The sequence below is a fragment of the Macadamia integrifolia genome, unplaced genomic scaffold, assembly GCF_013358625.1.
Source record: "Macadamia integrifolia cultivar HAES 741 unplaced genomic scaffold, SCU_Mint_v3 scaffold_197A, whole genome shotgun sequence".
Lineage (NCBI taxonomy): Eukaryota > Viridiplantae > Streptophyta > Magnoliopsida > Proteales > Proteaceae > Macadamia > Macadamia integrifolia.
Window position 1 is genome coordinate 213,790 of NW_024870638.1, and position 50,680 is coordinate 264,469.

At 37.5% G+C, this 50,680-nt stretch overlaps 1 protein-coding gene across 1 annotated transcript; it reads right to left on the reverse strand.

Annotated features, from left to right (window-relative positions):
- Positions 1 to 33,371: 33,371 nt before the first annotated feature.
- LOC122071208 (ATP-dependent Clp protease ATP-binding subunit ClpA homolog CD4B, chloroplastic) lies at positions 33,372 to 43,296 on the reverse strand. The gene is made up of 10 exons (XM_042635526.1): positions 43,084 to 43,296; positions 41,253 to 41,867; positions 40,683 to 40,798; positions 40,452 to 40,574; positions 40,162 to 40,347; positions 39,186 to 39,401; positions 37,487 to 37,704; positions 35,341 to 35,416; positions 35,162 to 35,251; positions 33,372 to 34,912 (listed from the first exon to the last, which is right to left on the reverse strand). Exons 2-10 carry the CDS (start codon positions 41,815 to 41,817, stop codon positions 33,743 to 33,745), a joined length of 2,760 nt encoding a protein of 919 aa, XP_042491460.1. The 5' UTR covers positions 41,818 to 41,867; positions 43,084 to 43,296; the 3' UTR covers positions 33,372 to 33,742.
- Between the last annotated feature and the right edge of the window lie 7,384 nt (positions 43,297 to 50,680).

Sequence of the window (50,680 nt, forward strand, 5' to 3'; positions counted from 1 at the left end):
AATTCTCTTTTCAATCATGAATTTAATATCCTTGGCTGAATTGGTCGATTTGGATTGGAATTGACTATGACTTTTCACAACTCCTACCGTTCTGGAACAATTTATTCTAGGGTTTTTGGGACTCGATTGCTAGTTTTCAGACTTAATGGCCAATTCTGGCCAACTCTAACGAGGAAGATTTCTAGGTTTATTTCTAGATAAATAACATAATATAGTTTTATTCTTACACAATGTATTTAAAAAAATGGTGAATATCGAGATCCAAAGAATCAACATAAACCTTGGAAACAAAATCCTAAACCTTTACCCAAACCTTGAACTTGTAAACGCTTCCCTAAATTAATGTCCCACAACGAAGGTCTCAGACCCTGGAAAATTGAAAATCCTACATTTAGAAACCTAATTTTGATAGGGAGATCCGATGTTATTGAAATCAAGTTCTATGAGATCAAAAGATTCAATTTCAAGGGTCCTACTTCTAGGACTAGATCGTTATTTTTTTCAAATTTGAGGGCTGATTCTAGGGTTTTGGGGACTGATTCTTATCTTATCAAAATTGGATCGGCAGGGATAATTTGATCTCCAATTTTGAGTTTAAAATCCTTGATCGAATTGGTCAATTTTGATTGGAATGAATCGAGCCCAATCTCAATTCAAATCATTCTGAAACAACCGATTCTGAGGTTTTTAAGGTTTTTAAAACGTATATCAGCCAATTTCAATCCGATCCTAAAATAATCTGTAGCAACTCCCAAAATCATATTTTTTTAACTGTGGAAATGAATAAAAATTCAATCGAGCACAAAAAGAGAAAAGATCCACAGAAAAATTTTTAGAGATGACATTGTCTTCTCTGGAAAGATGTTTGCAATGGTAAAAATCACCATTTTGGGGGAATCCACCTGTCAATTTTCCTATATTTTTGTGGAATCACTATCCTTGAGAAGAAACTCATGTAGAAACCGAGTTGAATCAAACGACCTAACATTTTATCGGATAGGATAGAAAAATTGGGAAGAGATTTTGGGTGGGAGAGAGCTGCAAAATTGGGGAAGAAGAATTTAATATGATTTAATCGGCTGTACTTTCCTGATTTTCTATGGAAGGTGACGATATCAATTTCATGGGAAAGAGTAATCTCATATGTACCCTTCATTAAAATGCTATCTGACACAAAAAGTCGAGCTATCAGCTTTTACATTGATAAATGAACAATTACTTTATCAACGTTAAGACAACCAGTAGGGAGATTCTAAATGAGGGTAATAGTGGAAAATAAAAATCAGTGTCAACCCTTTTGTAACCAACATGGGTTACATTCAGATAAACCCTTTTTTGTTTTTAACAAAAACTAAATAGCAACTTGTGTCGCATAAGACATGCTCATTTATTTAAGGAAAATGATATCACGACGCCATAGTTTCATGATGCATGAAGTAAAGTAAACTTTTAATGTACTAAGGTTCCAACCTTGTATCTTAAAAAAAATTCAAGCCAAATCCCCTGAAAATCATAGTCAGAAAACTAGGTTTTTCGACTCACGTTGCTCTTTTCATAATCTGATGAGTCAGGTGAGTCAAACATAGTTAAGGCGAGGTCCACCTCAATAATGCCTATATTTTTATCCCCTAGATGGAGGTCTTAAGCCAAATAGAAGTTTCTCATGAAACAGAAAAATGTTCATTTGTAGTTGAAAAGACCATACAAGGCCAAACAGTTACCATAAAATATGTGATCAATCAAATAGACACTCATCTTCGACTAACTACACCTTCGATCCACATGGCTCAAAATAGATGCTCATTGAGCTAGGCTTGGGCATACATAAACTTTTAAGTGTAAGTAGTAGTGTCACAATTGTTTGTGATATTTCTAGAAATCATAAGACGGATTTGAGCCATCTATTTTCATGATTTTTCTTATCTAAACTGTTTGATCTTGCTCGCAAAGTGCATAAAAATGAATTTAATTTCGGTTCTCATACATTCAAACTTGTCACTAAGATAGTCCTCGATCTACAATGGTGGGAAAGGCCACAAATGGCTTGGTTGTGATGAATTTCACATTATAAGTAGAATGGTTTTCAATTTTGTACTCTATGGTTGTCTTGACAATGGAAGAATTGGAATTGGAATTGAAATTGGAATTGGAATTTATCTCCACTACTTCAAAACGAACTTAATATAACTGAAACCCTAACTCAAGAAATCCTCCATCCATGATCACCTTGATCTCTTTATTGCGATTGCCATTATCAATTCTCGTAACTTTCTCTAGAAAGCCAGAAATTCCTGAAATGATCAAAATAAAACAATGGATCTTAGTGGTTGCTTTTTTCTTTTCTTTTTTTTCTTTCTTAATACAATACATTTATCTATTAAAAAAATCTGAATGAGATGGAAAAAGAAAGGTTAAAGGGCGGGTGGGGGAGATTATAGATTTGTAGGTACCAATCAGAAGATGGAAATGTTAGTTTCGACACAGTGCCTCTGATAACTTCTACCTTTAAGATGTTAGGTAGTAACTTAATAGAGAAGGTCCCCAATTTGAGGGTACCATAGATATCCCACACCTTGCTAGCAGGAGCCCTCACCACCGATTCCTGAAACACTTGCCCGTGCATCTTATTGTTGGGAATTTCCAACATGTAATCGAAGAAAAAGAACATTTTAAGCTCTATTTACAAAGTGAAGACACAGCGAGAGGCTGTGTCTCTCAATTCTCCTACGGATCCGCTCCATCTCATGACTTGATGATGCATGGGTGTTTTGAGTTGAGTTGGGTTTGCTAACCGTATCTGTTTTTGTTACCTACCAGTTTCATTGGATGATGCATCTTTCTACTTTTCAAAATTATCCTCAAGACCTCGACATAAGAGAGAGAGGAGAGAGAGAGAGAGAGAGAGAGAGAGAGAGAGGTCTTGAGGAGGACCTCAATGTTAGGGGTGTCAATCGGTCAGGTCGTGCCTATACCCTTGGACCATGATTTACCTATTTAAGGAATGAGTCGGTCTCAGTCGATCTGTTGTTGGGTTTGATCGGGTTTTGGGCTTAAACCAGTCTTCTTCTAATCGGGCTATTCGGACTATAATTGGGTCTTAAATGGGGTAATGTACCAATAAAACCTTAAACGGGGTTTAAATGATCTCTAATTGTCGTAGATTGAAGATACTTTAATGTATTTTATTAAATCATAAAAAAATTAGAAAAAATATTACACTTAATTACATTCCTAATTGATAAAAATACCAATATATACTTTATTCTATCCCAAAAAAAATAAAATATACATATAAACGGTCGGGCTAAATGTATCGGGCCGAGTCGAGCTTACAAAGGGGCTAGGATGATTGGGCGCCCGTCGGGCTCACCCCTTGCACCATGTACTAAATGTTTATAAACGGGTCGGGCCTAAGCCCGACACATTTAATAATCGGTGCATGTTGGGTAGGTCTTTAAATGGTCGGGCTCGATCTGTCTAACCAGTGCAAGTTTGGGATTGACACCCCTACTCGATGTATGCATCGTAATTCCAATGTGAATTTCAAAATGAAATCTTAAACCAGTTAAAATATATGCAATAGCAGGAGTGGGGGAGGGGTTGGTAATGTTGTGTGAAGACATAAGTATCGCACAAAATGACATTTGTGTTGGGGGTACAATGTCTTGTATTCTATTGCTTGCATAAGGGGAATGATTCCAAAGGGCTGTTAAGAGGTTGATCAGTGTCCGAGGCTTGGAGTCAACCTACCTTGCATGTGTATCTTCATTATTAGGGGCCATGACAAACTACTAAATCTCTACCAAAAAAAAAAAACTAGCAAATCCATCGCGGGAGACCCTAAGATTTTTTCTTTTAGGGCTATGTAGGTATTCTAGTAAATTTCCTATATAGGGTTTTGCTATATAATTGTAGCGAGGTTTCTTTCTTATAATTAGTCTGAGAGAAATGTGAGGATGAGCTGTTGTAATGCTAGTCTTAGTGAAGAAGATCTCATCTCACTCTCTTGTTGAACCACATAAATCTTGTCTTTTTTCCTACATCACTTTTAGGTTCTTGTTTCCTACATTTGCTACCACTTCTTTTTTTTTTTTTTTTTTTTGGGGGGGGGTGGTGTGTGGGGATGAGGGTGAAACTGGGGAGTGGGTGTTGCTAAGGTCAAATGATTGGCCATAAGGCAGTCCTTGGTCACATAGATATTGTCTCAACACACGAGCTAATGGAAAGCAAGTAGAAACGTCGACCACATGGCATTAAGGACCATTTTTCCTAGAAGAAAGCAATTAAAGGCAGGCTTAAAATTAAACCGATAGATTGATGGCTGAGAGAGTTTTTCCTGAGACTAGGAGGAATGGTGAAGAAGCGGATGATGATGGTGGGGCTAATGAGGATCTGGATAGAGGTCCTGCGCCCCAGGCAGCCATGGCTACGGGTGAGAAATCTCAGATGCACTAAGGCCCAAACGTTTCTATGCTAAGGCGGTAGGGAATGCGTCATGGCCTGCGATGGATTCTCTTCCAGAACAGATTCAAGCAGGGGAGATTAGAAGGATCATAATCCCTCAACAGGACTATGAATCGAAGAGGCAAACCGTCCGCTTTGCCCCTATTGGAAGGGTCGATTTCAGAGCTATTTCGTTGGATCCCTACGGTAGGAGGCTGCAGACAAATGGAACCTAAGCCAGAGAGTTACTATGCATCCCCTTGGAAAGGGGTACATCATCCTACAATTTAAATATGAAGGGGATAAGGCGGCCGTATGGAGAAGAAGCCCTATGGGTTGCAACTTATTCATTTCCAACATTGGAAACCGGACTTCAATATCCACATAATGGCAGACCTGGCCTAAGCTAATCTGGATACGTTTCCCTAACCTCCCCTTGGAATATTGGCACGAGAATGTGCTCTTATCCATTGCAAAAGCTGTGGGGAGATCTGTTGCTCTGGACTGCCACTCCAAGCAGGGCTTGATGGGTCACTATGCCAGAGTACTAGTTGAAGTGGACATTACTAAAAATGGATCTCGCATAGAGGAGGTTCAAGTTGAACGTCTCGAACCCGATACAACGAGAGTGTTTGGATTCAGGCAACGAGTCCAGTATGAAGATGACATTAGTCGATGTGGCTCCTGCAAGAGGTTGGGGCATAAGGTGGGAGAATGCAGATCCAAGAAGCTTGAGGATGAAAAACAGGCTGCTATGGACAAGTCGGCCTCTGTGCCTGGTGCAGTCTACATTGAAGATAGAGTGGACTCAGTCCGATAGCCTCTCACTCGGGTAGAGCGCCCAATGTGGCAATCTCCCCTCATGATTCTCTTTCCAAAAGAGCTACTTCACCAGCCAATCATGATGCTGGGAAGGAGGGACACAATTTGAATTCAAATACTGAAAGGGCGTCAATTGAGGAACCGCACAACTCTCCTTCTAACTGTCTTGGACCGTTAGCCAATCAGAATGCTGAGAAGGAGGGAGATATTCTAATTGTCTTGGATTCTTTGGCAAACAATCTTGTAGTTTTAGGAAACTCCATCTCAACGAGTTGTGAAGATATCTCAGTCAACCACTCAAATGCAAATTTGAATTATCATGTGGCTAGATCCGGGTCGGATTCTGAGGATGTGAATAGTGAAGACCCATTGAGTAATGAGAGTTTGTCTGATTCCACAGAGAATTCGGTGGAAAATAAGATAGAGGAGGATGCTCCTGTTGTTAGGGAATTGCCACCCAGGCCAACAAGAAAGGGCATGCCCACCACAAGTCGTGGAGCTTTGTCTTCGATGAGGGAAGGTAGAACCGCTTCTTCCACTCGAGCCTCACCAGAGAATGGGGGTTCCTAGCTCGCTAGCTTCCTCGTCTCATCCAGAAGGGATGGTAGAGCTGCTTCACATTATCAGGATATGGAGAAGATAGACAATGCTCTCTATGTCCGTGAAAATGGAATTGCTGTTTCTTCTAAAGGAGGCAACCAAAAAAAGAAGAAAGCAGGCTAGACTAGTAAGTCTGGCAACACCAATTAATTCATTATTTCCAATGAAAGCCCTCTTTTGGAATATCAGAGGTGCGAAGAAGGCTGTTGGTTTGAGAGCCTTATCATCTTTTCTTCGAGAACATTCTCCTGATGTTGTTTGCATGGCAGATCCAATGATCAGTGAAAGTAAATTCCCTTTTTGTTCAATAACAAATTGGGGTTCAAGGCTAATTTCATTCACAACCTCCGTATGGACAAGATCCCTAATATATCGGTTATATAGAAGCAAGGAATGACTCGACCCTCGGTCATCTCGGTGTCTGACTAACAATTATCAATCACAGTGGATTGGTTAGGGAATAGTGTAGGCTTGACCTTTGTGCATGCGAATTGTATTAAGGTCAAACGTAGAGAGCTTTGGACGGAGACGGAGCTGGGTTTGGTGGTGAATCCAAATCTTCCTTGGTCGATGATAGGCGATTTCAATGGTACTCTTCTTTCCAACAAGAAAAGGGACCTAGGGAGATTTCATGCAAGCACCGCTGCTGAGTTCCAATCTATGGTGGATACTTGTATGCTGGTGCAAGTGCCCTCGCATGGTAAGAAGTTTACCTAGACTAACAACTGCCGGCGAGATAATGTAGCTGCGGTCCTCGATCGATGCTTCTGCAATAGTAAATGGCTGGATATGTTTAAAAATATTCTCCATAGCATTCTTCTAAGATCTTCCTCTGATCAAGCACCCATTCTGGTTGTGTCAAATGCGATCCCCAGATCAGGTAACATCCCTTTTAGATTTAACAATTTTTGGATGGAGCATGATCACTTTGATAATGTAATTCAGGATGTGTGGAACAAGGAAATACCTAGAAATCCTATTCATATTCTTTCTCAGAAACTTAAGCAGGTCAAGTTGTCTATCAAGCCTTGGGCGAGAAAAAATTTCCCTTATATTGATGAAGAAGTAAAGAAAGCTTCCGATCACCTAAATTCTGTTCATCAAGAAATTGAGGCTGCAGGGGTGTCTGATGATCTTTTTGGTCACGAGGCTGATGCCAAAATGACTCCATTGAAAGCCACCCAGTTGCAGGACAACCTATGGGCTCAAAAAGCAAAGCAAAGGTGGATGAAAGATGGGGACAAAAATTCAAAGTTCTTTCACCTATCAGTGAAAATGCGACAAGCTCGCAATCAAATCCGCACTTTGCAGAATATTGATGGGAGTGGATGAACAACCAATAGCAATTGTCTTCATATATTGCCAATTATTATGAGGAATTTCATAGCTTATCACATAGCTCACCTCACCCTAAGTTGCTGGATTGCATTCCCTGTGTGATTTCGGACGATGATGCTCTTTATTTGGAAGCTGAACCATCTTCAAAGGAAATAAAAAAAGCAGTTTGGGATTTGGACCCAGATAGCTCCCCTAGACTTGACGGCTTCTCAGGGAAATTCTTTAGGGGAGTATGGCGCATTGTTGATGGTGACTTTTGCAGGGCCATAGTGCATTTCTTCAGATGGGGAATCCTACCAAAGGGTGTGAATAATTGTTTTCTCACTCTTATCCCTAAGGTGGTGTGGGCTACTACTCTTGACAAGTATAGGTCTATTTTCATGGGAAATTATTCTGCAAGGTGTTATCGAAAATCATGGCAAGTAGAGTTGCAGTTCTCCTTCCCAAGCTGATTTCGGAGGAATAAGGGGCGTTCCAAAGGGGGAAGATAATATCATAAAATATTAGCCTTGCATCAGAATTGGCTAATCTGATGCATACCTCTGTCAGGGGAGGCAGGATAGGTCTCAAGGTCGATGTACAGAAAGCCTACGATCCCCTATCCTATGAATTTCTCTCTGCAGTACTTGGGAAGTTCGTTTTCCCTCGGAAATGGATTACTTGGATCCAAGAAATTCTCTCATCTTCAAGGATTTCGGTTTTAATAAATGGAGGTCCAGAGGGGTTTTTTGGTGTGGGCCATGGTCTTCGTCAAGGTGATCCATTATCTCCCATTTTGTTTATTTTAGCTGAGGAAGTGCTCTACGGAGGATTAAATAAAATGGCCTCGAAAGGATCCATACAGTTGCTACCAGGTCCAAGAGGTGCCTATACCCCAACTCATCTATTATTTGCAGACGATATTTTAATTTTCATGAATGCATCAGTTAAGTATGTTAAAAATCTGCATTTATTTTTATCAAAGTATCAAGAGTGCTCTGGCCAACATTTTAATCTCGACAAGAGAAAAGCCTTCTTTGGAAAGGTCGACCCCCATAGGAAACACTTCATCAGTAATTTTTTGGGAATTCAGGCCTCAAAATTTCCTACAAGGTATTTGGGTGTGGAGATCTTCAAGGGAAGAGTGAAGAAAAATCACCTCTTACCTTTGATGGATAAGATTAAATGCAAATTGGCTGCCTGGAAAGGAAAGCTCCTCTCGACAGCTGGTCGTATGGAGTTGGTTCGATCAGTAATTTCAAGCATCCCTATCCATAATTTTGCAATTTATTGGTGGTCTCAATCCATTATTAAAACTTTAGAGCAGTGGATGAGAAGCTTTATCTGGTTCGGTCAAATGGAGGTATAGAAAAAAATTGTGATAAAATGGGAGGACAGTTGTAAGCCCAAGGATGAGGGAGGCTTGGGTATCAGAAAATTGAGAGACGTGAATAAAGCTTCTTTAAGCAAGCTCACCTGGAAGATTAAACATGAAGACAATATTATGAGCAAATTTTTTAGAGAAAGATTTGTTCAGAAACATGGTTCTCTTAGGAAGGGATACAAATCCTCCTCCATTTTGCCGGGACTAAAGAGGGTGTGACAATTTATGTCGGACATGGAAACATGGACAGTGGGAAATAGGGAAAAAATCATGTTCTGGACAGATAAATGGTTAGAAAGCTCTTCTCTGGTGGATTTTTCTAATTTGGAGTAGGAAATGTTCAAAGGAAGGAATCTGAGCCTAGCAGATTTTATTCGACATTGTGAGTGGTGCTTCTCAAATGCCTCTTCGAAATTCCTTGCCAATACCTTTGCAAATGCTAAAAGAATTTCTTTGTCGCATATGGAGGATATGTGTCATTAGAAGTTATCAAATTCTGGAGTTTTTTCTTTGAGCTCAGCGTGGGAGGAGATAAGGGAGACAAATCTGAAATTTCATTGGTTTTCTATTATATAGAAATCCAAGATTCAGCCTCGATAAGCTGTGTTTGGTTGGAGGCTTGCTCACAGTCGGTTACCGACGGATGAGGAGGTGCGCAGAAGGGGTGTGATGATGCCTTCTATGAGCGGTTTGTGTGGTTGAGCAGAAGAATCTATACCTCACCAATTTATTCATTTTGAGTACACCCAGGCCCTATGGAATTCTTTCTATGATTTATTCGGTATCAGGTGGTAGGCTCTTGATAGGATGGCAGACATTTTAGCATTGTGGAAACGGAAAGCTAAGTCCATAACTTTTTCAAAAGTGTGGCTCTATGGTTTTATTCTTATTCCATATGCTGTCTGGATGGAGAGAAACGCTAGATATCACGATGGTGTAGCTCTTCATTATCGGCATATTTTTGCGAGGGTGAAAGGAGAAATCGGTATGATTTCCAGTGTACATCTTGGGAAGCCCCCTTCCATCTCAGACCTGTTATGTGCTAGAATAATGGGAATTCCTCGGGTAACATGCACACGTAGAGAGATTGATGAAGTGCACTGGTGTCTCCCATTTCCAGGATGATTCAAGTTAAACACTGATGGATGCTCCTTGGGCAATTCAGGGAAGGCCGGTGCAGGCGGCATTTTTAGAAATGAGAAGGGGGAGAGCCTCTTGACCTATAGAGAATATGTCGGTATCAGAACAAATTTTGAATCGGAATTCTTGGCAGTGATTGCTGGTCTTGAACAGGCAAAGATACATGGTTTTCAGAACCTTTGGGTTGAATGCAACTCTACTGCAGTGGTGATCCATATTTCTAAAGGTTTGGTTCCATGGTTTGCTCAGCAACGATGGAGGGGACTTTTACCTTTCATGAATTCAATAAATTGGAAGGTGACGCATTGTTACCGGGAGGCAAATGTGATTGCCAATTTCTTGGCTAAATCATCAGCTAGATTTGAAGTGTCGTACCCAATGGAAGCATGGCCTCGGTTGGTTTCAATGGAATTGGACTTGGATGCTGTCCATCATCCAAGATTTCTATTCTTGAACATTTTGGATTTGCTTTAGACTAAGTTTTTAGGGGGCCTTCTCCTGCTGATGGCAATGCCGAAGGTGGGGTTGGTCTATTTTTTTCTTAGTCTATTTTTGTATGTTGGTGGTGCTAGTTTTTTTTTTTTGTACATTCTTTCTTTCTTCTTAATCCAAAGAATTTTTAGCGAAAAAAAAAAGGACCATTTCTTTCCCTTTTTTTTTATGTAAAGAGTCAATCTTCAAATTGAAAACTGATCTGTATAACAAAATTCATATCTTCTTCTAGCTTTTTTTTTCCCCCTTTTGGTGGAAGGGGATGGGGAAGGTGAAGGCGAAGGTGAAGGCGACCGGTGTTAAGAATTCAGTGACTTGAAAGGATTGTTGCGAACTATGTGGGTATGATGGCAGAAGTATTAGAGTGTCACCCCTACAATATCTCTTAGGCTATTTTTGGATTCCAACAGAAAAATTAAAAAAATATAAAAAATTTTAAATTTAAGAAGAATGATAGACACATAAATCATTATTATGTCATCATGATTTTTTATCTTATGATTATTATTATTATTTTATACATGCTTTTGAATTAAAAAATAACACACGCCGTACTAATAAACCGATGGGCAATGTCCATGGATGGATGGGTGGAAATTAGAAAACACCACTTCTATAGGGTTGATTTAATTTTTCTGATTTTATCATGGCCGGTAAAAATTCCCCGAGAAAACACTTCTTGGTTTAAACAAGCTTCTAGCTAGTTCTATTGCCACTGAAAACAAGTATTTGGTCTGAGACGAGCAGCCCTTGAGGTGAATAAAAACAAGTCATAAGACGACTAAGATAGTCTCACATTAGTTAGTCAAGGGAAGACCTTGGTCCATATAAGGTTTGGAATGCCACTCTCTATAAAAACCTTTTAAAACCATGAGGGTGACATTAAGCTAACATCCCAAGCATGTTCTCTGGTCTATCCAGCATGAAGCTTCAATGGGATGTGCTGGGCTTGGGAGATACAGCCAAGGTCCCAATTTTTCCAATCAAACAAACAGAACTCAAAAATAAGGGTGCCCAAAAATAATTACAAACCAATTTTCTGGTTCACACTTTTACCCGACCACTTCGGGTGAAGTCTTTTGGATACTTCTTTCTGTGGTTCGATCCCCCATATACGGATCCAGCATGAAATCTGTACCCATATATTCTCTGGCACGCCCGGTGGGACAAGCTTCTCCTCCCATCTCTAAGACTCATAAGAAATTTGAATCCATTCGAACTACATTTTCGTTATTGAGGAAGGTGTTTGTTTTGCTTGCAGGAATTTTTTTTTGGAGGGAGGGGGGGGTCGGGGGTAGAATTATGGTTCATATTAACCAACATAATTATGTGATCTTAAACATCTTAAGAATTATTATCTTAAAGCTCACAGCTATATATCCAGTGATAATCCATGACCATAAGGGCCTGTTTGTTCCACACATTATCTCTTAATTGCTTCAAACTGACAATGGTACATATGAAGGAGAATTCCTCCTTTGTCGTGACGTACCTATCTTGGATAAGTCAGGGAATTAAAACAATAAATCAAGAGATAAGTTGGACGAATTGAGGCGCCCTCCTCGGAACAACAAGGTTGTTATCGGGTATGACTTCCATTAAATAACAATTAACAATTATTCAAGAACAGTTTAAGTAATGTACAGCGCTTGCGATATCTACACGCACTACCTAATATCACGTTACCCACATAACCCATGTAACCCATACCTCCGTAACCACATGTAACTTGCATAACCACATGCAACCACAAATAACTCACACCACACACGCCATCCACTATAACTCAACCACTCCTTACCCTTATCATGTTACATAACTTCCTTCCCACTTAAAATGGACTTGTCCTCAAGTCCTGAAATCAGGAAATTGGAGCTGAATATCCTCAAATATTTCCCACGTGGCATCTTCGGAAGAGAGTCCACTACAATGAACCAAAACCTCCTCCTTTTTGTTGTGTATGCGCTCATCAAGAATGGCCTGAGGATGTGGGACAAAATTACATCATCTCGCATGATTGGTAGAGTACCATGATCATTCTCAAGTCTTTGCTTCAAGAGAGAAATATGAAAGACCGGATGTATGCGAGTCCTTCGTGTTGAAACGTAACCTTAAAATGATGCAGAAGGTAGTGGAAAACAAAATAAACAATGCACACGGATTTTATGAGGTTCGGCAAGGTTGCCTACGTCCCCAGTGAGATGAGATCCTGCTTCACTATCAATGGAGAATAGGGTTACAACGCTCTTCCTCACACATCTCCGTATTGTTTGCATTACAGATAAAGAAACCCTCGCTACAAATATATAGCGAAAAAAAAATCCTAATCCGTATTAAACTACAATTGCCACCCTAATCCGGATTAAACTACAATTGCCACTCTAATTTGGATTAGACTACAACTGAATACAAGACATCATACACCAACAATCTCCACCTTGGTTTGAATTTTATCGAGCCTCCTATAAAGATAACTTGTAGACGTCTTCATCATTGTACCTCATTAGAGGCACAAACCCGCACCTATTTGGTGCGTCCCTCATCTTCAACAATGAGTAATATTAATCAAGTCCAAACAGGACTCGAACTTCTCTGTAGTAACTGGCTTTGTAAGCATATCTGCAGGATTGAGATCTGTATGAATTTTTCTCAAGTGAATACTGTTTTCTGACACAAGCTCCCTGATCTGAAATCTCACATCAATATGCTTTGTCCTTGCATGAAACACCTGATTCTTTGCAAGATGTGTGGCACTCTGACTGTCACAGTGTAACACTGTACCTCCTCGCTCCAACCCCAACTCACGAACCAGTCCAGCCAACCAGACTCCTTCCTTGGCAGCCTCAACTGCTGCCATGTACTCTGACTCTGTAGTGGACAATGCAATTGTAGACTGAAGCATCGCCCTCCATGATATAGGTCCACCAGCCAATGTAAACACATACCCTGTAGTAGACCTCCTCTTATCTAAATTACCAGCATAGTCAGAATCAACATAACCTGCCAATTCTGTAGAACTTCCCTTGCCACTGAACATAACACCTATATCTTTAGTCTTGCTCAAATATCTGAAGATCCACTTAATTGCATTCCAATGCTCCTTTCCTGGATTACTCATGTATCTGCTAACAACACTGACTGCATGAGACAAATCCGGCCAGCTACAAACCATAGCATACATGAGACTCCCAACTGCGCTAGCATAAGGGACTTGAGACATCTGCTCCACCTCCTCATGTGTTGTAGGGCTGCCCTTTCAGATAACTTGAAGTGGCCAACTAACGGAGTGCTAACTGGCTTGGTCTTTTCCATATTGAAACGCTCTAGCACCTTTTCAATATACCTCTTCTGAGTTACCCAAAGTTTACCTGCATTTCTATCTCTAAGGATTTTCATGCCAAGGATTTTCTTAACGGCACCAAGATCTTTCATCTCAAATTCAACACTTAATAAAGACTTCAAAGAGACTATATCATGTTTGTTCTTTGCAGCAATGAGCATGTCATCAACATAAAGCATCAACAAAATAATGGAATTATCACTTGACACTTTATAATAAACACAACTATCATACTCACTTCTTGTGTAGCCAATCTTCATCATGTGGGACTCAAAGTGCTTGTACCACTGCCTAGGAGATTGCTTAAGGCCTTAAAGCGACCTCTTAAGCAGACAAACATGGCCTTCCTTTCCTTGTACCTTGAAACCTTCAGGCTGCTCCATGTAAATCTGTTCCTCCAAGTCACCATGAAGAAATGCAGTTTTCACATCAAGTTGTTCAAGCTCTAAATCATACATGGCCACCAAAGCAAGTAGTACCCTGATCGAAGTGTGTTTCACAACTGGAGAGAATATTTCATTGTAGTCTATCCCCTCCTTCTGTGCATAGCCTTTGGCTACAAGTCTGGCCTTATACCTTTCACGCTCCTTCTTAGATGCTGCCTCTTTCTTACGAAAGACCCATTTATACCCAATGATTTTTCTTCCCTTGGGTTTTTCCACAATCTATCAAGTCTTGTTCTTCTATAGAGATTCCATTTCCTCCATCATATCTGTCATCCATTTATCATGCTGTGCATCACTCAAAGCATCATGGTAGGAAGATGGATCACCTGTACCTACAGTGAGAGCATAGGCAACCATATCCTCAAACCCGTATCTCATAGGTGCTTTGTGAGTACGCTCCCCTTTACCCTTTGCCACTGTATAGGGAACTTCTACTGCTTCATGTTGTCCTGGTAAGTCACTTGATGACTCATTCTCTCCTGTTATTTCTAACCACCTAACTCCACCTGCACAGTAGAACCTTCTTTATTTTCACCAATTGCTTGTGAATTGTAATTTGACTTTACTACATGAGACTCATCAAACACAACGTCTCTGCTAACCACAACCTTCTGTGAACTTGGATCCCACAACTTGAATCCCTTTACACCTTTCTTAAAACCAAGAAAGATACACTGCTTAGACTTTGAGTCTAACTTGGAACGCTGCTCACTCTCAACATGTGCATAGGCTGGACAACCAAATAGTTTTAGAATAGAATAATCTACTGGTTTTCCTGTCCATACCTCTTCAGGAATTTTACAATCAATCGCCTTTGATGGAGACCTATTTATGAGGAAACATGCCATGTTCACTGCTTCTGCCCAAAATCTCTTGCTCAACCCTGCATTCAGCCTCATACTCCGAGCTCTTTCTAGAAGTGTTCTGTTCATCCTTTCAGCTACACCATTTTGTTGTGGTGTCTTTGGAACCGTGAAGTGACGAGTAATCCCTTCAGCTTTGCACAATTCTAGAAACGGCTTATATGTGTACTCTCCTCCATTATCTGTTCTCAAGTATTTAATTTTCTTTCCTGTCTTCCTTTCTACCTCAGCCTTCCATTCCTTAAATTTAGTGAACACCTCACTTTTATGCTTCATGAAGTAGATCCAAACTTTCCTTGAGTAATCATCAACAATGGTCACGAAGTATTCTGCCCCACCTTTAGATTTTGTTGTTGAAGGACCCCATACATCGCTGTGTACATAATCAAGCACTCCTTTACTCTTATGTTTTGCAGTTTTGAAACTAACATTGCACTGTTTTCCGAACACACAATACTTGCAAAAGTTCAATTTACAAGTTTTTACTCCCTTCAACATTTTTCTTTTATGAAGCTCTATCAATCCTCTTTCTCCCATATGCCCTAACCGCATATGCCACAGATAGGTATCATCTGTATCAAATACTGCATCTGTAGTCACATATGCTCCACCTATAATTGTGCTCCCTATGAGTCTGTATAGGTTTCTTGTTAGCTGTCCCTTCATGACAACCATTACACCCTTAATAACTTTGAGAACTCCACCTTCTGCTATATACTTGCAGTCATTTGAGTCAAGTGCCCCCAAAGATATTAAGTTTTTCCTTAATTCTGGTACATGTCTTACATCTGCTAAGGTTCTTACTATCCCATCAAACATCTTGATTTTGATAGTGTCTATCCCAATGGTCTTACATACAACATCATTCCCCATTAGGACAGACCCACCATTATATGGTTGATATGTATTAAACCAATCCTTATGTGGACACATGTGATATGAATATCCAGAATCTAAAATCCAAGAATCAGAAAGTTGATTCTTACCTGATGATATAGAGAGTACATCTCCATCATCTACATCTGAACTGTCAGCCACGCTAGCTTCATCAGATGCCTTATCTACACCTTTCTTCTTTAAGTCTACCTTCCTCTTCAAGCACTCTCTCTTCAGATGACCTTCCTTCTTGCAATAGTAACAAGAGACCTTGGTCTTTGCCCCTTTTGATTTCGATCGACTCTTCCCAAATCCCTTCTGATTTGATCTCCCTCTTTCTATCTCCTTATCACCTCCGAAAAGACCTTCTCCTTGAGATTTCGTACTACTGGCCTTCTTCCTTGTATTATTGGACATGAGGGCAGCTGCAACTTCATCCATCTCAAGGGTCTCCTTCCCGTACAAGAGAATCGTTACTAGGTGATCATATGATTTTGGGAGTGACGACAGCAACAGTAACGCCTTGTCTTCATCCTCGATCTTAACCTCCAGGTTTGCAAGTTTACTTACGATCTGATTGAACATGTTAAGATGCTCTAATAGATCCGTACCTTCCTCCATCTATAGAGAATACAATTGCTTCTTCACGAACAACTTGTTCATTAAGGACTTCGTCATGTAGATGCTTTCAAGTTTCGCCCATAACTGCGGTACAGATTCGATACCCATAACATATTGGAGGGCATCATCAGAAAGATTTAATCGAATAACACTTACCGCCTTTTCCTCCATCTCTTCCCAATCTTCGTTAGTAATTTTTGTAGGTTTCTTCGACTTCCCCAACAATGTTTTCGCCAAACCTTGCTGTATCAGAAGATCCTTCATCCTTTGACGCCAGAGGTGAAATTGTTCTTCCCATTAAACCTCTCGATGTCATACTTGACATTCGATCCCTTCCCTACCATCGTGATAGTAAACCCTAGAAACCGAAAACCTAGAGCTCTGATACCAATTTGTTGAAACGCAACCCTAAAATGATGCAGAAGATAATGGAAAACAAAACAAACAATGCACACGGATTTTACGAGGTTCGGCAAGGTTGCCTACGTCCCCGGTGAGATGAGATCCTGCTTCACTATCAATGGAGAATAGGGTTACAACGCTCTTTCTCACACCTCTCCGTATTGCTTGCATTACAGAGAAAGAAACCCTCGCTACAAATATATAGCGAAAAAAAAACCTTAATCCGTATTAAACTACAATTGCCACCCTAATCCGGATTAAACTACAATTGCCACTCTAATTCGGATTAGACTACAACTGAATACAAGACATCATACACCAACACTTCGATGAGTCCAATTTATATGCTACTGCACCAATTCTTTTAAGAATTTGGTAAGGGCCATAAAAGCGTGGAGAGAGTTTGAGATTTCCAGGATGAGAGTGTGAGTTGGCGATAAGGTGGAGTTTCAGATAGACCCAATCGCCTTCTTTGAACTCCTTCTCACGATGGTGTCTATCATAGATCTTCTTCATTCGTTCTTGTGCCAACTTAAGGGTCCCATGTAACTCCTTGATTCTCTCATCGCGAGTCAGCAGTTGTTGTTCCACGGATTGCACCAAGGTAGTGCCGGGAACATAGGAAAGAAGACTTGGTGGGGGTCTGCCGTAGACTGCCTCAAATGGGGAAGTTTTAATGGATGAGTGCCAACTTGTATTATAACAATATTCAACCCAAGAAATCCAATTTCCCCACTCTTCTGGCCGCGAACTACAAAAACATCTCAAATACATCTCCAATGTTCGATTTACAACTTCACTTTGCCCATCTGTTTGAGGATGATAGGCTGAGCTATTGTTGAAATCAATACCATTGAGACGGAATAATTCTCCCCAAAAACGACTGGTGAATATTGGATCTTGATCACACACAATAGTTCTTGGCATGCCATGTAATTTGAAAATGTGATCAAAGAAACATTGTGCAACAGAGACAACAGTATAAGGGTGGGAAAGAGGAATAAAATGAGCATACTTAGATAATCGATCCACCACCACAAATACCACCGACTTACCCTTAGATGTAGGTAAGCCCTCCACAAAATCCATTGAGATATCTTCCCAAATCTGTTCGGATATTGGTAGAGGTTGAAGCAATCTAGCCGGAGAAACATGTTCCGACTTATGGCGTTGACAAGTGTCACAAGTGGCAATAAACTGCTTGATTGTGTCACGCATACCTGGCCAGTAGAAGTTGGATGTGATTCGTTGAAAGGACTTATGGTAGCCTTAATGGGTGCTACTATGGAGCTGATCCATAATATCATGAATGAAAGAGGAATCCTTGGCAAGGTAGATCCGACCCTTAAAGTAGATAAGTCCATCCTTGTAATGCCATGGCCCCACCAATTCTCCTTCTTTAATTCGGTTAGCTAACTCCTTGAGAACCGAATTTGTTGCCACCTCTTCTTTTAACTACTTCCACCCAATTAGCTAGAGGATGTGAGATTGCTTGTAATTGTTCTTCCGTAACAACCTCTCCTTCTCTATCCTCATCGCGTCTGGATAAGGCATCTGCCACCAAATTGTCTCAACCCCTTTTGTATTCTATAACAAAATCATAAGCCCTGAGTTTATACAGCAACCTTTGTTGAGCTAGTGATGCTATTTTTTGATCCCATAAATATTGAAGACTTCTATGGTCTGTTCGCACATGGAATTGTCCTCCCAGAAGATAAGGATGCCATCTTTATACAGTGAGAACTGTTGGAATTCTTTTCTATAGAATCATATAAATTACCCTATGGGTGTTAGAATACAAAAGTCATAAATCAATCATAAAAGATTAATCATGGGTGTAGTCCCTAAACCAAGAACATACAAACAAGTGGATTTACCCCATATATGATAATCAATAGGAGTAGAATAATACCTGTGTATAAGTTTAGAAGTCCCATAAGTATTAATCATGAATCTCTCTCCCATGTGCTTGAGGATCAATCCCATGAATATTGTAACAAGGAACTACACAATGGAGTCTCATCCGCTGAGATCTTCTGCAGCTTTTCACCCACCACTCTTATGAGGGGAGTTCATCCTTCCAAAATCATGAAGGTGTGTTAAAGTGGCGGTTGCAGGGACCTTTAGCTTCTATTTATAATAGAATCCTTAAAACCCTAATTGATTCCCACAATGGTTTGGGTTAGGAGTTTCCTAATTAGAGTGAGTCTATTATTGCTTGGGCCCAATGGATCAATCGGTATCAGTTAAGCCCATATAAAAATCTTAACAATCTCCCACTTGGACTACACTGATACTAATGTCTTTCCATTGACAACTACCAAATAATCCCAAAATTGAACATCACTCAAATAAACTTTAATTCAATCAATAGTCTCTGTTGTTGAACAATGGTAGAAAATACACCTCAATATACGGCATATAACTATCTAATATTACAAACAATAGAAAACTATCAATTCAAATCGCATGGAAACATACATATATATATATATAAGAAATTGATATCATACCTGTGATCACATGAAATATACATTTCCTTATAAATCATTTCCTGATCTAAATTTCAGCCTACCTTGAAAACCTCATAGGTAGTAAACTTTGATATTAATCAACACTTAAACAAACTGCTCTTTTCTTGAATTAATATCTTACTTTGGCAAACTGCCTATGGTTAATCACCACTGCTATGGATTTATGTTAAATACCACCATAAATCATAAACTTTAGCTAAATACTACCATACATTACGAATCCTAACGAAATATCGTCAATTACCTTGACTTATCGTTAATTACTTTGGCTAAGCACTGCCAATAAACCTTAGCAAGCACAACCTTTAAACTTTGTCTTTTGCCACCATGGTATCTTTGAGTAAATGAGATCATAAAACTCCCACTAACCAAGTATACCAAAAACCTCAATAACACCAATGTTAGAATACATGACTCTTAAGCACTTTGTCGATAAACTTAGGTGACATCACCTTTGGGCAAATGTCACATTTACTTTAGAAAACACACAATTGAACTGAATACACCACTTTGATGGGTTTCACTCATTCCTATCATGTTTTTCATATTTGAGATGAATATATGTATAGAAGTGTATGTTTTAATGTGTTTCTTACACAACTAAGGATAACACAAACAAATGAAGCATAAATGTATATAAATAATTTAGAGAACATGATTTAAAACAAAATCATTCTAAAATTACTCCAAAATCATTATAAACGTAATAGGGTAACAAAATTGTTTCTATTTTCCTTCATTTGTGCTTTGATCAGTAACACCTGTTTGGGTTTCCTGAGAGCTAAAACCAGATCAAGTAACCCAAAAATCTTAAGTATAAAACATGCACACCAAATTACCGGGATAGAAAATGTAATATGTCCAACTAGCAAATAAACTATACAAGAGTCATAGCCATAACTACATTCTTATCCTTTGGGCTAAGAATGCATTGGTCCTCTTGTAAATCCAAATTTATTGTGAAAATACAATTACTTTTGTCACCTATGGACTTAAAAACCTCTAAGTTACAGTCCTTTTCATACATGTATTTTCTTTAACTTAAGTGACATCACCTTTAGGCAAATGTCACCAACTTTGCTACGCTTGAAAAAACTATGAAAGAATAGGATGTGCCACTTTGGTGGATTCTACCCAATCTTTTCATAGCTTCCTAGAAATATACTATGCAGCATAAAATATGTGGAAGCTCACAACCAATTTAATTTTTACATATTTATCCATCAGAGGGTGTTTCAAACAAAACATACCAGTATGAAATGACATGAATATGAATTTACTATATATTTCAGCTATAAATAATTTTTCAATATCATAATAATAAATCAATACAAAACTTAAAATAATTTTTGTGTATGAAAAACAATATAGTACACTGAATTTGTCCTCCCACTAGCAACCTCGTATGCCGAATTTATCCTTCCACTGGTCGGGCCACATAAAATAGCTTAAGGTCTATAATTCTATCCTCCCACTTAGTTTGACCAGACATAAATTAATCCATTTATTAGAGAACACAATTCACTAAATGTGACATACATATAAACTTGTTCACATAAGCCCAAAAATAGAAGAAAATCAAACATTTTTATCAGTTAATGTTCATAAATAGGTTTTCAAAGAACAATGGTAGTGTTTAAAAACTTGGTATTGAATTGATCAAAACCGATACTAATCCAACCCAACCAATCCGAATTGATCCAATTGGAATGCAAAAATAATACATTAAATAAACCTATAACCTATAGTCATAGTCATGAAACACTCATCCACCCTATTGCCATTGATCAAATGTCCAATACCTTTTAGGGCAAAAAAACTTTGTTTAAAAGCATAATACCAAACTATTGATCTGATTTTTCTAATATAGAAAACTAGGTCTTTGAGGCATATGTAGACTTCTATATTCTCAAGCCACTTTTAAAGACATTCAGTTAAATGGTTCAACTCAAGGAAGAATAATCTATTCAATAGATAATTAATGCATGCAACATCAATACAATAAAAACCAATATTACACCACTAACCATTAAACATAACTAGAGTGTCAACCGAATTACATTCTCAATCTTTGGGTCTTGAATGCATTGGTCCACTCAACAACTGCAGTAACTGTGGGAGCTCTTCAACTTCAAAAATTACAACCACCTTTGAATGAATAATAACTTCTAGGTTAAGGTCTGCTTATAGTACACTTGCATTTATGCTTATCTTTGATAATGTCGTCTTTTGGCAAGTATTACCTAATTCCTGCCAATAATTTTCTGTCTTTGAAAATAGGACAAAACTTTTGAGTTGCAAACCTATTGCAGTAATCTTAGATTTTACCACTTTGGTGGGTTCCATCCACTCCACTGCAATAGCTTGCAATTGCACCTGACAACTTAAATTTGTGGGTTATTTAAACATGAACAAAATATCATTTTACATGTAAAAGAACAAGCATGCAACCATTAGCAAAATAAACATTACAATGCTCAATTATCAATTACTTCAAGAGTGTCAACTGGAACTACATTCCTGACCTTTGGGTCTGAAAGATATTGGTCCACTCAAGTTTCTGTTATTACTGCGAGATTTTTTTTAACTTTCAAAAAATACTACCATCTTTGGATGGACATCATCCTCTAGGTTAAGAAATCCCTATTTTGTTTTCACTTGCTTTAACTTTGACTTCTCTTTGACAATATCACCTTTAGGTGAACATTAGCAACCTTGTTGCTACCAACTATCCTTCTATGTCTTTTCAAACAAAGAAGATCATTGATTTATATTCTATTGCAATAAGACTGAATTTTACTATTTTGGTGGATTCCATCCAACCTCACTGCAATAATCTATGAATTCATTCTAGCAGTTAAAAGTGGAACTGTTTGAACAAAATATATGTAAACAAAGGCATGGTCTATCATTAACCAATAAACAAGTTCATATGTTAATATGTAAGTAATGTATGGGCTGATTTTCTTTCATTTTTTCCAATTAAGAGGAAAAATTATGAAGAATCATAAAACTCCCATATTTATAATTTATATAAAACAGACCATAAAAGTGGATCAAAACTAGGCTCATAATATATTAAAACGAAGAACATGAAAAACTGGACTCAACGCAAAAAAAATCAGGGTGAAAAATTCCTCACCGTTTTCCGATACGAGCCATTTGAAGTTACAAAAAATGGGTCAAAATCAATCTGGTTTGCCCATACCAACCGGTCTGATCTGATTGAACCAACCGATTAGACCCAAGTGGTCCAACCCAATTCATGTATATCAATACTGGTTCTTTTGGGCCAAAATTCAGGTAACCGAGTCACAAATTCAGGTCTTCGGATCGGGTGATCAATGACCCGGTCAACCTTTGACTTAGTCAACTAGGGTTGGATCATGGGTTGACCCACTGCATCACTGGGTTAACTCGAAAACGCTACCTATTTGACCTGGCGAAGACTCATCGTCTTTTTTTTTTCTCCCTCCTCCGGTAGCTGGTTTTCGACGGCACGTGCCGATGCATCCTGTGATTTTCTATGACGTACGGCATACCACCGTGATCGTCTTTTCGTCCTCTACAACTTCCATGAAGAAAGTTTTTCGATCCGGGATCATTAAATTATGGCAAAATTATGATTTTTATGATTGGAATCCACATCTTATACAAAAACAGCTTTTTTATTTTTATTTTTCTTGATTCTAAGACTATAAAGGTTTGCTTTAATACCAATTGTTGTAATTCTTTTCCATAGAATCATATGAATAACCTTATTGGTGTTAGAATACAAAAGTCATAAACCAATCATAAAAGATTAACTATGTGTGTAGTCCCTAAACCAAGAACACACAAACATGTGGATTTACCCCATATATGATAATCAATGGGAGTAGAAGAATACTTGTGTGTAAGTTTAGAAGTCTCATAAATATTGATCATGAATCTCTCTCTCATGTGCTTGAGGATCAATCCCATGAATATTATAACAAAGAACTACACAATGGAGTCCCATCCGCTGAGATCTTCTGCAGCCTTTCATCCACTACTCTTGTGAGGGGAGTTCATGCTTCCAAAATCATGAAGGTGTTAAAGTGACGGTTGTAGGAACCTTTAGCTTCTATTTATAATAGAATACCTGAAACTCTAATTCATTCCCACAATGGATTGAGCTAGGAATTTCCTAATCAGAGTGAGTCTATTATTGCTTGGGCCTAATGAATCAATCGGTATCAATTAAGCCCACATAAAAATCCTAACAAGAATGAGTGCCAACATCTCTTTTTCGTATGTAGATAATAAAAGATTTTTCCCATGCAATGCTCTACTAAAGAATGAAATTAGTTTTTCTTGCAATAAAACAGCCCCTATGCTAGTACCACTAGCATCACATTCAACAATGAATTGTTTTGAAAAATTGGGCAAGGCTAGGACCGGAGCCTTAGTCATCGCCTCCTTCAACTTCTGAAAAGCATCCACTGCAGATGGGTCCACTGGAAAGAATCTTTTTTTAACATGTTGGTGAGTGGAGCGGCTATCTTGCCATAGCCTTGAATGAATTTTCTATAATAACCAATTAACCCATGGAATCCTCTTAACGCCTTGAGAGTTTTGGGTTGAGGCCACTCAAGCATTGAAGAGACCTTGTCCGGTTGTACTTCCACTCCATCATGAGAATAATATGGCCAAGATAATGTACCTTATTTTAATCAAATTAGCTCTTGCCCTTTTTGACAAATAGTTGGTGGGACCCTAGAAGGGATAAAGAAATTTGTAAATGCTGAAGATGCTAATCCCAAGATGAACTGTATACTAATATATCATCAAAAAATACTAAGATGAATTTTCTCAAATAATTTTGGAATACCTTGTTCATCAAGAACTGGAAGGTCGATGGAGTGTTGGTGAGTCCAAATGGCAAAACAAGGAATTCGTAGTGGGCATGATGTATTCGAAAATCTGTCTTTTCTAGGTCCTCTGGTGATACTTGAATTTGATGGTAATCAAAACACAGATCCAACTTCGAGAATACACAGGCACCATGTAACTCATCCAATAATTCATCAATTATTGGAATGGGAAACCTATCCTTGATAGTAATTTTGTTGAGACCACGATAGTCAACATACATATGTCATGACCCATCATGCTTATTAACCAAAATTACAGGTGAGGAATAAAGACTGAAATTGGGCCGGATCACCCGGGTCTTGAGCAAATCATCTACTATTTTTTCAATTTCTGCTTTTGAAAATAGGTATGCCGATAAGCTTTGGAGTAGACTGGACGGCTTCCAAACTCTAAGGGAATCCTATGATCATGAGAACGTGGTGGAGCTAGTCCTCTCAGTTCTTCAAAAATGTCTTGAAATTCTGCCAATATGCCTTGTAGTTGTAGAGGTAAATCTTGATCTGAATTTGTTGGAATAGGCGTTCCCAATGCATACATTTGTAACAGAATCCCTTGTTGACTTTTCCTAGCTTCTTGTTGAACTTGCTTGGACACCAACCAACTTGTTAGTAGAATTTGTAATCCCTTTAAGGATCACCTCTTTTCCATCAATTGTGAACATCATAGTCAACTTGGAGAAGTCCCATAAAATAGGACCTAGAGTTCTTAGCTATTGAGCACCAAGAACTACCTCATAACCATGAAGTGGAAGTAGGAAGAAGTCTACTTGAATTGGGACTCCTTGAAGATTGATCTCCACGTTAGGACACTTCCCTCCACTTGGCACCCTCTCTCCCGAAGCCACTGTAACCTCGAAACGACTTCCTAGTTTTGAGAATAGCCCCACCTTTTTCGCCAGCTGCTCACCCATGAAATTATGAGTGCTATCAGTGTCTATCAATATTGTAACCGTCACGTGACCAATATTTCCCTTAACACGCGTGGTTTCTGGTGATTGGAAACCACATATAGGATGCAAAGAAATTTCAGCCACCTCTTCTTCTGCAGTAGGAACAGCTTCCTCCTGCATGTCATCACCTTCTCCCTCATCAGCATCCTAATGTCCTTTAATAAGGAACAACTTTTTGCAGTGGTGTCCTGGCACGAATCTTTCATTACAATTGTAACATAACCCCTTTGAACGCCTATCTTGTATTTCTGATGAAGAGAGACGACAAACAGGAAGGGTTGAAGAAAGAGTAACTTGCTCCTTCATTAGAAGGCGAAATTTTTTGTTATCAAGTGACGTGCTCGATCTCCTAACAGAGAGGTAACGGGCTTCAGAAAGCCGTGCTAATCCAATTGTAGCCGATAAGGTAGATAGGCGGGCAGCAACTGTTGGGGATTCTTTACCATATTAAACATATGAATAACCATATAGTGTTTAGAATACAAGAATCATCAACCTTTCATAAAAGATTAATCATAGGTGTAGTCCCTAAACCAAGAACAATAAAGTATCCCATCTTAAAATACATAACCATATAGATTACCATATCTATAATAATCAATGGGACAACCATGACATGAACCATAAATGGGAATAAAGAAGTACCTGTGTCCCATGAACATAGATCATGAACCTCTGTCTCATGTGGTTAAACATTACTCCCATGAAGATGACAATGAACTACGCAAGTGGAGCCCTTCTACTGAGATCTTCTGCAGCCTCTTACTCTAGGGTTTCCTTTCTTTCTGTGCACTTGCTCTTGTGAGAAAGCCGTGCTCCCAAAACCAATAAGGCATTAAGTAAAAGTAATGGCTGCAGGGACCGTCAGTATTCTATTTATAATAGAATCCCTAAAACCCTATTCCACTCTCACAATGGAAAGAGCTAGGAGTTTCCTAATCAGAGTGGGTCTATAATTGCTTGGGTCCAATGGATCAATCGGTATCAGTTAAGCCCACATAAAAATCCTAACAATCTCCCACTTGGGCTACACTGATACTGATGTCTTTCCATTGACTCCTGGCCAAATAATCCCAAGACTGAACACCACTCAAACAAACTTTGATCCAATCAATAATCTCTACTGTTGAACAATAGTAGAAAATACACCTCAATATACGGCATATAACTATCTAATGTTACAGACAATAGAAAATTATCAATCCAAATCGCCTGGAAACGTATATATAAGGAGTTGATATCATACCTGTGATCACATGAACTATAGATCTCCTTATAGGTCATTTCTTGATCTAAAGATCAGCTTACCTTGAAAACCTCACAGGTAGAAAACTTTGATATTAATCAACACTTGGCAAACTGCCATTTTCTTGAATTAATATCTTACTTTGGCATACCGCCTATGGCTAACTGCCACTTCCATGGATTTAGGTTAAATACCACCATAAATCACAAACTTTGGCAAACCGCCTGTGGTGAACCACCACTTCTTTGGACATAGGCTAAATACCACCATACATCACAAATTCTGACAAAATATCGTCAATTACCTTGGCCAAGCACTGCTAATAAATCTTAACAAGCACAGCCTTTAAACTTTGGCTTTTATCACCATGATATTTTTGGTTAAATGAGATCATAAAACTCCCACTAACCAAGCATGTCAAAAACCTCAATAACACCAATGTTAGAAAATATGGCTCTTGAGTACTTTGTCGATAAACTTGGATGACATCACCTTTGGGCAAATGTCACCTTTACCTTGGGAAACACACAATTGAACTGAATGTACCACTTTGGTGGGTTTCACTCATTCCTATCATGTTTTCCACATTAGAGAAGAATATATGTACAGAAGTGTATGCTTTAATGTGTTTCTTACACAATCAGAGACAACACAAACAAATGAAGCATAAATGTACACAAATAATTCAGAGAACAGAATTTAAGATAAAATCAATTCAAAATTACTCCGAAGTCATTATAAACTTAATAGGGCAATAAAATTGTTCCTATTTCCCTTCAGTTGTGCTTTGTTCAGCAACAACACCTGTTTGGGTTCCCTGAGAGCTAAAACCAGATCAAGTAACCCTAAGAATCTCAGGTATGAATCATACACACCAAATAACCGGGCTAGAAAATTTAATATGTACACCTAGTAGATAAACTACACAATAAATGTACATCTAGCAGATAAAACACACAAGAGTCACAACCGTAACTACATTCCTATCCTTTGGGCTAAGAATAACTGGTCCTCTTGTAAATCCAAATTTACTGTGAAAATACAATTACTTTTATCACATGTGGGTTTAGAAACCTCTAAGTTATAGTCCTTTCCATACATGTATTTTCTTTAACTTGGGTGACATCACCTTTGGGCAAATGTCACCAACTTTGCTGCGCTTGGAAAAACTATGAAATAATAGGATGTGCCACTTTGGTGGATTCCATCAAATCCTTTCATAGCTTCCTAGAAATATACTGTGCAGCATAAAATGTGCGGAATCTCACACCCAGTTTAATTCTAATATATTTATCCATCATAGGGTGTTTCAAACAAAACATTCAAGTACAAAATGACATGAATATGAATTTACTTATATATTTGAACCCATAAATCATTATTCATTATCATGATAATAATAAATCAATGCAAAACTCCAAATAATTCTTTTGCATGAAAAATAATATAGAACACTGAATTTATTCTCCCATTAGCAACCTAGTATACTGAGTTTATTCTCCCACTGGTCGAGCCACATAAAATAGCTTAAGATCCATACTTTTATTCTCCCACTTGGTTCGACCAGTCATAAATTAATCCATTTATTGGAGAACACAATTCGTTAAACGTGACATACATATAAACTTGTTCACATATGTCCAAAAACAAAAGAAACCAAACATTTATCAATTAATGTTCATAAATAGGTTTTCAGAGAACAATGGCAGTGTTTAAGAACTTGGTATTGGATTGATCAAAATCGACACTAATCCAACCCAATCAATCCGAATTGATCCAATCGGAATACAAAAAATAACACATTAAATAAACCTATAACTTATGGTTATAGTGATGAAACCCTCATCCACCCTATTGCCATTGATCAACTGTCCAATACCTTTTAGGGTAAAAAAAAACTTTGCTTTAAAAGCATAATACCAAACTATTGATTTGGTTCTCCTAGTATAGAAAACTAGGTCTTTGAGACATATGTAGGCCTCTATATTCTCAAGCCACTTTTAAAGACATTAGCTTAATGGTTCAACTCAAGGAAGAATAATCCATTCGATATTTTATTAATGCATGTAACATCAATAAAAACCAACATTACATCACTAACCATTAAACATAATCAAAGTGTCAATTGAACTACAATCTCAACCTTTAGGTCTGGAATGCACTAGTCCACTCAAAAACTACAATGACCGTGGGAGCTCTTCAACTTCAAAAATTACTATCACTTTTGGATGCATAACAACTTCTAGGTTAAGGTCTGCCTAGAGTACACTTGCATTTATGCATGTCTTTGATAATGTCTCCTTTGGGCAAACATTACAATGTCGCCTTTGGGCAAACATTACAATGTCGTCTTTGGGCAAACATTACCTAATTCCTGCTAATAATTTTCTATGTCTTTGAATATAAGACAAAATTTTTGAATTGTAAACCTATTACAGTAATCTTAAATTTTACCACTTTGGTGGGTTTCATCAATTCCACTGCAATAGCTTACAACTACACCTGACAGTTTAAATTTGTGGATTATTTAAACATGAACTAAATATCAATTCACATGTAAAAGAACAAACATGTAACTGTTAACAAAATAAACATTACAATGCTCAATTATCAATTACTTCAAGAGTGTCAACCGGAACTTCATACTAATCCACTCAAGTTTCTGCAATTACTGCGAGACTTCTTCTAACTTTCGAAAAGTACCGCCATCTTTGGATGGACAATATCTTCTAGGTTGAGAAATCCCTATTCTGTTTTTCACTTGCTTTAACTTTAACATTTCTTTAATAATGTCTCATTTGGGTGAACATTAACAATTTTGTTACCAATCATTATTCTCTGTCTTTTCAAACAAAGAAGACTTTGATTTGTATTCTATTACAATAAGGTTGAACTTTACCACTTTGGTAGATTCCACCCAATCTTATTGTAATAGTCTACAAATTCATTCTGGTAGCTAAAAGTGAGATTGTTTAAGCATGAATAAAAATATTTATAAACAAAAGCATGAACTACATTACCAAGAATAACCAAGTTCGTATTCTGATATGCAAGTAATGTATGAGTTGATTTTCTTTTATTTCTTCCAATTAATAGGAAAATCATAAAGAATCATTAACCACCCATACTTATAACTTATACAAAAAAAATCATAAAAGTTGATCAAAATTAGGCTCATAATATATCAAAACGAAGAGCACAAAAAACTGGACTCAACGCAAAAAATCAGGGTGAAAAATTCTTCACCGTTTGCCCGTACGAGCCATTTGAAGTTGCACAACTAAAAATAGATCAAAATCAATTTAGTTTCCCAAACCAACCGGTTTGGCCAACTGGTCTAATCCGGTTCAGGCATATTGATTCTGGGTCAATTGGTCAACGATCCGGTCAACCTTTGACCGAGTCAAACAGAGTTAGTCATGAGTTGACCCACTGCACCCGGGTGTTTTCGGTGACTTGCGGCATACCGCTGCGACCGTCTTTTCGTGCTCTACAACTTTCGTGAAGAGAGTTTTTCCATATGAGATATTTAAGTAATGGTAAAATTATGATTTTCATGATTTGGGACACAAACCCTATACAAAATCAATTTTTCTTGATTCTAACACTGTAAAGGTTGGCTCTGATACCAATTATTGGGGATTCTTTACCATATTAAACATATGAATAACCCTATAGTGTTTAGAATACAAGAATCATCAACCAATCATAAAAGATTAATCATAGGTGTAGTCCCTAAACCAATAACCCATATAGATTTTCCATATCTATAATAATCAATGGGACAACAATGACATGAACCATAAATGGGAATAAAGAAGTACCTGTGTCCCATGAACATAGATCATGAACCTCTGTCCCATGTGGTTAAACATTACTCCCATGAAGATGACAATGACGAACTACGCAAGTGGAGTCCTTCTACTGAGATCTTTTGCAGCCTCTTACTCTATGGTTTCATTTCTTTTTGTGCACTTGCTCTTGTGAGAAAGCCGTGTTCTCAAAACCAATAAGGCATTAAGTAAAGTAATGACTGCAGGGACCGTCAGTATTCTATTTATAATAGAATCCCTAAAACCCTATTCCACTCTCATAATGGAAAGAGCTAAGAGTTTCCTAATCAGAGTGGGTCTATAATTACTTGGGCCCAATGGATCAATCGGTATCAGTTAAACCCACATAAAAATCCTAACAATACCACCTTACGTCTAACCTTTTCTAAACATGGTTTTAAAAATTGGATCGAATTGATATCAACCAAGATTACTCTCAAGTCTTAATCAATCCACTGATACTATCTAAGAAAAAAATGTTATAATTTTTTATTGAATTTTTTTTTTTTTTGTACCATCTCTTACTTTTTAAATTATATTTGATATCACCTTTGTTTTCTAAAAATATCAACTGAACTCTGAAGCATAACACATTAGTCATGAACTGAAAAAGACGCTTTTGCCTCCATTATGTCTTTCAATATAAACACACATTTCCTCTCATTTTACCCCATTTTACTGTCAAAATATAGGGACAAAAGTCCCAAAATTGGTAACTAATTGTCATTTGGCAACAATAGCCGATTGGTGTCATGGATGGGGTTGAGTTACTGTCGAAGGAAGGTCTAGGGTACTCTTTTAACACTTCAAATGATCAGCGACAACTGATCGGTGGAGGGAGTGTAAGGACTCTTGAACAGAAATAGAAACTTTAGCGAGAAATTAAGATCTTACAGTCACTAGACTATTCAGCCAAGGAATGGGGCTGAAACCGGCATCAAGTGAAGGGAATTGGATGGATAATATAATACCGGAATATGGCCTGAAGTTGATGGCCAGGTTATGAGATAACATGGTCTGTGCCTGCAAGGGAGACTAAACTTCTCCTAAACAATGTGTTTTGACCACATCACTTGATGAACCAGTTGGGCTCCAAAAAGCTCTAGAAGTAATTTTGTTTTCATCTCTTTCTAGCACATTCACATCTACCCGTATCTGTCTTTACTTCTTTGTAATTTATCAGCCGTGAATTTTTTTCTCCACCTATAGAGAAGGAAGAATCCCTTCGCTACCTGTAATTTGATTGTAATTTGAAGTATTGTGTCATTATAAACTCCCATCCCCTGTTGTAGTGACTGCTTCAAATCGCTGCCCATTTCAAATCCTTAAGAATGAAAATTTAATGTGGGTATGTTGATTACTTGATTTGTTGGGATAAGGCTTTTTTGTTGTATGTTGATTATTTAATTTGAACGAGAACTTGCATTCCTGAGTCCCCGGCCATGGTTTGACAAGATCAGATTGAATCAATATCAGTTTTGACCAATCCTAATTTTTGACCGATATTATATTGGTAGATCAGTAAAGATAAAAAAATAAAAGTTCAAAATGAAAACTAGGTATATATGTTCAATAGGGTAATTTTGACCGATCTAGATCAGAATTAGATCAGTATCGGCCTTGACCGATCCCAAATCCTGACCTGATTCTATGTTCTTAAACCATGTTCTTGAATCCTGACTGATGGAACCCAGCAATTGCCTCCTGGCTATAAATAAGAATCTTTACGGGGAGCGGGTAGGGATGATGCCCTTGAGGAGCATAGGTGACCATCCTCTCTAGATGGTACTATCTTGGTACCAAAGTCTTAGGTACAGACAACAGATACCAATATCTAAGGGTGCCAATCGGTTGGTTCAGTTCGGTTTGGTTTTGGTCTAAGAATGAGGGAGAGGAACTTTAGTTTTCAGTTGATTTCGATTTTGGTCCGGTTTGGTTTCGATTTATTTCGATTTTTCAATATCGAGTTAATACCGATTTAGATCGGTTTATTAATTGGCTTGAACCATAATGAAATCTTACATTCATAACTTATAGTGACAAGATTTGACAGGAAAAAAAAAATTTTTAATTTATGATTTAATCATGGTTTATCATTATAAGAGAAAGATAATTAATATTGAAACCAATGAATAACAAATTACTAAGAAGATAACTAATATTGAAATTACAAAATGAATCCTATTATCCAATCATTCATTTAACTATCCTACTAGTTTTGTATAGTATAATTAATATTGAAATTATAAAATGAACTCTATTATCCAATCATTCATTTAACTATTCAACTAGTTTTGTATAGTGAACAAGGAAATCAATGGATGCATTATTACAATTTATAAATCATTTTCTCTATTCATAACCTAATATTCAATGATTTTTAACAATTCCCCTTACAATAAAAAAATTTCTTAATAATATTGTAAAAAATGGATAGTCAATTCACGAATTTATAATCTCATAATTATTTTTTTTCTATCGGTTTGGTTTCAGTTTGGTTATTGATCGGTTCAGTTTGAACCAATTTTCAGCCGGTCCCAATATATCTCAGTCCAAAACCAATCCAGTAAGGATCGGCTTAGGGTTTTATCGATTGATTTCAATCAATTTTATCAATTCGGGCTAAGTTTTGACACCGCTACCGATACCAATACGGATTGGCTAAATCAAACCACTTTGCCTCTCAAAATGCTAATAACTTATTTTTTGGACCATTATACCCTCCCCTAAATCTGTAACACCTATTCGATATCGATATTGGGGATCAACAATACCTATACCATGAACCAGGACAATGTAACAAGCCCCATAGGTCCAAATAAAAAAGGTGTATCCGATACACGACTCTCACATTTGCAAGATCAGGGACAAATTACATTGCCTTACCCCAAGAATGTCGAGATAATATTTCAACCGACCACCAACTCATCAAGTCACAACTTTCGTACCTTACCATTGAACCAAACGCAACCCTTAATAATAAGTCAATTCTACCAAAATAATAATAATGTCAAATATTCCCTTACAGATGAATGAACCTACAATATGGAGGTACGGAAACACTACACAGCATGTAGAATCCAAGCCACTTCCAACAGAGGATCTGAGTTGCATAAACTCACACACACCACGATGGCACCCCATTCCACAAATAAAAGAAGCCTGAGTTTGTTGTAACCCCCGTTAAAGCCGAAAGAGACTTAAATTTAAGAGAAAAATCTATATCAACCCTGCTTACAGCAAATCCAAGGGCATACTCGACACAAATCCTCAATTCATCTCTGATTTATGTGTACTTCTACGGAGCCCCCACTAAGAAACAGTTTAAATTACATCTTACTAATGCCATGAAAAGGAATTGGGGGGGGGTGTGGGGAAGGGAGGAGTAAGAAAATAAAGGGCACTGCCTGGTTTGATAAGTACAACCTTACAATTTGGGCATCAACATTCTACTTTCAAAGACCACCAGTGGAAGACATCTTTCGACCAAGAGTATAAATAAAGATGTAAGCAGTGTTTGGAGATCGGTATTGGCAGATCACAGAGGGAGTGCAGGTTCAGGAGCACCACTGCTTCCATTGAGCACAGTTACATTTCCATCAGAATCAACATCGACGATAACCGAGTCTCCCTCCTTGATCTCTCCTGAAAGCATCTTCTCAGCCATGCTATCCTCCAGTAGTCTCATTATGGCTCTTCTCAATGGCCTAGCGCCATAACTTGGGCTGTAACCTTCGTCTACCACTCTGTCCCTAAACCTCTCTGTCACCTGAAGCTCTATGTCCTTGGCCTTGAGCCGGTCAAAGACTTCCTTTAACATAATGTCTGCAATGTCCTTCACCTCCAATTTTGTCAGTTGTCGGAAGACAATCATCTCATCCAACCTGTTCAGGAACTCTGGTCTAAAATATTGCTTGAGCTCCTCGGTCACTAGGCTCTTTATCCGATTGTAGCTGCTGTCCTTCTCATCATAGTCAAGATCAAACCCAATTCGCCGACCTCCCTTCTCAATCACACTACTTCCGACATTGGAAGTCATTATTAGGAGTGTGTTCTTAAAATCAACGGTCCGGCCCTTGCTGTCTGTCAGCCTTCCATCTTCCAGAATCTGAAGCATCATGTTGAAAACATCAGGGTGAGCCTTCTCTATCTCATCAAAAAGGACCACAGTGTAGGGACGGCGACGAACAGCTTCAGTCAGCTGCCCACCCTCAGTGTACCCAACGTAGCCAGGGGGTGATCCAATAAGCTTGGAAACCGTGTGTCTCTCCATGAATTCGCTCATATCCAACCGAATCATGGCCTCCTCAGAGCCAAAATAGTAGGCAGCCAAAGCCTTAGCCAGTTCAGACTTCCCCACACCAGTTGGGCCAGAGAATATGAAGCTAGCAATAGGCCGGTTGGGGTTTTTAAGCCCAACACGAGCTCGGCGGATGGCACGACTGATAGCTTTGACTGCTTCATCCTGACCAATGACCCGCTTGTGAAGTGTCTCTTCCATCTTTAGAAGGCGGTCAGACTCATCGGTTGAGACCTTTTCAACAGGGATCCCAGTCCAAGACGAGACAATATGCTGAATATCCACCTCTGTCACAAGAGGGCCAACATCACCAGCCTCACTCTCTGCCTTGCTTTTCTCCTTGCCTTTGTCTATGATATTTGCTATCTGGGTTTTGAGGTCCATTTCTCGATCCCGCAACTCTCCTGCCTGTCAAATTCAGTATGGTCAGCCTAGCGGTCTAGCCTACTAATAAATTTTAAGGCAAGCCCAAAGAATTGAAGTTCGGAAATCATCCAATGAATTCTGAGCATAAAATAGTGTAAACCATGCCAATTTTGTTCAAATAGAAGAATTTTCTACTCTATTTTTCTGTCTCTTCAAAAGACAGTTTACATGAAACTTTTTCCTATTAAGAACCTAATAGAACTGAAAATAGAAAACAAGATCTCATAGTACCTTTTCAAAGTCCTGACTGCGAACGGCTTCATTTTTCTCCTTTGTAATCTGCCTTAATTCTTTTTCAAGCTCTCTAGCTTCCTCAGGCACCTGCAGAAGAGAAAGTATCAACACTACTCTCTGACCTAAAAGAAGTTAACCAACAAAGGTTTTAGTACTATCACTCCAGTAACACATACTTGTGCATGACGAAGTCGAACCCGAGAACCAGCCTCATCAATTAAATCAATTGCTTTATCAGGCAGGAAGCGATCACTTAAGAGCAAGAGAAAAATCATATCAGAACATGAAACAGGTCATCAATAATCAGTTTCACTCTAATACAATACAAATTCGCAAAACGAGGAAATTATATGGAATGGCAGCAATAATAATGGGGCTCCTTAGTAATGCACTGGAGGCATGAAAAAAAAAATTCAAGGCATCGTAGTTGATTTCTCAACATAAACAGGGGACAAGTGTAATCACAAGGTGTCCCAATTTAGAGGACTCATAAACATGAAAGTAACAAGGAATACTACCATGGATCTATAGGCCCAATTATGAATCCCTTTTGTAATGTGGGTAGAGAGAAAATTAAATATTTATCAAAAGAAGGAAATAATATTGGACCACAGTCACTTCCTATCATTGGCTACAGAAATCAGGACAAACTTCACCACTTGTGCTCAAAATGTTGGAATTCCTAACTGGTGGGGGCATCCTCGCCATAATAAGGAGATGAAGCTTTACGTTGAATGGAAAAGGAGAGTTTCTTCGAATCATAATAGAACAGAACATAGATATCTCTTCTCACACATTCTTTCATAATAATCACCCACAGGACTAAAACATGCCAAAAACATCCCTGCTTACAAGTTCTTTCATTGTAATCACCAACAGGATAACCGAATAAAAGAAGAAGTCACTACACCGAAAATATGATCTTCAGTATCAATAGACAATTAATAAAAGGGCGTTTCTTATTGACACCCCTGTAGGGTGTTAACATAATTTGTGACCTTACTTTTTGCCCTTTTACTATAGAACACTTTTGTTTCCTTCCAATGAGGGTAGATAGTCACTTCATGTGTACTTGAAAAATGCCCAAGACAATGACAAATTCTGATAACGACCCAATGATAAGGAAGTTTTAAAATATTCTTAAGAACCCTTTTTTATCCCTGAATAAAAGAAATTTGGGAGTTGTTTACCAAAATAAAATAAAATTTGGGAGTAAAATGAGGCAATCAAAAGAAGGTTACAAGTTCTAAATACACCTATAGGGGTGTCATTAGACAGTCCCATAATTAAATTTGCATTTCTCTGGGAAAAAGTGTCAATCTTATATATCTTTTCTTACTGTATGAAGATTCAAGAACAGAATCCTCTAAATATGGATACCACTAAGCTAAACGATCTTTTCACCATATTCATCGCACTCCCTAATGTTCAAAGTATGTATTGAAGCATGCATCAATAATCAGACATATCCCACTACATAGTTAACATAAATATCCCCCGGGAAGGGCAGGGTGGGGGGGGGTGGGTTGAGGGGATTCAACTTGTGAAATTCATATATACCATAATACTCAGCCTAAGCCTTAGCCCAACTAAATGTCGTCAGATACACAGACCCTGTTTTGACATGCAACTTCATTCAGAGCCATACTAGTTGTTAACCTTCAGCCCTGCATATCTCTTCTCACCACTATTTTAGGATTGCCCCTTGCTCTTGTATATCCTCTAATTTGAATTGTATCACTCTTGACCAGTGCACTCAGAGCAACATGCCACCTCAAATAACTCTTTCAACTTATCATGCATCACAGCTACAACAATAACAACAACAACAACAACAACAACAACAACAAAGCCTTATTCCAACAGCTATAAATTACCTCTAATGTGCACTTCCATTATTTATCTTGTTTAAGAAGTTAAGAGGGTTCCATCAAGCTATGTCAATATTGAGTGGAATACATGCATAGGTCACCAGACTTGGATAATAAGCAGGTTGGAGATAGTGAACCTGTTCACCAGGAGAGTGCAAGGTGTGTTTCCTAGTTTCATATGTAATTGCCATCTCATCATCAAGTAGATGTACATCGATCGTTATGCACTACTTACTTTCACAAATAAGTAGCAGACTAGCAGCTCATAGATTCCATCAGTTAAAAGGACTGTTAACAACAAAACAAATTTCAAAGTATTTTTTTTTCTTTTTTCAAAATTCTATATTTAAGTTGTATACAGCTATAAAGATATTCAGCAATCAATGCCCAGAACAGGGTAAGCCATTTGAGATTGGATGAAATGAACATATACAAATAACAAATTACAAACCTGATGTACTGATATGACAGTTGTGCAGCAGAAACTAGGGCTTCGTCTGTGTAACGTAGCTTGTGATGAATTTCATAACGCTCTCGAAGTCCTTTTAAAATCAGTATGGTTTCATCAACGGAAGGCTCTGGCACTTTCACTGGCTGGAATCGTCTTTCCAAAGCTGGGTCTTTCTCAATATGCTTCCTATATTCATCTAACGTTGTCGCACCAATACACTGTGAATTGGAATACATTATAAGCCTCCTGACTATTCTGATTTGTTTGATAAAGTAGTTGATAACAAAAAAATCGACCATGCTGATCCAGAATCAGAGAAAACTAGTCGCCAAAAAAAAAAAAAAAAAACCTGAAAGGTGTCGGAAAAAATTTCTGTGGAAAACATATTGACAACTGATAAGAAGTTATAAAGACAGGACCAAAGAGAATCAGCATATATGATCAATTATTTACCAATACAAAGTATACAGTGTCTTGACCACGTCTAGAGCATCAGAAAGAATCAATTCATTAGCGTTCACAAGTTCCATGAGTTGTTAAAATAACATACAAGACTAATCGTATACATTGAAACATATACAAGGAGCTCAATTATTTGTCAATAAAGTATATAGTGGATCTCAACCACATCTAGAGCACTGGAAAGAATCAATTCATTAGCATTCATGAGTTCCATGAGTATAGAACAAAATGGAAAATGAATTTCAGAGAAAAGAAAGAATAACAATTTCCTGAACATCCATTTATTTGTCTGTTTCTCCAAAAAACATACCTGCTCGAGTAATTTTATACTATGGACACAATAAATCAAATAGGAAGTTGCATTAACAAACAATTGTTTCAACAATAAGTTGTCTTCAGCAGGTGTGATGGAAAAGAGGAAATGGAATAGTACTTAACGAAGCGGAAAGCATACATAAGAAACAAATATACCAATCGTCAGTAAATTCATAGAATTCTTAATAGGGGTGTAACGCTGAGTAAAGAACCAGGTCACTGTAAGAATGAGATTTCATAATTCTGCCACAACACAGAATTGTACTCCACAGTACAAAACCTAGAAGAGAAAAGCTATTTTCTTTGGATTTATCCTCTTATACTAGCCATGATATCCTAAAAAATATAACGAACCAGACACAGTAAATGTGGTTCACGAAAAATGAACACCTATCCCCAATCACTTGCACTAGTATTACTGTAACCCACTTATAGTTATAACTTATAATACCCTAAGAAAGAAAGATGTCCACCCATAACAGAGTGAAATGTATCAGCATACTTGTAAGCACACCAACAAGTACCCAACGAATTAGCTTCCATTTCACCTCCCTTCAGATCATGCCTATAGCACAAAGATTTAACCTCAAAGTGGAACTCGTATGACATTTGCAATCTTAAATGTAACCAAATGAGCCATTGGCAACCAAACGTATCACAGGCACTCAGAGAAAATATGGTTCACCAGGTAAACTCTACAACTAAGAGCCCAGAAAAATATCCTGGCATAGTACCAGAGAATTTAAAGGGGGGAAGAAAAAAGGTAAGACCACATTTGATGTCTGTTTCCCGACCAAGCAGCTCATTATGTCAGAGAACAGGGCTTACATGGAACCACTTAAAAATTGACCTACAAGGACAGGGAAGCAAATAAGTCATTTAAGGATGATATTACTTCATGCATAAATCATGACAAAGTTACCTGCAGTTCACCTCTTGCAAGGGCTGGTTTCAAGATGTTTGCAGCATCAATTGCACCCTCTGCAGCTCCTGCCCCGATTAAAGTGTGAACCTCATCAATAAAGAGTATAATCTCATCACTTTGTTTAATTTCTTCCATCAGCTTCTTTAATCTTTCCTCGAACTCTCCACGATATTTCGTACCAGCAACAAGAAGGCCCATGTCCAAGGTAATCACCTGAATGGCACAAACAAAACTTTGAGATAATAATCTTATGAATGTAGATGAAACAGGTGCAGCTTATTGGAAGTCAATTAACCATCTACATATGGTCATCTAATATACTAACCATTTCATATTTTTATGACCTCAGTAAAGGAGGCAAGGCATCAAAACAGAAAGATATATGTATGTAATTGCTAGACTTGTGTGATGCAAAAAGAGTTATAAATCTTTCTCAAGAGACCCTTTGTCGGTCGGCCTGTTGGGGCAGTTGTAAAGCATCCTGTGCATACAGGCTTCTTATCTGCCCCTTGCTACTACCATTTACCTAACCACTAACACCCCCCCACCCCGCAAAAAAAAAAAAAAAAATAGAAGAGATGAAATTAAGAAATATAAGTTGCCGCAACAAATTAATGGTTTGGAATCAGTAACTTACATTCACATTGCATACCTTACATATAAAGGTTTTACATTTTCAAGAAAGAGAGATGCCAAATATATATATATATATATATATCTTAAATCAGCATCAAAACCCTAAAATACCATCTTTCCTCCCTAAAATACCATCTTTCCTCAAACTTCACTTCCAAACTGTTTCACAAGATTACATGCTTATAATTGCATATTCCCACTTACATAGCTTAGAATTATATTAAAATATTCTTATACTCAAAACTTGCCGCATCCGGCAAGTAGTATCCACGCAGTGCCAAAAATGCAATTCCCTCAAGATAATTTTTTATACCTAAATCAGTTTACAAACTCTCACCTTCTTCCCCTCAATTGTCTCTGGAACATCACCATTAGCAATCCGTTGAGCAAGCCCTTCCGCAATTGCTGTTTTCCCAACACCGGGTTCACCAATAAGACACGGGTTGTTTTTTGTACGTCTACCCAAAATTTGGGTTACACGTTCTATTTGTGGTTGCCTTCCAACAACAGGATCAAGTTTACCCTACAAAATTAAAGAAAATTAATAGGAAATTTAGCATCTAGCTTAAAGGAAGCCATTATGAAACACATCAAATAGATGTCATGAATGATAACAACAATATGCACCTCCTCTGCCATCTTTGTCAAGTTAGTTCCATACTCTTCAAGAGTTGGCATCTTATTGCCACTACTTCCACCACCAACCCCAGCACCAACAGCTTCTGTGCTCTCACCAACCATACGGATAACCTACATACACCAAATTCCAATACTGATGAAATAAGAATATGATGAAGATGGATGCCCTGAACTCTATTCAGATGCATACAGAACAGGGTAAAAGGCTATGTCACTTGCCTGCGTACGAATGTTACTTGGGTCTGCACCTAGGTTCTCGAGTACGCGAGCTGCAACACCTTCACCCTCTCGAAGCAATCCCAAAAGCAAGTGCTCAGATCCAATATAGTTATGACCTGTGACATTTAACACCAAGATAATGCCATTAAATTTCTAACTTACTAATAAAGGAAATTAACAATAACAAAGGAAGAAGCTAAAAGTTAACGAAGTTCTCCTAAACAGAAAGCCTTGCACATGCAAACACAGCGACCTTATTATTGCAAATTATGAAGGCTTTGTAAATAAAGGAAATTATGTGCCCATAAACAATATTTTCTCCTCCAAGACGATCTCATTACTGATGAACTGAGGACCTTCCAACATGGGTAAGAAAATAAAATGGACGAAAGAAAAAGAAATCAATAAAATATTAATCTATAGAAGCCCCAAAGGCAAGCTTGGAGATGGGTGGTCCTATTAGACATCATAAACACGGATTAATTCAAAGGCTCACAGGAATAGGAACCAATACCTAAAGACAGGTTATGTAAATTGTACTTTTCTTTATAATGAAGTTCAATAAATTACCAAGTTGTCGTGCTTCCTCCAAGGAAAGTTCTAATACACGCTTTGCACGAGGAGTAAATGGTATTTCCACAGCAACAAATCCACTGCCCCTGCCAATAATTTTCTCCACTTCCACACGGGCATCCTTCAAATTGATGCCCATGGATTTTAGAACCTTGGCAGCAATACCTGTACCTTCACCAATAAGACCCAACAGAATTTGCTCGGTCCCAACAAAATTGTGCCCAAGTCGTCTTGCTTCCTCTTGGGCAAGCATAATAACTTTAATAGCCTTTTCTGTGAAGCGTTCGAACATAGCTACAGCTACCCCTCGACTGGCCTTCCCTTGTGGAACAGAGATAGCAGCTGCCATCTTGGCATAGAAATTACAGTCAGACCTTCCTATATTGTATAAAGCATTGGATCCCCGCAAGCCTGAGAAACTTCGCAGTCTACTGGAAGGGACTTGCATATTACTCATCATATTCACAGTCCTTCTATTCTTCCGAGTTCCTCGAAGTTCACCATTACTTTCTCCAAACACCGCAGCAGGGAAGTTTGTTGACTGAAGTAGAGCCCTAGCCATAACTTCCACAAACAATAGGGCAACCTAGAATCTGTATAATCTAGTACTACCTGCACATAATAACACCCATAATAATTAAATAACAATAAACACAAATGACAAGTACAAAATATATATATATATATATATATCAAATTAGACTTTCAGTTTCTAAAGTCGGTGCAAAATATCAGGAAGAATGACGCATCAATGATATCGAATCTCTGCAGGAAAAACTCTCTTTCCAGTTTCTCTTCCTCCATATTAAGTTGCTATAGAGGTACATGCAAGCACTTTCTTAATGAGAAATATAATCAACTTTCAAACGTCGACAAAATATACTTAAGCTGATGTCAAGGCTAGAGAAACAAGCAAACATAAAACTGCAACAACCTTTAAGATATCTCATCACTAAAATATTTCCACAGGCTCTGGCTTTGCATCATGTCACTAATCGCATGAAGAAATTACATGCATACCCAAAAGCCAAAAATTAAACATGTGCCAAATCCCACAAGCTTTCCTACTGAATTCAAGTGTCTCTTGAATCGACAAGCCATACAGATTTGGTGAGAAGAAGGCAATGAACATCTGAGGAGATTAAATACTTCAAAAAAAAAAAAAAAAAAACCATCCTAGGAAACAACAACAACAGGATTTCAAAAGCAATGTGAATTTCCAACCCAAAAGGCAACAGAATGGCACACCAGCGTCAACAGGAGGACCAACGATGGATACTACCCAAATAGTAAGTCCCAAGTAACAACTAAAGACATGAAAGGCCAGCCCAAACTTCAAACAAGCATCACTATCACAATCAATTTTTGAACTCACTAAGCCCGGGGTAGAGAAGTCCGGTGTCTCTCCATCTACACAAAATGGAGACAAAATTCATCGGACCCAATTATTGCATCACTTGGCTGGAGCATAATACAGCAGTTAGCTGTCGGTCCAATACCATGCTTGGCTAGTAGAACATTATTTGCCCAAGTAATACTTCAGAAATGCTTAGCTTCGAAAGGAAGAAACATGATAACAACAATTCTTATCTCATATACAATCCAGAACCAACCAATTCAGAAGATTAAACACAACCAACGGATCTAAAAAACAGAAAATGGAGAGGGGGAAGGACATGACCAATAAAACAAAAATCAAATTCATAATATAATAGGGAAACAAAATTCGTCACATAGGAAGAGAAAATCATGAAAACTACTTATCCTGTACATTAAGAAAACCCTAGAAATCAATAATTGAAAACATAAAACAAAGAATAGAACTCACCTCGAAAACCCTAAATCGAACTCCTAAAAATGAAACCTCTCCGACGAAGAGGAGACTAGTTCTCTTCTACAAAGACGGAGACATACAGAGCGCGAGAGAGGTGACCTTGTTTGGTGGACGGAGAAGGATAGGGATTTGTGGAAGATTACTTACCGTAATATTTGCTTTGGGAAAAAATGAATTTTTATTTTGAACACAACTCGCGGAGCAGAAGATATTTCTTCTTTCTTCCTCCTCAATTTTCTCTATCTAATGATAAAATCCAATAATCACCCGCCACGTATGCAAAATGCAGCGTGGTCCCACTTTTACGTGAAAGACTTAGGACACCCCTTTCAGTGTTTCACCGTTCAATAAGAACCTTCGATGGCCTTCGCTTGTAATCTCCTCCACGCAACTCACTGAATTCTCTAGGTTCTATAGTAGCTATACTACTTAGAAGGATAAAAATATCATTCTACAAAAAAAAAAAACAGAAAGATAAAAATATCATCCTCTTATGATGGTTCACAACAAAGGAAGAGAATCCTCTCCAGCGCACTAAGCATGCTTTCATTAGCTGGCAACACCCGAACACATATGGACATACTCAAATTTAAGATTTCATCCATACTTCTAACGGGCCTGTTTGATTTCAATCATACTTAATTATTTCTCGACATTTTAAGGTTTTTTATTGTTTTCATTTGCTAAGGCTCCATTTGGTATCGTTTTAAAAAAACGTTTCTAGAGTTTTTTTGTTATATTGGAACAAAAAAATGGAATCTTTTGTTTGGTGCACTTATGGTCTGTTTCTGTTTTTTTATAACAAAAAAAAAAAAAAAAAAAAAACTCAAAAAACGAGTTTGAACGGAACTCCATTTTTTTCAGTTTCGTTCCATTTTACAAATATATATATATATATATCGTTTTCGATAAAAATCTGAAATTTTGAAACACAATTTTTTCGTTTAAAAACTACATTTTGACACAGAAACTGAAATTTTCGTTTTTGATACGAAACGGCATTTCTATAACATAAACGATACCAAACGGAGCCTTAGATAATTGCACATTGTAGGTCAAGGAATGGATAAATATATATAAATATATATATATATATATAGTCAATTGAACCCTTTAAGATAACATTTTTATTTGTGAAAAAAAAAAAACTTTAATTTTAAACTTCTTTATTCTAAAAACAAAGGGAAAATAAAACACCACCTCTAATCTAATTTCAACAACATATCACTTTAGGAAACAATATTCACAAAGAAATTGAGCAAGGAAGGAGGGGAACGGATAAAGGTTCAGTTGAACAGATCAACACTGTAACTCCTTCATCCAAACCAAAGCTCTTGTTTCCACCTGCCCACAACACAACTCTTTCAAAAAAGTATTTCATTTTCATATATTTATTTATTAATAATTAATTGTAGGTTCTTTTGGTTGGTTTTTCATCACAAGCACTAGGTCGATCCATGGTTGCGTGAACATGATTTTGATGATTAAATCAGATTGGATCGACTTGAATCAATTGGATTGAATTAGTATGTAGCTATTGGCCTTGGATCGATCCTAACTATTGGTTAGTATCATATTTGTGGATCAATATTGACTAAAAGTAAAACGGTAAAAATGCATTTTTAAATTAAACTCGATTTTTATTTTTATTTTTTATTAATCTCTTTTGCATTTTGTGTTCAAATGTTATTTTCTTTGTTTAAAGGTACCCTTCTTTCTACTTTTATTCACAATCAGAACATCTCCAACACAAGATTGCACCTCACGACTGTGAGTCCCTTGGGGTACTTGACCGAATACTCCCAATAGGAAGATGCACACTCCCGTGCTAGAGGATCAAGATCCGTTTTATTCCCCCTCTATCTCTTCTTGTCTTATATTTGCTTGTGAATATGTCCTTGATAGCTAAATACTAATTATAGATCTTCTCTTCTTTATGTATCCATTTAAATTTAAAAAAAGAATACTGATTATTATTGCCCTAATATTATTTTATTATTTTACTATTATTATTAATTGGGTGGCTTGCATTGATTGTATAGATTTTTTTTTATTATTATTAATTATTTTTTTAAATGTAAGGGCAAAAGTGATCTATCCACATTGATCCGATTAAAACCATATTGGTATTGACAGATACGATACTAATACTAACACCAATAACTAAATCCTTGATTAAATTGGATCGGATCAATATTGGCTTTGTCCAATTTCCATTATTCGCTAATATTGTATCGTTGGATCGGCATGAGGGAAGGGTAATAAAGTAAAAATCTGATTTTTTTAAATGACAATCAAGGGTATTTTTGTCTGATCAAAACCGATCTAGATCCACCCCGTTTTATCCCAAGACCAATTCCGTTATCTTAAAACAAAATTGGGACTTCCATTCATTTCCCATTACACAGGCAACTAGCCACATGAATGGCAGCAAGCTAAGTAGAGTCCGGATCAGGTCCTTGTATGAGAACCTGAGTTTTGATTCTTGTAGAGCTAAGAGGTGGACGTGTGTAGCCCTATTAACGGGCGGGTGATGAAGTATCCCCTTTTAACTGGCGGGTGAGTTTCTCAAACAGCTTGCATGGATCGATCTAATGGTAAGTTGTTGAGTTTCTCAAGGAACTTACGTGAATCAGATCGATTCTGTAATAATGAGACATTAGAGCTTCAGGTGACACAGATTTAGGGACAAAGTGGTAGATGAAGGCGGTTACATCCGAAGTTATGGCGCAAGACCATTGAGAAGAGCGATAATAAGACTATTAGAGGATAGCGTGGCTTAGAAGATGCTTGCAGGAGAGATCAAGAAGGGAGAATTGGTTATCGTGGATGTTGATTCCGATGGAAATGTAACTGTGCTCGTCAATGGAAGAAGCAGTGGTGCTCCTGAACCTCCATTTATCCCTCTCTACAACAATCTCCCAATACCGATCTCCCAACATACTTTATTTTCATAAAAATTGTTTGGGCCCAAAATTAGGCTTGGGCTTTCTTATGTTGGGTTAGACTTGAACAGGTTTTATAAGTCGAATGGACACATTGGTGACCCATGACAGAAATCAAAATAAAGATGCCGTATTTACATTCATATGGATACCATCATTCAATTATGATTCCCACTCCCAAGTGCCAACCCTTGATTATGGAAACATAATAGAAATAAAATGGAGAAAGAGAGCGATGTGGGACCAGTACTGCACATCTGGCTAGGTTGGGCTGGTCTGAAGCCCAAACACAATTTATTGGGCCTAATTTATACCTTGGCTTTTTTCTTTTTGGTAATGGGTTGTACCTTGTCAAGACCAGACTAGAATTGGGCCTTCACTTTCATGAAATATGCTTCCTCGCTTATAATAGATCTTAATTGAACGAATATTATATGCATTCTCACTCTCATAACATGAATTCGAAGATTGAGAGTACTCTCAATTCATGAGATCTGAAAAGTTATAGAGTTATAGTCTTATATTGGTTTGTTCATGTCGTTGATCCCTTTATATACTTGAGGAACTATCTCCACCATGGTTCTAACAAATAGGATTTGTCAGTGTTGGCCTTGATTGATCCTGTTTCTAACCGATCCAATCCCAATACACAAGTATGATTTAAAGGTAAAAATGTAAGTTTTAGAACCTTGATCTCTAGTCAATGCCTTATAATGTCTTTGGTTGCTTGATTTTCTGCGACATGTATCTTTTAAGAATGTAATTCCAAAGAATATGATTCCTTGGAGTTATATTCTTGAAAATATAACTGTTTGGTTACTCTAGATTATGGATAGTGATTATGTCTGAATAACTATTTGGTTATCGTGATTATGTCTTTGAGAAACACCCATAATCAACATGAATAACTGTTTGGTTGCCCTTAAAATGTAGTTATTTTCAATTTATTTGTACACAATCATGCAATTTTATTTTGATTTTCATATTTTCCAATTGATCTGAATAGACCTTTCCCTTTATTAGAACCAACACATCCACAGTCCTATGTATTTTAGAGAAAATAAAATAAAAATAATTAAAAGAAATTGCATGCAAATTTGAAGAAATGGAGAGAGAAAAGAAATCACAACCATCATACCTTCGTATGCAACTCCAAACCTTGGTGATGGGTGAAGATTAATGCACTCGTCGGAATACCTAGAAACACCACAGTTCTAGGTATTTCAGAAAAATAAATAAATAAATAAAATTAAAGAAATCATAGGCAGATTCGAAGAAATGGAAAGAGAAGGGCCCAACATACCTTCTTAAGAAACTCCAAGCTGCAATGATGGGCAAAGATCAATGCACTCACCGGAACCCTAGAAACACCACAGTCTTTTATTTTTCAAAAAAAAAAAACAAAAAAACAAAGGTCGAAGGTAGAAGATGATAGATCAGAGAAGAAGAGGAAGAAGAAGATATGAGAGAGTCTGAGATGGGTGAAGGGTCACATACCTGTGTAGACGTTAAGTTCACTTTGGTTGATGGTGCTTGGGATGTAACAATGGAGATGGAGAATTATTTCATGATTTTCTAGCCTCCCACAAGAGTCACCACCTTTTATATGCAAGCAAGAATCATAGGATTCTTTTCTGAGAACTCAATAGGGGTTCTCAGATAAGAATCGTCTTATGTGAAAAAAGTGGAGTTATAGAATCGATCAATTTTCTTTGCAACCGGATTTTGATGCAACCAAACACCACAGGTTTACAAGCAGCCAACTGCATTCTTAAGGTTTTGACTTGGACACTCTAACATATTATCAAAGCCTAGGTCCCTTTCTTATCCTCCTTAAGTTATTTGTCCAAGGATAAAGTTAAATGTATTAAAATGTTAACAATTACAGAGTTATAGTCCCACATGGATTCGTACAAACTGTCCTTGAGACCTTGGTACTCTTGAGGAGTTTAAGTCAAAAAAAGAGCAAGAGCAATACTTCTTTTAAATTGTCCTTTATACTTTAGTTTTAATTGTGTTATGCATGCAAGAATGCAAGCTAAAAGATGACAAAATTGACAAAACAGAATTGCAGGCCAATGGATGAGTTGTTTATATATAAACAGTAGAGAGTACTGATGAGATGATGCGTGGAAGGAATGGTAAGGGGTCAACTACAAAATGTCCATTTCCATGTCCAGAGGATGATAATAATAAAACAAAGAAAAGCACAAACAGTGGATATTGTTTGTGCATAGATAAAGAGAAACAAGACCCTCCAGCTCCTGCACATTAGGGTTGTCTCACCATTGTCTCCTCAGTCTCAATAAGATGCCAACCTTCTTATTCTTCTTCTCCTTCTCCTTCTCCTTCCAATAATAATAATTTATATATTTTCCTTTAATATTTTAAGATAAAAAGTTGTTTTAAATTCTTTTTTAATTTTTTAAGTTAAAAAGTTGTTTTAAATTCTTTTTTAATTTTTTAAGTTAAAAGAGTTCACGTAATGATTCTAATGGTAGCTTAGGTAGCATAGGCACCCAGCTAAGACCATCCTAGCTTCCTAATAAACTTGTCAACATTCGTGTGGTGGTTTCCTTTAATTATGTGGCTTATTTGGTTTCTTAAATATATTTTTTGGGTAGCTAATTTGTAAGCTAAGCTAAGCTATGCTAACCTACCAGTAAACTCTCATATACAAGCTTCAGAAAATAGAATCATTGACCGGTTTTTTTTTTTAAATTAGAATCAGATTCGACCGGAATTGACGGTCCATGGTGGTCAATTTCGATTATTCGAACAATGCACTTATAGTTGAGGAGGAGCAGGGCAGGGTTTGAAAACATATAATCAGGATCCGAATTGGGTCCAACTGATTCTGCTCTGAATAAAATCAGACCAGCTTGGACAGGCCCCAGAATTTTCAATTTAGTGCTCTCTGGGTTTTATGTACATGGACCAGACAACCCGGATCATCCAGAATTGGGACCAGCTGATCTGGTCAATCAAATCCTGATTTTTGAAAACCTAGGTAGAGGGGGCTTGGACCTCGATCAAGACCAGTGGTTTACCAATCACTAGGGGTGTCAAATGCAAATCAAAATTGTAAAATTGAACCAAACCAACTCTATTGGATCGACAGTCGAACATGCACAACTGAGATAAAACTGCTAAGGACCCAAAACCAACTCAAAAATTGTTTTTTCACGTAGATATACACATGACAAATCAAACCAAACCGGTTAGAGAAATCCATAAAAAAACAGAAATCGAACCAAATTGAAATTGAAATTTTTTTTATTGGTTTTGTTTCGAATTTGCCCATCACATTGAAACCAAAAAAACCAAATCAAACCAACCAAACCCTACCAGTCACCATCACCACCATAGTCCAGTTCCACCGCCCTACCCAGCTTTAGTTCATAACCATCCATTTTAGAGTTCTTTGGAAACAACGATTAATTAAGTAATAATGTATCATTATCATATAATAAAGCAACCAAATTGAGAATGATATAACTTAAATCAATACCATTATCTTCTTTATCTCATTACCCACTACCCTTCACTTTGTTTATGACAGTTTACAGTTAAGCAGATACTCACATTACCATTAAATACTCCAAAATTTTTATAGTCAACATGATCTTAAAGCCGCACAAGGTGCAGTAATCACAGGATCAATGATCTTTCGCGTGGTTGTCTTTTGGGGTGGGGTTGTTAATTAATCCACAATGACTTTCTTAGTTAGTGGAGATAATTAGGAAATCTATCAGTAGTTAGGGATTAGGGACCATGAAGTAGAGGGAAGAGCTGGTGGTACTGGTAGTTGTAGTGGCAGGAGCAAGGATTTTGAAATTGGAATGACCATGTAAAAAAAAAATCCTAAAATCAGCCTTCAAATCTGAAAATCCAACGATTCAATAATCAAAAACTCTATAATTTGTTAATCTGGAATGGCTAGAATTGGATAAAAGAAAAAAATAATCTCACAATCAGTCCTTAATTTTTAGAAAATCAATGATCTAATAATCAAAAACCCAAGAATTAATCGTTTTGAAATGGCTGAAATTGAAATCAATTATGGCTGATTTCAATCTAAAACGATTGATTCAATCGATGTATTCCAAAATTTCGAAAAAATAAGTGGTGAGAAGTAGAAAACACTCAAAACTGTGCAAAAAATCACAAACACCTCTCTGTGGTGGAGAAAAGTAGGATTGGAGAGAGTCAAATCATCATCATTCATCAACCCCTCTTAGGGCTTAGGCTTTAGTAGCAAAGTTGCACAACCAAACTTTTTCTGTGAATGGATAAGTTTGATGATGACATATTAGATGATAAATGAGAAATCTTTCTACTTTTTAGAATTACTTGATGTGATATGGTTTTGTGGATGGCCTACCACTGAGAATGGTTTTTTGTCTCTCACAATATTTGTCAATTGGCAATTTAACCTTCAAGTCATCTCCTCATATATAAAATCTCAGTACCCTAAGGATAATTGGCCATCGGAGATATAAATTCTGAAAGTCTTACTCTGTCCCTATTAGACAAAAGTCTGAAATCCTTAAGTTCTGAAAATCTTACTCTATCCCCTATTAGACCAAAGTCTGAAATCCTTTTCACTATTTCAAATCTCAATTACGAAAAAAAAAAAAAAAAAA

Bases quoted from the DNA above. Each gene is read 5' to 3' on its own strand.
- LOC122071208 (XM_042635526.1), bottom strand. From the start codon at position 41,817: ATGGCTAGGGCTCTACTTCAGTCAACAAACTTCCCTGCTGCGGTGTTT. The intron at 40,799-41,252 runs GTAATTTATTGA...TAAATGTCACAG, and splicing joins GGAGGAAGCACGACAACTTG to GTCATAACTATATTGGATCT. The intron at 35,417-37,486 runs GTTTGTAATTTG...CTTGCTCTTAAG, and splicing joins CTGTCATATCAGTACATCAG to TGATCGCTTCCTGCCTGATA.